Source organism: Calonectris borealis, chromosome 1, assembly GCF_964195595.1.
Source record: "Calonectris borealis chromosome 1, bCalBor7.hap1.2, whole genome shotgun sequence".
Classification (NCBI taxonomy): Eukaryota; Metazoa; Chordata; class Aves; order Procellariiformes; family Procellariidae; genus Calonectris; species Calonectris borealis.
In genome coordinates, this window is record NC_134312.1 from 185,790,954 (window position 1) to 185,863,042 (window position 72,089).

Here is a 72,089-nt window from a genome sequence, read left to right on the forward strand (position 1 = left end):
TGCCTCACTTCACCAGATAGAGGCAAGGCAGGATACCCTAAGGCACTTCAAATGCCCCTAAAAATATCGGGGTGGGCCACAGAATTAAACCCCAAATGTTTAATCTAATCCATTTAACATGCGACAATACTCCAGAGTGTTATCCAGCTTACCTATATTTATTATTTCATGTTTTTCCTTAAGGAGCGGGTGAATCACAGTTGGACAGTGTCAAACTCTTTCTATGGATAGTGTCTATACAACTAGCTTAGAGTAAATACATCTTGTAGATTGATAAAGGTGCACAAAATAAATTCCGTTCCATCTGATTCATGTTGCTTTGCAGTATAATAACAAGTGTGAACTTTGAATATTCACAGCAAACTCATCACATTGAGAGGACCATGAATGAAACACAGCCAGTCACAACAAGTACTTCATGAGCTATTCACTAACATTTTGCAAAAAGGAAAAGTGGATTCAGTTCTATAATTAAAGCATCCATGCCAAATCATTTGCTCTGTTAGAATAAAACTACTCGTTATAGTGTCATGGATAGCATTTAGTTTCACTAGTGGAAGCCCAGGCAGTGTTCTAACTGGCACTTGGGGGATTCACATTGCCAGCTTTAGGCTTCCCAATGAAGTGCCTAAATTACGAGGCCAATTTCCCTGGGCTCCCTGCATAACCCACAGAGAAAGAACAAAAGGAACCAATCTCCCTAAATGCTACCTAAATCTCAAACAGCAGTCCATTCCGCAGGCTTTAGAGCCCTCCCAACCCTACAGATGCTTAATATCATTAACAAATTAGTTTTTGGTTCCTCTCACATGGGTATTTAGGACCGTGCGAGATACCCTGGGGTATCATGGCTATCAGATGGGAAGCATAGACCCCTCTGGAATGGCTGTGGGGGCCAGGCACAGCACCTCAGACAGCTCTAGACCTAAACTACATTAAGGTCTAAGTGACTTCCCACTTCACCTCAAAATTCCCAGAAGTTTATCTTTAATTACCCATGCACACTGAAAAGGATCTCTCTTTTGAGGCTAAGCATTTATTGACTGCCTAAAGCTCTATTACAATCCAGGATTAGGAGGACAGGTGACGTTCAAGAGACTAAGTCTCTTGGAAAAGCTCAGTTTATTCTGGTCTGGCAGAAATTCCATGGGAAGCCGAACGTCCTTCTTGCTGAAAAGGCTTTTTGGTGGTAGCCAAGAAAGGTAATGTAATGATTTAACGGTAATATTTGAAATTCATTTCACTTCACTGTGTTTGGACTTGTTCCCCCCACAATTGCCTCCCCCTTGTCTGGACTGAACAATCCCCACGATGTGACTGTGGAGGTCCTTGAGATGTGCACCATATCTGGGACAAAATAATGCTATTATCATACAAATGATGCTGAAGAGCTGCCTCTGTTGTGCAGGCTACACTAAAAAATGAATGAAAAAAAAGATTAGATTCTGTGAGATCCTTCCTTGCAGGAACAATGTATTGTAAAGCAGATTTGCTTCATTTCCTTCAAAATCCCTCAGATAATGCAGGACAACGCTTTTCAATGGTTCCCGGTATAAGCACTGCGTGTCTAAGTAAATGGGAACATGGTACACTTCAGAAATCATTGTAAAGAATTACTGTTTATCTGGATAAGGAAGGGTAGTCTTGAGACCTGATTATGCCTACTGATGCGAATGCATTGAAAACTCTGTTCTCATTTTCACATTCTTCAAGTAGCAAAACTTGACATCTGTGCAAAAACTGTCCCGCTGAACAAAAAATATGGCTGCTAGTGCAACTAAAAGGGCTAGAGTTTGTTGCTAATGAAACTTTCACCACATTTTTATCTGTCCTTCAGAGGAGATTGCGGTTATTGTTTTTTTAAAGTTCCCACAGGAAATCTCAGCGGTTTTATCTGCACTTTGAGGGTCATGTAAAAGGTTGGGGCGTGTTTGAACGCTGAAGAAATTATTCAGAATGCAGATTTGTAAACGAGAGCGATTATTTACTCAGAACAATTGAGCCTGGGCATAAAAGCCAGGAAGCACATATACAGCGAGAGGGCTAGATGCCAGCTCTACGTGCTCGCTGTCTATCTGGGTTTCTGAGCAGCCATATCTCTCGGTCACTGACACTAATGAGGGATGAGGATTTGCAGCATCTCACAGGCATGACTGCTGTAGGGCTGTTTGCATGGACCTTCCTGGGGTTTGCATGCTTGCCATAGTTCATGGAAATATGGCATGGGGATATATCACCTTGCACCTGGACCTCTGCTCTAGCCTTAAATATGTGATACTGGTTCTGACTGCTGATATTTGTTCATCGCTTTAACACTAGACCTGCCACAGTCGCAGTTATCCCGTATGACTTGACAGTATCCTGGCAACAGTTTTCGTTAAAGGATGACAACACTGAATTTTCCTAAACAGCCTTTCCATCCTGTATAACCTCACTCACATGCACAGAACACGACTGATATCTCCCTGAAAGATTTTTATCATGTTCCATGTAGAGAAATGCTGAAGTCAATCATTGGGTCATTTGTGTAGTGAAATCAATCGTCGACCATAGTAGGGAGCAGGCTGCAAACAGTGCTGATTTCATTGTGCACAAAGAGCAGGTATTGAAATGATGGAGCATTCAGCTCTGCCTCCTAAAGATTCCCCATCGCACAAAGCAGAGTAATATAATTGTTAAGAATGGAGGGGTACATTTTCAGAGTGCTTTGCTCAGCAGTTTATTCTCCTGACTCTGATTAAAGTTAATGGGAGTCACGCAGCTGAAACCCCATGGATTGCACATGGTTTGATGACACAATACAGCTGCAAACGAAGGCAGGATTGTGAAAAGTCAGGTACAAAATGGCAATTTTTGCTCCATTTAACCATCATCTCTTTTTCAGCTTTCAGCACTTTAACCACTTTTCTGCTGATCATGTCTACAATGTCTAAAACTATGCGGTGCTCTTTGGAGCACCCTATTTCAGCAGTAAAACTGAGACCTTGTCAATACAGCCACAAGTACCTATGGTAAAACGTATCTTGTGTTTTGTTCCCAAAAGTAGAAGTTTTTTTTTAATGTGGGCTAATGCAGGATGGTTTTCACCCTGTTGCAGACTACTAATAATTCCTCACCAAGATACACGAAGGATTAACTCCTGAGAATGCTCTACAGGTGCTACTGCTAAACCCTGTTCAGTGCATTGTTCGATTAACATTATTTTTCATTGTATGAAATAAAATTGTGTGATTTATGGGTACAAAATAATTCTTGGCCAAAGGTATATTGCTAATATATTTTACAAGCTCTAAACACCCACTATTTATTTAAGGAAAATGTTCTAAAAGCTTACTTAATAAAGTATTTAAGTGCCAGGAAATTTTGGTCAAGCACTATTTCTCTTGAAGACTGTGAGTCCAGAAACCTTGCAGTCTGTCCTTGTTATTTGTTCACCCCAAAATCCTTTCAAAGCCAAGCTATTCAAACCCCTTCTTTCTGTTTTGGTAACATCCCTGTATTTACAGCTTTCACTTTTATCCTGTTAATATCATCTTCAGACTACCTTGGACACACTACTTAGGACTTCCTGTCCAAAACCCCACCATAGGCTGGCAGTGGAAAAACGTCTAGCTCATGTTTTCCAGATATATTTCATATGGAACTCAGTTTCTTGAGCTGCAAAACTTGAGAATATATCCATGACCTGCCTGTGAGTCATAGAAATCCCCGTGATGGAAGCTGAAGCTATGCGCTAAGAGAAGATCTATACTACTAAATAATGGAGGATGAGGAACCATGCTGGATGGCTGAAACATGGTGTTTCCTCACTCCCCAGCTCTGCTCTGAACCTCTCTAAGTAGATTTCTTCAAGACTTAGCTATAAAAGAACTGGGAATTCCCACCAATATGGACTACTGTCAGTCTGTGCCACTTGGACTCAGACCTATTTCCCTTACAATCTAGACAGTGCCAGATATTTTTCTGAGGGTTGCAAAGATGCATTTTTGTGATCTGCTTATGAATCCACAATTCCATTTCCAGGAAGTGAATAGCTGCACTTAAAAAGCCATTGATTTATGAATCTAACTATATTAAAATGCTTTTAGGAAAGCTGCTTTGCAACAGAAAGAAGTTCATTGTTCATATTTCTCCATATGGAAACATGAAGAGTTAACGTTGGATAAAACTAAAAATCAACAGAAGATTATTCTTGCGTCTTGAGGTTCTTATGCTGTGACCATCACCCCAGATTCTGGACATCACTCCAGAAGATCAGAATAAGAAAAATAACTGCCATCCTCCTTGAGCCTAATTCTGTGCCTGCAGACACACCTCTGAATCTCTCTGGGCCACTTCTCTTACTGCCAATACAAAAGGAAAAGCAGAAATTAGTCTGAGCTAGGGAAAAGAGAAAATACTTCCCATCTCCCACAGAGAACAGACACACAGTTAAAGCCCCCAGGCCCTCAATAAGAAGACATCAAAGAATCACTTCCAAAACATAATCTGGTTCCCAAAGATTTGCACTAAGAAATCCCTGCAGGAGCTGGCAATGCCGGAAGCAGTACCAATCCCCATCCCGGCTCCTGTCCTGCATGGCAGGGCATGGTGTGAAGCTGCACAGATTGCACCTCAGAGTTTCTGAGGGAGTCAGATTGCTCGAAGGGAAAAGACCCCAGCAGTCAGCAGAGAGATGAAAGCCCAGATGTCCGCACTTCGTCTGACCTACAGAAACCTGACTGTCCCCCATTCTGCAAAGCTGCACATTCCTCAAGGGAAGAGAAGCAATCAAAGGAATGCTTTGCAGATAAAGAGATCTTTCACAACTTCCAGCTGACTTTTTCTCTTTCCCCTTTTATAAAGGCATGGAATTTAGCATGAATATGAGGAGTATTATTATATCTTCCCCTTCTTCACATTGAGGTTTCCATGCCAAATTACTTTTAGTGAGAGACTCTGTGGCCCACAGATAAAAGACACTGTATGAAGAGCTAACCATTATTATTCCCATTTAAAAAGCCAAATGAATCTCTTCCCCCTTTAAAACACACCAAAAAGGGAGATGCAGAAAATGTTAAATCAAGGTGCATCTGATCACTCCAAACTTTCCTGAGTTTCCAAAGACCCAGCATCTTTAACGTCACTGTTTCTTGGGGTATTTTTCATCACAATAAAATGATTCAGCAGAGAATGTTTCCATTCAAAATGTTTCAAATTGCTTTCCTGTCAAATGTATAAAATGTCCTGCATTATGCATAAGGAGGATTTGTACCTCAGCTTTGCTAACGTAAACAGTATTTGCAGCACAGGCAACTAATAGAACAGGTTAATGCTCTGGGGTCTGTTCATAATACAGATGGTAATGATTTGTGCAGCTTATGTATGCGCTTCCCACATAAATATCAAGAATCTGAGTTCTTTTATGCCAGTCTTTCAAACACTGATCTTCCATTGCACAGGCAATGGCAGCAATCCTCCATCGCCTGAGTCTTTCCAGAGCCTTCTTTGGCCCACCCTGATTACAGATCAGGAGCTAATTAATTGAGTCACTCAGATGCACGTAAAATTAGCCAAGAACCCAGTAGGTTAACAAAGCTATGGCTCACTAGGTAGAGCCACAAAAAGCATTCACACATCCAGTTGCAGAGTGCCCAGCACTGAGGAAAGTGCCTGTCAATGTACCCACACAAAGAGGGTTATTTCTAAACAAGCTGGGTCATTTCTGTGGCACAGCGCTTGCACTCTGGAAGCAAGTTAGTCACGTTAGAGTAACCTGCTAGCCAAGAGCTCATGTTAGCATCGTGCTACAACAGCTATCCTGTTTTTCAGCTTAAAGAAGCTGTCTATACTGCCAAACGAAAGACGGCAAAGAGATTTACGTCCTTGGTCCAAGAGGCACTCATGGCTTTACATCATCTAGGCTTAGGGCCAGCACTCGAGTGTCACTGTTGCACCACAGGGCACAGACGTATCCTCGCTTCCCTGTGCAATCTGGTGAGAGACCTGAGCTTCTAAGAGGAGGATGCAGAACAACCAACACACTGAGCCAGCCGGAAGGAAATGCCAAAGACTGAAATCTCCTAGTTAGTTGCCATTGTAACACTAGGAGTCAGAGCCAAACCGCGTACAAATCCATATAGCCCTCAACTCTCATTACAGAACCAGCAGGGAGTAATACAGGGGCTGGGGTGTGGGATTTGGGTGCAAATTCTCCACCCCTCCTCTGAAAACTGTTTTACCATGCAGGCGGGAATGCAACATCCCTGGAGCCTGAGGGATAATGACAGCCCAGTTCTTCTGTGCCTCTCTGATGAAGAAGTCCCAGGGCTGGCTCTTATACCTTAGACAGCTTATGTATATCTCATGCACACCATTCATGAACATAGGCACACGAGGCAGACCTTGGGACGCTCCATGTTCAGGGAAGTTGCTTGGGCTAGGCTGTTAGCCTCCTTCTTGTTTCTTCACTTCCTGGCTCCTTTGTGCTTTCCTTTCAAACCAAATGGGGCCCAAGCCCACCAGCAATAGAAAAGATGGTGCCAGTTCAAAGTATTATACATGAGATTTAGAGGTAACCAATCCATTCTCCTCAATGATGATGAAAAGAGTTATAGGTCAACTGAAAGGAGAGATCAACACAAATGTTACAAGGTTTAGAAAACATGATCTAGGAGGAAGGGGTGGGAAACTGAGCTTTCTTTATCTAGAAAAGAGAAAACATCGTAGATATATGAAAAGCATTTTCCACTATGTAAATGGTTCTTACACAGAAGAGAGTTAACTGCACTTTGAATCTGTTGCAGACAGACCAAGAAAAATTTCCCAAACTTCAGGCTAAGGAAGTTGAGTGGCAAGATTATCACTGCATCCTTCCCCTGCTCCTATACACTTTTCTGAAGCCTCTGCTATCGGCCACTGTTATGTACAGGATGCTGGGGCAGCTGAGCCTTTGGTCTCAGCAACACAGTCATGCTTATCTTCTTAAACAGCAGAGAAGGTTTATGAAAAATTTCCTAGTTTTGAGGGTAGTTAAGTGCCCAAAGAGGCCACCTAGAGAGACCGCAAAATCTCCATCACTAGAGGTTTTAAAGAACAGATTACACAAACAGCTGTCAAGGGCAGCTCAGACATATGTGATCCTGCCTTTAAGCAGAGGGGTGGACAAGGAGATCTCCTGGGATCTCTGTCTAGGATTCTGCCACTTTTCTGCACAGCCCCAGCCAAAAGCAGCGCACTCAGATGTGTTCTTCCAGTGACACCTTCTGCCATCGGTGGATCCAACAGCTGTATGGCAGTATTGTCCATCTCTTTCCCTCTCCAGCATAATACATGTACCAAAGGCAGAGAGATGTATGTGCGATATGGCTGTGTCCCGCCACTCCCTAGGAACCACATGTAGCAGGCAGAAGATAAAGAAGTTTGGGAGCTGCTGCATTGGGGATCGGGCCACTGCTTTCCAGCCTCATGGCTGAGAAAGAGCAATGGTTTAAAGCCAGATTTGCCCTCAACCGTGGCCCAAGGCCAAGTACAGCCCAACTGGCCTACAGAACGTAGGCCAGTGGCAGGAGCCATTCCCTGAAGACTCGAAAGAACAGTTGCCCATGCAGCTTCCCTCACTTCATTTGCTTCCCCGTACGTGGCTAACAGCTTGCAAACTGGCAGCAACCCAGCAAGCAGAGGGGAAGACAGGATTCCTGCTAGACACACACACTCGCCCTCACACATGCTCACTTCTACAAACCATAATGTTGCGATTCCTTAATTCTCATCTCCCCAAACCCAGCTCAGCTACAAAGCGAGCATTTTGTCCTATTAGAAGGAGAACTCCTAGTCCTGCAAAATCACAGGTTGTTTGGCAGTATGAAAAAGATCATGGCTGCAGGCTCTGTGTGTGGTGCACGCTTGTGCCATTGGTCTCTGGTTTTCAGGGAGCAACTGTTGTGCAGTCACAAAAACGCAAAGAAAGAAAGGAAAGAAATCAAATATTTACAGGAGGAAAAGTGATCCTACCCCACATGGTACAAATTTAGGGATGCATTGTAGCTACATTATGTGCACATAGCTACTGAAACAGTTTCCAACAGAATGTTTACACAGTTGTCTGGAAGCATATTGTTTGCCTACTTTTCAAAGGCAATTTATATGCAGCACACGTAGCAGCATGCATGAAAATTCAGACAAAAACACAGATGCATGCAACAATCCCTGGCCAGCTCTTGCTGCTCTTTGTTGTTTATTGCTCAGAAGTACCTAGGAGAGAGGAGGAAGGTAGCAGCCCGTTGCGCTAGGCGCTGTACTACCACAAACTAAAAGACAGGTACCTCCCTTGAGGAACATACAATCTCCGTTTAAGACAAGATACAACAAGTGAATGTAACAGAGAGTGAGGGAGTGACATACAGGAAGGAATAAGAGAGTTTATATGTGCCAGCTTTATGCTCTCATGTGCCAGCTAATTGGATACATGATGCAAACAAATACCAGTCGTCTACTGAAGGCAACAAGTTAGCTGTAGTCAGTTGTCAATTTATCAAGAGCTTCACAGAGAAATCCATGAGAAATTTGGAGGAGCCCAGGGAAGATGATAGATCAGTTTGGAGAGGGCATCCCAGAGAAAAGTGTCAGTGTGGGATAAAAGGAAGGGTGTATGACAAGGGAACGGGAGGATGAAGGAGGTTGGCATCCCTTAGGCAGCAAAGCAGGGAGGCTCAGGTAACATGGTTGCTGAGAGGGAAGGATGTGAAAGTCCTGGACCAAAGAATAAAGAGCTTGTATATAACTTGTTAAAGAGAGGGTGGGACCAAGAAGGACTGCAAAAGGCAAAAGAGGATGAATTTGTCGCTGCACTTTGAACAGAGCAGGGAGAACGATGTCAGCGGGTGTCAGGAAAGCCTGGGTGAAAAGGGTCAAAGTGAAACTTATATCACTGCAGGCAATTATGTCACTGCAGGCAAAAGCCACATCAAGAAATCGTGTGGAGCCACCAAACCAGTAACAACCCATGCTGGTAAGCATGGGGATGAGGTCTTCTCCATGTCCAAGGAGGAAGGAGAGGAAGAAACACCCCCCAAACAAAGCAGAGGTAGCGCCAGCTACAGGAGAGGGGACAACAGGGGCAGTGAGTGAAGCCTGCCCAAGGTTGTGTGCCGTGCCCAGCTAAGAACACGCTTTAATTTTAACAGCCAGCACTACTGAACCACTTTCATCCAAGGCCTGAAAGGACAAGTCTAAGGAAAGAAGTGAAAAGATGTATTACTCCCCCTTCTTGAAGTGCTCTTTGCAGAAGGTCCCTCTCTCCCCGCCTGCAATCATTACACGGATCAGAGCCGAGTCTGCCGCCTCAGGTACCTCAAGTTAGGTGGTGTGAAAACCACTCATCAACGAAATTGCATCCAAGTCCCTGTACTGCAGTTCCCTGTGTCACCGTGCAGACAGATGGACTCTCCTCCGGGCTCTGTGGCAGGTTCAATATTGTTTATATACCCCAAAACCTCCACGGGGAGATGCCAAATCAATAGGCCAAGAGCTGAAATATAGTCATTTCGTGCCTTTATTTTTCTGTTTTTAAAAGGACAACGATCTTTCTACAACTCTGCAAAGCCTCTTATAACATTAACAGAAACACTGCCAGCTGCCAGGGCCCCAGGGGCACTTACGTGCCTCACTGCCCACCGTGCCCACCCTCCTGGGGCTCCCCCCCACCCTGCCCAGGACCCCACGTCAGCCCCCCAGGGCCATCAGCCCCTGCCCCAGCGATGCCGCAGCAGGGCCGGTCTCCAGCTCCCCACAGCCCTGCCCTGCCCAGCCATGGGTCCCACCGAGCCAGGCCCACCCGTGGGCCCACATCCCGGCCCGGTCTCAGCCTGTCCCTGTTCCCAGGGAGGTGCCCGATGCCCAGGGCTGGGGCTGCCCTGGTGCCCCCCAGCTGCCCTGCTCCTGGCTGGGGCGGTGGGACGGGCCCTGGCTGCTGGGCCCTGCCCTGATAGACCCCAGGGGAACCCCCGCCACGGCCTGGCACCAGCGGCCTGAGAAATATTAGCACAGGACAAAAATCAAAGTACAAGCTCAGCCTTGCCAGAACCAAAACATCCTGACCCAGCCCCACCACACAACATATGTTAAGGTTTTATAAGTGCAGGGATGCTTCTGCTTTCCTTCTGGTACTGAGCTACCGAGGCCTAACTCGATTGTGCTTTATCTTCTCTGCAGCGACATTGTGTGGTACCCTGAAGAGATGGCTGCTGCCACCATCTTCCCACCTCTGGGCCACCTCAGTGAGGTCCAGCTGGAGCCCAGTGCCAGGTCACACTGGGTCTGGGCCACACCGCAACCGAGCGTGGTGGGCAGCCATGGCATCCCCACCTCCACTGCCACCATGGAAGCCGCCAGTCCAGGCCGACTGCTGTTTCCAAAGGGGAGAAGGCTAGACCTCAAGGACCTGTCCCCAGGAAGGACTTGAGAATCACAATCAATTCACCAGCATCAGTCACATACATGCTAACATCAACTCCCTCCCTAAACGGTGGTGAGCTGAGGAGCCTCAAGGCTCATGGTATTTCTTGAGAATAAGTGGAGAGTTGCTCACCTTCCGTGACACACGGATGTAGAGGGAAAAAAATTTTTTTGCAGTATTTTCTTCTTCCTTTCTCAGCCAAATCCTTACTTGGGCTGTTACGGATTATTCACACAGCAGCCCTGCCTGTGCTGACTGATCAGATTACTGCACCAATGCCTCATGGCTTTCAAATTCATTTCACAGGTTTCCAAGAAACAGATGCTGATACCTGATAAGTGGCAGCACCTGGCTTCAAAATGTGTCATCGGTTCATCAGCCTCCAATGTCTCGAGTAACATCTCAGCTTGGTGGAGAAATGTTACCCTAACCAGCTAACATCTTTCTGCGTGGGGAAATAAAACTCCTCTTACATACTTGTTGACATACTGATTCACACCTTTGCATTGTTCTCAGAACTATTTAAGCACACGGAGGCCAAATGAGTGCAATGATCCTGTTTCAAACATTCAGTGCCCTGGCTTCCCATTGTATCCCAGAAGTTACCTACTTGTCACAAGCAGCTTTACGTGGTTCTATGGCACAGCTGAGATTCTTTGAAATATTGTTTTTATTAAAACAAAAGCAATCATTTGCATATGTATTGATTTTGATTATCAGAGGACACAGACATGATTGCATAGGTAACAGAAAAAAATGAACTACATGAACTGCTTTCTTCATCATTGTAGAGCTCTGAATTTCAGTATTTCAGCCTGCTTTCTGACATGATGAAGGTAAGACATTGATACAGTGCACACACTCAAAAACTGTTACACAATACCCATTTAAAAAAACCCACATATCCAACAATTTGACCAGACTTGTTTTCCACAAGTTTTCCACCTCTTACCTTGCTGTAAGACAGAATTACCCAGGGAACAAATTGGACGCTACACTAACAAGGCTCTCAGGAATCTAATTATAGAATGGCAAAAATGTTGAATAGAGGCACATTAAGTAACACGGCTGTCATTCTATGGCAATGCATGATATACACCTAAGAGCCACTCATGGCCAATAAAGTCAACAGGAGGATTTGCATCAGCTTACAAGAGCATAAAGGAAAGGAAAACAGTGTTTCTTGCACTGTACGGCCAGGAAAATGGAGCCACAGTGACCAAAAGACATGGCTAGATTGCAGTAAGACCATTTGTAAGGCCAGGTTTAGGCACACGGAGATGCTAAGGGCCACAGAGTGGGACAGAGGGAAAGCTGGTGAAAGCCCTGCTGCCAGTTTTGCACCCACAGTCACTCTGAGAAGCCAGCCTGGTGCTGTGGCAGCTTGGGAGAGGGCTGAGCTGCTAGGAGGTGGCTACAGGTGGGACCCCGGGGCGGCTGTCCCACTGCATCGGTGATGGCAAGGGCAAGTGAGCTCTGTCCCTGCCCCGATGCCTTCTCTCCCCTCCCTGTGGTAGGACTTCAAACAGCAAAGTTCATTGCTACTCTCTCTCCGAAGCCTTGAGCCAGATACTACCGCTTCCACCGAACAAATGGGTTGCTGTCTTCCAACCAAGTCTACTTCCTATACTATTTTAATCCTTCAATTAATTTCTCTGAGGCCTCAATTCACTCTGACGAAGATCAGTGGAAATTCATTCTGTTTCTGGGTGCTTTGCCTGTGTTACACTGACAAATGCACATCAGTGGATAATTAGCTTCTCGGTCAGTAGATAGGCTGTACCCATCAATTTCTGTGAACAAAATGCACTAAATCTATGCAGTAAATCGACCCTTAGAGGCAGGACAATTGTAAAGCACTGAGCACCAATAAACACCAATCAAAACCTAAAGAAGCCAGTACTGCCAAACACTGCTGCCAGCAATACTACTGACCAGAGTGGGCAATTCCTTTAAAGAGTATAATATATATAACGCCCACAGATACAGTACATCAGACCAAATGAACTCTAAACTGGCAATAGCATTGTCTAAAGGCATATTGGATCTCTCATTTTAGTTGCTGCCAGTTTTACCGCATGCTTATGTCACTGAGATGCTAAGGCTGAAAGGTCACATCATATCTTAGAAGGTAACCATCATTGTAAACATACAGTCTCTGATCTGCGGGGTTATAATCAATACTCTGGATAGTATCTAACTTTTTATCCATAATGACACTAATATGACCTTCTTGGCCAGTACTCGTGTCATACGTGTAGAAGATTTCCTCTTTCCTTGTGTTCATTGGCCTTGTGGCGTACAGAACACCACATACCATGAAAGCATTGGAAACAGATGGCTTGTACTGTCTTGTCTGCCAAGTATTTAGCACATCAAGTGTGGTCTCATTGAGTTTGCTAATCATAATGTTGCCCATGCTATTTTCTGTTGAATATATTACCCATAACCCACTTTCATCCACGGCAAAATCTATGGCTTGCCATGATACACCTGCATAAGAGAAACGGTTACTCGTAACAGCCTGTGGAAGCCTCTTCCTCAAAACCATGGTGTTTGTTTTTAAATCATGCTTCACCATATCGCTTGAACTATAAGCATGATAGTACAAATAATTATTATAAAGGGCAGCACCACTTCCTTCCCCATATGTTATTCTGCTTTCATACGTGGGTTTAAACAGCAGCAAATCATCAAAAGAACTATAAATTCTGTAGTATTCCAAGTATCTCCCATCTGTGTTCAATGGTGCAACCCAATAGACTTCCTTCTCTGGGTTAGAGGGAGAGTAATCTCTACCCCAGGAACCATATTTGTAGGAAAATCCTCTCCAGTTCAGCTTTACAATATAGGGCTGGCTAACATTCAGCAGTCCACGGTGAATGCAGCTACCTGCAATTAAAGAGAAAAAACCAGGTTTTACAAATGTCATCATTGGGAGAGAGGTTTTGCATACTGTAGCCTCTAGAGTGTGCTCTTTAGGGATTAGCTTTGTGATAAAGCACAGTCATAAATGCATAGCTTCATGTATAAAAGACTCATTTTGGGTCAAGGTCAGCAACTGGATGGCACCAAGTGTTCCAAGTTGATTCAGAAAGTTAGTAAAAAAAAAATAGGGTACATGTTATTACAGCTAGTTGGGGAGTGTGGGGGGCTGGAGAAAAGATAGGGACATCCATCCTCAGTTAGGATTAATTTGCAGAAAATAAGTGCTCACTGCGCTGTTCCAGACAAGGGACAGATTTCTTTTTCTACCCATTCGATGCACGCCAGCTGGATGCACTAGGAAATCCCTTGGAAAATACAATTTCAGAAGCATTTTAGGTTATTTTCTACCTCAGTGGAACTGAGAGCATGGAAGATGGGGAAAAAAAGAAAGAGGCGCATCTGATTTCTGTGTATTTCACTGCGGAGGGAAAGGAAGGAGCAGCAGCAGCAGTAATTCCAGAGTCACGTTTCAGATTAGCATTCTGCTGTCAGAATCACAGCTTTACAACAGTGCGTCACAGCCGCATGGTGCCTTCCACCTCAGGCCCTCAAAGAAATCTGCAGACAGTAACAATCACAGCCTAGGAAATGTAGACAGATACTATTCCAAGTTTCCATGTGAGGCAACTCTAAAGAGAATATGACTTCAAGCTGAACCAGAACAGCTCTGTTTTCCACATATCAACTACAAAGCCATTTTCAGGATTATGGAAAAATGAATTTAGATACAAGAAGTACTTTCCTTTTACTCATGGTGAATGGCAGTGACATTCCTGTTTCCTGATAAATTCTCAATATTGTAAGTCACTGGTGGAAAAAATCCTCCACTCAGAAATGTCTGTGGGCCTCAGACGAGTCCGAGGCTTCCACTGGCAAAAACCAGCATGCTGTTTTCCAAGTGTTAACATTAGCTTTTTGTATTACTGCCAGTAATAAAAAAACTGCCGCAGATTTTTCATTGTAAGGATATGTTCACCTGAAGTAATGGAGACAGAGATGTCAAGTGACTGGCACCAGCTCACAAGTTTAGTGGTACTCCAATGCTTCCCAATTCAGTGGAGTGCTCTAGCCACTAGACAGCCTTTCTTATTAAAGATGGAGTATAATATGAATAGTCTCACATGTCAATCAATGGATAAATTAATGGCCACAACTCTTTGATGTTAATAATACCTCCCTCAGCACAGGAACTCCTTGCACCACTAGCTATGGCATCAATGATGAAAGTCAAACTTATCTTTTGAGTTTTTAATACTTTGCATGGATACCATGTCACGATTGCTTACAGCCTGTATGAAAAGAATGGCTGTTCATAAGCTCAGTCATATGAATGGTTGTCTAGCATATAAATAACCTATGTCTTAGCACAAAGAAGAAAGAGAAATAATAGAGAAAGAATTTACCTTTTGCCCTCAAAGCTGGCCATCCTTAAGCAAGGCCAGACAATACTTACGGAGCTGCATTGAAAACTCCTAAAGCCACTGACAGAAAAAGCCTACGAGATATCTTGTTTTCAAAGGAATCCTAGTCTATCCGACAGATAGAGGGAAATGTGAAGACAGACCAATCTGAAGCACTCTGCTTGGAAAAAGACTGGGAAACAAGATATTTGGTGAAAAATGGACTGTTGTAAATGCAGAAATCTTTTTCTGATCTGCGTTGCCCAGGGGGAAGATGCTCTGCCTCTGGGACAAGGAAACCTGTGGCCTGAATGTTAGAAATGTCCAAGCAAGAGGGTAACATTTCATAGAATCATAGAATAGTTTGGGTTGGAAGGGACATTTAAAGGTCATCTAGTCCAACCCCCTGCCGTGAGCAGGGACATCTTCAACTAGATCAGGTTGCTCAGAGCCCCGTCCAACCTGACCTTGAATGTTTCCAGGGATGGGGCACCTACCACCTCTCCGGGCAACCTGTGCCAGTGTTTCACCACCCTCATCGTAACAAATTTCTTCCTTACATCTAGTCTTATATCTGTGCCAATGTGTAAAGTCAATTTGGGCAGTGAAGCACTCCATGTCTCTTCCTTTCTCAAAATGTAGTATTTCTCTCCTTCCACTACCTAACACCTTCACCCCTCACAGTTTTGTTTTGTCTTGCACTAGTGACTTGGGGGACATGTGATTCACCTGCAGCCTCCTCTCAACTTCTATGAGGAAGGTGGGGAGCAGCTTTATATTAAACATAAATCACTATGCTGAGCTAAATCCCTGTGTCCCCAGGCCATGTGGGCAACTCCCTTGGAGTCAGTATTGCCCATGGGAGCAGCTCTGCGTCACTGAGTGCCCAGCTCATGGCAGAGGGTGACATGAGTTGTGAACAACCCCGTCTCCTCCCACAGCCCCCTTTGTGTCCTGGGATTCTTGCGCCTGAACATGGGTTGAACGCTGCTTCCCCCGTGCCACCAAGAATCGATGCAAATCAGCATTCCTGGCTCGGAGCAGATGAGCATTTAAGCATGCACTTAAGTGCTTTACAAAGGACGAGGCCCTGGAGCAGAAACCTCATTTCCAAATATAGCACACAAGGAAGGCACTGCTCTATGGCTAGCCAGGCTGTATCTCTGGAAATGGCACGTAGCCTGGCCAGTAACATGGCCTCAGCGCTTGGCACAGATACCAACGTTTGGAGGTGCTTGTACCTCAGCTCATGCAAAGGAAGAAAGCTGAGGCGGACAGTGCAAAATGGCTTGCAGCCTGCCAACTCCATAAATCAATTTGAACTGTTTTTTTCTTACATCTCTATTATGTATTGTTACCTCCGGCATGAGGGCTTCTTTCAAGCTGGTGACATATTGAATATATTACTGTGCTTAAATCACAATAAACTTATCTCAGAATTAAATGATTATTAAATGCTCTAAAACTCTTGATTTGTTTAGAAAAGTGTAGCACCGAAGCTTGCAGGTAGTGAAACACTGCTAAACTCATCTATATGCAACCTCAAATAATTTTTCATGTCATTAAGCAGAACACAATTCCAGATTTATTTTAATAATTCATACATTGTTTCATAAATAAAAAACAAACGTGTGTTCAGCAGAGAGACCTTTTTTTACAAAAGAAATAATAAATTATTATTTCTTCCCTTAAAGAGATCTCTCTGCTGAACACTTGTTTGGTTTTTATTTATGAAACAATGAATTATTAAAATAAAGTTAGAAGCGTGTTCCGTTTTAATGACATCAAAAATTGGCTGAGGTTTCTATAGAGTATGTGCTTGATTTTGATTGCCTTGAAAACTATCCCAGAATTTTTTTTTTTTTTACCAAAAAACTCTGTGGTAGTCAGGGGGTGATCTGTCTTCTGCACTGGTTCATAAGAATTCATTGTTGTTTATTTAATCTAAACTTGCCTCCCTGTCTGCATCTTGGGGAAAAAAAATGCACAAAGGAAACAAAGTGTCATGTAATTTTGTAAATATTAGAAGGTACTTGAAATAAATCCATATGCATTATTCAAACTTTCAAGTTTTTAACTCCTTTCCCCACTGTTTTGGCCTCTGATAAATGACATCCTGGTATTTTTGCCTTCCTTTGTTTCATGCTTATGTAGCAAATAGGCTAGAGGAGGACTAAGTTACGTACATACACGTGTACTTCTCCTTCTCCCTACATAAAGAACCAGTATCTCAGCTCAGTTGTTTACTAATCCTTCTGATTCATCAGAAAAGGAGCTGGCACTTAGTTGTCAGGACTGGAGGGAGCCTGATTTGCTTGGCTAACAGGCTGCAGAAGTGAGCATTAGATGCACCCCGTTGGGTCTCGCTTCACCCACTTCACTCTGAAGCACTCGCAGAGCACATCAGCTTCTCGCTCCAACAATACAGGTGCCAAAAAAACTCCAGCAGCCTCCCCTCACCAAGCAGCTGCATCTGGTCACAGAGGAGCAGGGACCACAGTTCGCCTATGCAGCCAAAGATCATGAGACAAGGCGGGACCCGTGTTTAAAGGAACTCCCATGAGGGGCACAGAGACCGGGAGCAGGCTGGTGCTACACTCTCACACATGCTCCCGAGCACCAGATCTGCACCCTCCTCTCCCATCAGAAGAACTACTCCATCCAGATGTGAGAGCTGTTACCAGCCTTACTATGGCGTGAGACACAGGAGACAGCTGCTCAGGGAAAGGCTCATCTTGGCTCCTATTGTCTCACTGACATAGGAAGACCCACACAGACACCTCAGTCTTCACCAGTATCACAGGGTACAGACACAGGCTGACAGCTGCATCAGAGAAGACTTATGTTGTCAGCATCTAACAGGGGATGAGGTGGAGGGCTGGAGTTCATCTGACCTACCTTCAGGCAACTAAAAATTTGGGTGCTGCCGCTAAGATCCCTCCCTTGCCAATGGAGAAATGCATGTATCTCCAGGGGCAGTTCAGGCAGTCCTGGAGAGAAGCACTGGCCAGCTCTTTTCAGGTGCCTGTAGGCGTGTCTCTCTCTTTGTGTATGGACGTATTAATTTCAAAACACATCCCAAAACACTTAAAAAACACAGACATCTTGGGTACATAGGAGGTAAACTATAAGGTAAAAGTGAAATCACTCTAAGACTCCAATAGGATTGCCTGAGTTTCAGCATTAGGCTACACCAGGTCTTCCTCCTGCTGAGACCTATTCACCAGTAACTTGAAATCCTTAATTTCTAAATGTATAAAAGCCAGAAAAAAACAGCTTTGCTCTTTTTTTCCTTCCTTTCTTTTTTTGCCTTTGAGAGTTTCATCTGACTCACTTCTCCCTGCTGCCTCTCTCAGATCATTTCAGTGAGATGTGACAAAGAATCTGCTGCAGAATCCTCAAAGAACCATCCTGGGGTCTTTTCTCTGTATACCTGCCCTGATGCAGCCAGATGAGATCAGCGTAAAAGAAAAACGAATGGATAAATATTTCTTCCCGCTGGAGTGGTGAGGAGAGAGATGTCAGGAACTGCTGCAGACAGGAAAGCCAGTGATGATGATGAGGATGATTAACTATATATTTACTGAGCCCCATCTCAGACACTCAGACACACACCTCTCCAGTCAGAGAGGAAAGCAAATGGAGACCAGTGATTTCTTTCTGCTATGTTGTTTGAGAACGGCCTGCTCACTCTGAGAAATACAGCAGCAAAAGCCTTGGGGGACAGAGTCAGAGGGGCTGTGTTCTACAGCACTGAGAAGCAAGAAGCTTTAATTAAACTTGCCTTTAGACTCATGGTCTTAGACAGCTTGGGGATTAGCCAAGCTCTCTCTAGTTCATGTTGCCTACCCAAAATATGCAGGAGAGAGGATGAAGGGGAAAAGAAAATGCCATCTGAAAACAGGACAAAGAGTCAGTTTAATACAAACATTATAAATATAATATGAACTAAAAGCAGGGCAAGGCCAAATGGTTTGGCAGGAATTCAAGGCATTCAAGCTTGCAGAGAAAACGTATGGAAATTGTGTTCAAATGCATAAATGAGTGCTTCAGAGGCCTAGGTGTGAGCATCCATGCAAAGTCTCCAAAATGACCATCTAGAAAATGCAGCTCTCTCACATACTTACTCCATCTCCCCAACCAATAACGTCTTCCTCCTACTGCTTGTTTTCAGATGCAGTCTGCAGGACATGTAATTGCTCTACAAAGTTCTCTGCCCAGAGACTATTTGCTCCCCGCCAGGCACACAAAGTCAGGATATGCCAGTCCTGCATGGATTAGCAGGGATCTGAGCCTGCATAACACCTGGGTGATCTGTATAGCTGGCATCTCCGAACAGGCAGGAAACTTGCCAGCCCTCCGCAGTTGCCATTCCTTTGTGCCAGCCTCAGAGACCACCCTCACCTTAAAGGCAGCCATGACAACACACCCACACACATCCTCCAAACCTTCTGGCGTTCCTGTTGCTGTGGGCAGGAGGTAAACTCACAGATAACACCAGAGGATGTCCTCAGCTGATGTCAGTGGTGATAATTCTCTGGAAGTCAATGGAGCTCGTTGTTCATACACCTGGGGTTTTGGCCTTCTAAGTTATTATCTGCTTTGTGGTTCCCACACAATGCGGTGACATAAAAGGTGCCTGAGCTAGCTGGCACACCAGCCAGGAATAACGCAACGCTAAAGCAATACCATTTTGGTCCCAAATAAATGCTATCCATCTCCCCATTGTGCCGTAAGAAGCAATGCTAAATAATTCTATTATGGTCACAATCCTATGCAGTTACATTTACCCATCCCAGAGCTATCATCCTGCTCTAGGCATGACTTGTTTATCCCTGCATGGAGCTGCACTGTGAAGCATAGACCTCCCTTTCCCGCTCTGTGAAAGATCCTATATCCCACAGATGCTCATGCCAACCAGCCAGGCGTAAAAGCAGCCCCTTCCTCCATCACTCATGGAAGGACACAGTATTCTTGTTCCAGAGCCCAGTACTTTCTCACTGAAACAAAGGCTTGCTGTAGGCTTGAAGAGAAAGAGGCTGTTTCTTTCCACACACCATCACCCTCAATAAATCAATGAGATGCCCTTCAAATACTTTTAAAACATTGCTTTTTCTTTTTTTTTTATTGAAACATTTTAGGCCCTTCCTTAAGGAGCAAAGAAGCGCCTTGAGATCTTGCAACGCAGGTTTTTGTTTCAGCTTTCTCTCCTGCCTGATCCCCAGACAAGGTGTTACTTGCGCATCCTGTCAGAGAAGTGCAGCAGCTGCCCGCACCACCATGAAGCCCTAAGGAGATCGCAATAGGAAAGGCTGCTGATCCTAAGGGAAGCTTGTATTTCTGCCTCTCACCTTTCCAACAAGATGTTTGAACTAACTGACCCCAAGGTGATGAAAGGTAAATGCTGGTAGGTGCAAATCTGTGCTCCTTGCAAGCAGGACACCACTCCTCCTTTTTTATGGGCTCCTCTAGCTGATTGCTAACCAGGTTATGTGAAAAAGCAGGATCCTTCCCCTGGGTATTGTATACAACAGAGCACTTTCTCTCACACAATACACTGTCAAAAGGAACCCCCTGTGTATAAAACTCTTGGGGGACCAACACAGCTTGATAAATCCTCCTGTCTGTTAGCAAGTGGGATGCTTGACCTGGCATACCTAAACTAGTGTTTCCTAAACGGTTTGCTCCAGTGTATCATACCTGAATCTCAAAATTTCTCAGACTATGATTCACTCACAATGTGATTTTTCAAACTGAACACACTGTCAAGACAAAAATTATTCCAGCTGTAAACTGATTACCACACGCCCTGTGACTGTTGATACTTTTATATGAACTGCACTCTGGGAACCACTGATCTAAGCCCCAGAACGTATCCTTTCCTAGTTAAGAAAATTATAAAATCCTAGTTCCACTGAAATCAGTAATAAAGCTCTCACTTATTTCCCTGAGACCAGAATTTCCCCTCAAGGTTCTTGACCTTCTGATTTAGAAGAATCTTTTGCCTGTGAAGCAAAAGTAATCTTCATGCAAACTACCTTCCGGAGCTTGCATACCAACAGCTTTAGTACATCAACTGTTGCTCATACATTTCCCAAGCAGCGTTAGAGCAAAATTGCCATGACACAGGTCACTTTCACAGGAACTGTTAAAAATCAAAGCTGGTCAGAAAAAAGCATAGTTTCCCGCAAAAAAAAAGGTAATTGTTTTGAAAAAGAGAAGGGGGGTAGAGATTCATTTTTGCACTGCAGGTGAGAAGAAGATTACAACTTTTTCCAGTTGAAAACAGCTACTGTGTCTGGGTTTGCCTCCTGCCCTCATTTTCCTTTTGAACCCATTGATGAAACATTAGGAGCTGTCTGCTCAATTTTTCAAGAGTGAAGTAGTATCATTACAATTGTATTTAATATTAACAAAGGGAAATCTCTGCATTTACTGTTCTACCCATGTATTATGTTGTTTCTTATCTGACATACAAGAGAAATGCTTACCTGGTGAGAAATAAGGGGGTACTGTAGTTTTGTTTGTGCCCTCTTCACACTCTTTCAATCGATTCTGCAGAGACACAATTTGTCGACGAATTGCAAGGATGTTGTTTTTGTCCAGTGATTCTAGTTCATTTACCAGTATAGTCAGATTTGTGATCTGGAGAAAAAAAAAAGAGAGCAAGTTTAAATTTCTGTCAACTTTATTTTACAGGTATTTGCAGGCACGGTTGATCATAGCATAGAAGAGCTACAGAACAGGTTTTAAGAATAGACCTTATCCTGCTAGCCTGAGCTTTACATTTCCAGCAGAGGTATGTGACCACAAAGAAATGCTTTAACACTCAATTGTATACCACAATGCAAAAATATAGTGTTATTTTATACATAGTATAAAAATACCCAGTAAGTCTTAGGCAAGTACTAGCTACTATATACAAAAAGTACTTATTCCAGCCTTACAAAAGTATCTGGAAATTTTATTTGCAAAAATGTTCTCAATCACCTACTTGATGATCTAGAGGACAATGGAGAAAATGATATTTCACTTTCCATCTGAAGTAATTATTCTCTCTAGGTGAGTGATTAATTACAATTTTGAAAATGTGATTTATAGTCTGCTGGGAAGGTGATAGTCTTTCCCACTTCTTGATTTCATATTGATTGGGCCATTGCCCTAGCAACCAGAAGCTAATTTTTTAATTATCTAAGTTAAAGCACAGAGGCTTTCAAGCATGGGGGTCTACAAATTAATATTTATTATAATAATTTAATCAGCTCGTGTGCTTAACACTATGCAAAACTGTTAACTTTCAGGCAGATGGTCAGCAAAAATAAAGAGGTCCCCATTTGTTTTGAGGTTTCTTTGCTTTTCTGTACTCTATATCAAGGAAAAAGATGTTAATACATTTAAGGTCAAGATTTCTTTTAATTTATGCTGATGAAATGCTAAAACAATTCCACTGGCTGCAGTAGAGACAGGCTACACTTCCTCAACCTAAACACTAAAGAGAGAATAGACTATCTGTATTTTTGAACCCTCTGTGACTAATTAAGAGTTTGGCAATACCTCCAAATATATTTGCTCAACGATGACATTGCTTCCAACAAGGCTGGATTTCAGCTGAGTGACCAGTCTCTCTAGGTCACTGATTTCCACCTTCAGTAACTGGAAGTCCAGTTCTGTGTAAGATACACTGCTCTTCTCCATATACTCCACTCTGATGGTTAGATTAAGGATTTGCTGCTGATACCGTTCAATCATTTTTGAGTACTCTCTAACCTTCAAGGAAAAAAAAATGTACATATTCAAGTCCAGGTTAGCAAATAAAACAAGCCTGCTTGACATCTTTATTATATTTCTGAGTACCCCATGTATAACTTCCACATACTTGACATATATTCTTCACATAAACTACATAAATGAAGTTCTCATCACATACATAAAAAATGTAAAATTTAACCCTCATTTATTGTTGGCAGTTCCACAAAGTCCCCTCAGGAATGCCTGTGTATAACTGAAGGCAGAATTTTACTCGCAGTCTTCTGTTTTTTTAATTCTTTGCCAATATTGTCTCTGTGAGCTAATTTTATCCTCAAGATACTTACCAAGTCAAGCCAAGAACTTACACTGACGAAAATTTTATTAGGAAATCTGCAGCATATTATCTCACAAAAGCAACCCAAGAAGGCTGAAAAATGCAATAAAGGATTTCCAAGTTTTTCAACTTCATTTCCTATTAATTCTGAATCCAAAAGGGATTTTACCCTGTGTACATTTGAATTGTGTCAAAAATTGGCAGAACTGGTTTGGAGTTTGTCTTTGGGCAGGGGGGGATGTTTAAACACAGTGTTAAAAATCAAATCTGGTTTAAATGAAAGTGTAAAATTTATTGCTGGCTTTAGCTACAGTAATTTACATAGCAGCCTTTTCAGCCTTTGAACCATTAAACAGTTGTCCGGACAAATGTATTTTCACACATGTATTTGCTGAAATAAAGGTCACAGCACAAGCATTGTGATGCAGAATGTTAAGAATACTATATGGACTTGGGACATTCCTTGGAAAATATTAGTTCCTTGAAATTTAACACTTGGGGAAAGATACATAATTTCTCTCCTATATGCTTCATAAAAGTCATGTCTGTTTTCCCTTAAATCAACATAATTATATCCCAAAAGGTAAGGAGTAGGGATAAATATAATTAGTTTGTTGCACCAGTAAGTCCATATTTATACTCTCAGATGGTGTTTGTAGTATAAGTCCCTTCCCTACAGCACTATGATTTTCATAACTATTACTTCTTTGACTAAAAGATTTTTAGTCCACATTGTCTCAAACATTCTTGCATTATCTTGACATAAAATGAAAACCAGTATTTTTCCCCATTGGCTTTGGAATGGCCTGTAAAACCCTGTCATGGAGCGAAGACCATGGACTCCCTTTTCTCCTTTCCTGGCAGCAGCCCCCCTGGGGAATGGGGATCCCAACAAACATAAATAATAATTAAATAATTATAAAATATATATAATAATAATTATAAAATAATTATAAAATAATTCCTTTAAATTTTGATTGAATCCCTCGTGTACCAAAGAGGAAGTGTGGGAGCTCATGGCATGGGAATTCATGAAGGGCAGAAAGGATCCTTTCAGATCGTAAGATATTCAGTGGTGTGGTTTAAGAAGGAGAAACATAAGTGAGAAGACTCTCTTTTCAAAAGTATAATTTTCAATAGTGGCAAAACTACACTATAAATCTGAACGAACCCCTCTGCATGCACATACATTACGTACACCAAAACCAGGCTGCTCGATCCTGTGCATTTAAATCAGGGTTCGAAACAGATCTTTTATTCTAAGTGTGTTCCGCCAGACTTTGAGCTGCTCTGATATAAACTGGCATGTCTCCATAAGTTGCAGCAGAAGCACCCTGACTCATAACACTGGATGCTCTAGATCTCCCAGGTCAAGCCTGGGTAACTTCAAGCTAAGGAATAACTAAGCTATTTATTACAATTAAGAATAAAAAAAAATAATAGTATATAAAATCTTAGACCTAGCTCCTTGTATCTAGCTGACAACAAAGACAGCTGGGATCCCTTATCCTAGCTGTCACCATCATCTGTTCAGGAGGGAACAGTAGGAAGAACTGGACAATGTTCTTGGAAAAGCCGGATATAGTTGGACCTCACGCTTTCACTGATCACCAAAATCAGTTTGGAGTTGGAAGATATCATCAAAAAAATCTTCTGAAAAAATTCTTCAAAGGTAAATGTTTAAACTGTGTGTCTAGAGTTTGCACAACAAAAAAAAAAAGCATGTACAATCACAGCCTGAGAAATATAAAGCAAGCCCATGTCTGAACAAAATTGCACTGCTGTGTGAAGCTACGCACATCATAGAGATATTTGGAAATCTATCTAGGTATTAATAACCTTTCTCACAGTAATACTAGTAGTAGTAGTAGTAGTAGTAGTAGTAGTAGTAATGATGATGATGATGATGATGATGATGATGATGATGATGATGATGATGATGCAATACAGACCAAATCTACAAACCACTGAAATAAACAGACTGATGCTCATTAGTGAGAAACTTGCGACTTTGGAGTTTTCTCCCGGGTCCTGAGAGCCTGAACAAAATGCTGAGGGCTGGAACAAGGCATACATAGTTATTTCAGTCCTGATTGCATAGTGCTGCAGGACACAGACCTGAAGTTCTCCTCCCACATCAGAGGGTTTTCACTCAGTCAATCCTCTAGGTCATTTAAGGACATGTCAACACCATCCAGTGGAGTATAGCTGAGAGACATCCATACAAATTGAGCCTGAACTAGCCCCAGCACTCTGAAGTGCTCTATACAGCCACACCAGCATCACCATGAACTAAAGCTAATAGCTCCCCTGGCGAATTATTGGACAAATATAATTTTCTCAGCAGTGCTGTTCTAACAGGTCTATACTGCTTTTGCAGACAAATCCAGCACATATGTCAAGCATTGCAATGCCCTGTGCGGACAATCCCACCTGCTCAGATCTGGCTTAGGAATTTCTGTAGTTTAGAATTATCAGTTGAAAAAGGAACATGATGTTGCTCTTGTGCTGGTTTTGGCTGGGATAGAGTTAATTTTCTTCATAGTATGGGGCTATGTTTTGGATTTGTGCTGAAAACAGTGTTGATAACACAGGGATGTTTTCATTATTGCTGAGCAGTGCTTACACAGAGTCAAGGTCTTTTCTGCTCCTCACCCCACCCCACCAGCAAGGAGGCTGGGGGTGCACAAGAAGCTGGGAGGCGACACAGATGGGACAGCTGACCCCAACTGACCAAAGGGATATTCTATACCATATGACATCATGCTCAGTATACAAAGCTGAGAGAAGAAGAAGGAAAGAGGGGACGTTCGGAGTGATGCCATTTGTCTTCCCAAGTAACCGATACGCATGATGGAGCCCTGCTTTCCTGGAGATGGCTGAACACCTGCCTGCCAATGGGAAGTAGTGAATGGATTCCTTGTTTTGCTTTGCTTGCATGTGCAGCTTTTGCTTTACCTATTAAACTGTCTTTACCTCAACCCACGAGTGTTCTCACTTTTACTCTTCCGATTCTCGCCCCCATCCCACCGCAGGGGAGTGAGCGAGCGGCTGGGTGGGGCTTAGTTGCTGGCTGGGGTTAAACCACGATAGCTCTGTTGCTGGGCAGATGGATTTAAGCAGCTTGTAATCCCTGCTCTTCTACTGCATCTACCTGCTGGGGACTTGGTTTTTGACAGGCTGGCACAGAAATTCTGTGCATATCCCATATTTAGGGATATAGACCAATAACTAGTAATGACTGCTGCCACATTTGTTGTAAAAGCCTAAAGTAGGGTATGATGAGTGCATAGGGCCTGTATTAGCCCTTTATAGCAAGAGAATGGAGCCATGTGAGGCATATGTAGGGAAAAAAACCTCAGTTTCAGTTTTTCCTCCTTTCCAAGCGTTGTCACCCTCGTGGAATGAAAAGGGCAGGAAAAATCTGCAATGCTCATTTACTGTGTCATTTACCTGCAATTGGTATTTATCAACACAGGTTTTGCAGCATGCAAACAGACACTTCTCCAGCATGCATTTGGAGAGGACAGAAGGGCGAACAAAGCTGCAAGATGAAGACGTAAAAGAAAAACAAGTGGGAGGACTGAGGGAAGATAAGAAAGAAGTGACAAAACCAGCAACTCTATAAAGTGACTCGGCCCAGGACACTGGCTTCAGGCAGGCCTGACCTCTACAGACCCATAAGGAGCAAGGTTGGCAAGCAGTCTGCAAGCTGACACCGAGAAGAATTCCACTGCAGGTTAACCTATTTTGAAAACAGCTGTTCCTGGCAGAGGGCAGGCATGCTTTTTTCCTCTTGTTTTGTTACGTGAGATGTTGTGGCCGTTGTGAGCCAAGTTCTGAAAGGCACTTTGTCTCCTTGGGATCACGTGCTGATCCATCCCTGTTACGGAGGTGTCCTCCCCCCTTTCCTATTGAGAGGAGCAGCCACTTCCCGCTTTGCTTTGAAAGGTTAATTTTCTTCTGTAATCATAATTATGCTGGCAAAGGTTGATGTGACAGAGGAAAAATTAGTCTGGTATTTTCAGCCTACGGTTTGTACTCATTTGGCACATGAGAGCATCTCTTTATCTGCGAGCTTCCTTGCCTGCTGATTCTATAAAAGGACCCCCTTGCTTTTTGAATTAGCCTACAATCAGGCAAAAGGTTAACGATTCAATCAGGTTGTTTATCTGGGACTTCTAGCACATGGAAAGCATCCTTAAGAGGGTCCAATCCTGCAGCTCTTACCCAGGAAAAGCTCCCATGAGCTTCAAAGCCTGTTTCAGAAGAGCAACTAAAGCATGGATTCTCAGTCAAAAAAGGAAACCCTCAGTAGAAATTCCCACTCCTGTGGAGAGACTAGGTTATGTTTGAGCATGATTCCCTAGGATTTTGCTCAGGATCATTTCTAATAATGATCAATAATGAGAGCTTGGCTTTCTTCCATTCCATTTTTGTCTTCTCTCTATGAGTATTATCATGACTAAAGTAATATCCAGGATTGTATAAGGAGGGTTTTTTCTACAACTGGAAAGGTGAAGAATTTTTAAAGATGGAGACTCATGCATCACAAGATCTCAGATTACTTAAATTCAGATATCAATAGGGCAATGCTCAATAGCTTTCTTCTTTCTACAGAAAAACATCAGAACTGAGAAATCTTACACAGAGTTACACCAAAATGCAATCTGTTCATTTTCATTTCTGTAGTGTCTCTTTGCCTATATCACACCAAAGTATATGTCACACTATCTAACTAGATGCATTGTAACATTGCTTGGCTGATTGGTCTCGACAGGATGAAATTCAGTGAAGCCTGAGTTAGGTCAAGAATTTTCACCGTCTGCAGTGAGAATTGAAAGCCAAGGTCAGTGTCTACACTTCGGTACACTGCTGGCCACCTAAGGATGACAACACAGTTAGACCAGTTGACGTCAGCTGGCAACCTAGATATTAAAGTCCACGGTGGAGATTCAGCTTGAAGCTGAATTTAGAGATGAGTTTCAGATACAAATCTGGACACCTAATTTTAGATATCTATAGTAACCTGTGTCTTTATATGAGCAAGATGTCTGAACTCAATGGAGATCTGGGGTTGTCCAGCAGCACTTGAGATGCTCTGCAGATCTGCATGGCACTAGCAGATAAGTCACACAACCTAAAGGAAACATGCACCCTTCTGAGGAAAGTACTGGTAAGAGACTGGTTACACCAGGGCAAGGTGGTACACAAACACCCTGAAGAATCACGCCAACTTTCTGGCTGGGAATCATGTCCCTGATCCTGTCCCAGTGCAATTAGCTTAAAATGCTGGCACTGACCACACTGGGAACAGTATGGGGATGTCCTGGTTTCGGCTGGGATAGGGTTAAATTTCTTCCTAGTGCTGTGTATTGGATTTAGTATGAGGAGAATGTTGATAACACACTGATGTTTTCAGTTGTTGCTAAGTGCCCTCCTAGTCCAAGGACAGCTCCCGTGCCTACTGACTGAGCTAGGTACACAAGATGGGAGGGAACATAATCAGGACAGCCAGCCCAGCTGGCCAATGGGGTATTCCATACCATGTGACGTCATGCTCAGTATATGAACGGTAGGCGTGATCCAGGAAGTGCCGATCACTACTTGGTTATCGGTCAGAGTGGGTGGTGAGCAATTGCATTGTGCATCACTCATTTTGTATATTCTATCATTATCATTATTATTTTCTCTTTTCTGTTCTATTAAACTGTCTTTATCTCAGCCCACGAGTTTTTCTCACTCTTACCCTTCCGATTCTCTCCCCGTCCCACCGGGGGTGGGGAGAGTGAGCGAGCGGCTGCGTGGGGTTTGGCTGCCTGCCAGGTTAAACCACGACAGGGGACCTGAAATCTCAGTGATTTTCATAGATCATTAACTCTGAGCTATGCCTCCATGCTGCAAGGGCTCAGGTAAACTCCTGTGCTTGGAGGCAGTGGGACTTCTGTCAGCTTGCCCTTCATATCCCTGCTGACAGCTGAATGTGTTTCATTGTTAGCTCCAGTTCTTTCAAAACAAATGATTTGAACTGAAAGATCTTACCACAGGATCCTCTGCCTGTTGTTGTGGGTTTTATGCACAACTTCTTATCTGTTCTTGATTATACCAGAGGAGGGTTATGAATATTTATGGTTAGAATTTATAATTTAATGCTGTGCCTTTTCTGCTGATTAATTCAAGGACACTTCATTTCTTAAGATGCTTGGTTCCTGAAGAAAACACTTTCTGCTGGACACCTAATCTGAATCCTGAGTATTTATCCGCTATCAAAAATCAAAGACAGATTTCTGTCTTCACGGGCAGCTTTACCCAGTGCATTACAGCATGTGTAGGTTTGCCTGAATTCCTCAAAAAATGGATCTGAATTCATGCAACAAGCAGCCAAAGTAGTGTAAGGTGTGTTTGTCTTCAACAACAATGCATAATTCAGCAGTCTCACTGCTACGGCTTCAGATGTTGACAAGGAAGATATTTGATTTTTTAATTTTTTTTTAATCTGTGAGGGCAGGAGAAGTGAAGGGGCAAATATTCACCTACTTCACTCTGGGCTGTGGTGACCTTTCTCCTCTTTCCCTTCATTTCCCTCTTACAATCTGGCTGGTTTGATACAAATAGTAACACATGAAAGAGCGGGAGGCTTGGCTTCCTTAGCTCTGTGTAGCAATCACAAACCGATAAAACTGAGCCAAAGGAGGAAAAACATAATCATTCTTCCAAAAATACCATATGCCTTTAGCTACAAAGGCCTAGAAAAGAGACCTAAGGATATTCAAATGTATGACATGCTGCAATGTCGAAGATTTGAAATTTAATCACCCTTCTCCTTGTTATTACAGAGCCTTTTTTCCCGCTGTTTGAAAGACAGGTCACAGAAAACCACTGACTGCTGTACTTTTTCACAGGTAACCATTTTTCAGCAAAGATACAATTGTTGTATTTATGAGAAAAGAACACCTTACTTGAGAAAGCTCGCTCTCAAATTTCTCCGAGAGCGTTGCAGCTACAATTTCCAATTTCTCAGCCTTCTGCACTGGAAAGGTGGTATCCGGCAAGTACACAGAGCACTGACAGGTTCCCTCGTCATCCACAGAGCCAGAGACATTGGCAAAGAGCTGCAATAACAAATGGGTAGGGAAAGAAGTGTTAATATTCTTCTCTGGAATCAGTAGCTAATGCCTGACAATAATATGAGCTGTAACAATCAAGAGATCAACAACTTCATTACTAGACATCCTTCACCTTTTGCTTCCAAGGACCTCCACATATCTAGCAATTGTTATGATTCAGCCTTACAAATCTTTCTGAAAATAGCTAAATATTGCTGTAAAGATTTTACCATTGGAAAAATGGAGGCATATAATAGTTCTTACTTTCCCAATCTTGTGGACAATGTTCCTAAGATAATGAAATAACTTTTCCAGCAGATGGAAAAGCACACAACAGCAGGAAAATAACAACTTAGTAAGTTAGGTCTTATATTTAGTGTTCTGTTAATCAGAATTGAATTGACCAGATCATCTAGTCATTTCCATCCCTAGAGATGGAAGCACCGAAGTAGAACTAGTAACAGGGAAAGTTATGAAAAGAAAAATGCTTCATTTGAAGTTTCTCAGCCAGTCCCAGCAAACAGACATATGCATTTAATTATACACCACTGAAAGGTGACGAATTAAATATGCAGGCTCAGCCTAAGGTAGAGATGATACTTATTTTGCTACAAAATATTGCACGTAACACCCACACATCACAGCCCGCTTATCCAAGTTTGTGGATAGTTTGCAAAGCTATTGCCCATGCCATTAGCATGAATCGCCTTGTCCTGGCTCTCTGCATGTTCAAAGCATCACCATTGGTGCAATGTGTATGGTGGATGGAAAGGTCAGGGCTGGCAATTCATGATCTTGCCATAATTTACAGACAAAGCACATCATTTCCTATAAACACTGGTCTGAATACTAAGTGTGTTTGAAGCAGTTCTTTTTTTGTTTGTACACAAAACGTTTCCCAGTTCATAAACCTACCACGAATTTATTAATAAAGATATTTGATGTTACTTTAAAATATTCTGGCACATACTTCAATGCGGCTGCATATTTTAAAACTACAGGTTTGCTCTTTAAATACACTTCTTTCTATAATCTCTCCTCCTGCCTTGCAGAAATCCCAGTTATTTATGTGCTTTCTCGTTCTCTCTCCCTCTTAAAAATAAACAAGCAAACAACAAAACTATCTACTGAAAGCTGACATTTCAGCACTTCTTTCCTCTCTTTTTCACAGTGATTTCGACTAACTTCCTCACCGCCAAACAAGCCCAGAATATGCAGTGATGGCCAGCAGCAAAGCTGTCTTGATCTGTGAGCCCAAGAAGAGAACAGCAGCAAGCTGGAATGATCCCAGTTCACACTTCTGGCAACCTCTTTACCACAGCCGTAACAAACAGCACACATCTCATTTTGAAAGAAAGCATGAAAAGACGTTTTGTCTGTGTTATTCAAGCACCATGGGCCTTAAAACTTCACTCATAACCAGACTGCTGAAGACTTTTAACATGAAAGGAAGCAGAAAAGTATCTCATGGCATTCCAGAATGTCCCATCACATAACTTCCATTGATTTCCCTGCCAGGTAGGTTACCAAAGCACTTCTGAATATCCCACTGAGAACACACTGCAAACTATTTCTAAGTTTCCAAGTACTTTTGAAGATATGGCTATCAGTACCTAAATTACTACAAAAAATAGGTTCCTAAGTCACTTAGATGCTTCTGCACCTCTGAGTCCTCTGCGTATGGGCATGACTGGGATGGAAAGTTGCTCAGCAATAACAAAAGAAACGGATGGGGGAAAAAACAAAAGAAGAAGTAAATGTGGCTTAGTGAGTACATGGGACTTTCTATAAGACCGTTGTGCTTTGGCATGCCAATTTTTGTGTAGAAGGTATTGTATTCTATCCCTTCTGTGTATAACACAAATATATATCTGTATATGTATACCAAAAGAGAGTATACTATGCATAGTATAGCATAGTACGTACTATATATATTTACATATTTCCATATATAGTATGGTGCAAACTACACATTGTGTACTCTGCTATAAACGACAGTCCTGACTATATATAGCCATCAGTTTATCTAGAGGTACCATACTTACTCCATGTGCTAAATAAACCATTCATAAATGTATTCAGATGATTTCCCCAAAAAACTCCAACTTGTGCATTTAAACTCCCTATGAAAAACAATCATTATATTTTAACATTTGTGTTATGAGAGCACTTTGAATTGCAGGCAGCGCTTCATTGCAGTAAGTGCAGCCTACATCCAAGCCAAGAGCCAGTTTCCCCAGAGGAGCAGACAGCCTGGGCAGACATAACTGCTTCCATTGACATTACAAACAGTGGGATCATGATGTTCACGAGACCAAGAAGCATTGTTTAGTTAAAAGCCCCCTGGGTCAGTTAGTGCTTCAATCAAAATATAATACCAGTCAAATGATAACCATATAACAAAAATGTCTTCCCTTACCCTGTAGAAAAATGCACAAGATGATAGGCTGTGCATAGGCTTGTGACAAGATGGAGTTGCATGCTTTTTAAAGTTTAATAATTTACACTGAATGCTTAAAAGAGAGCAAACTGTCCAGGCCTACAGCAAGGACTTGAGAGCAACATTTCACTCTCTAAAATTAAGCTGTTACATATACATATTTAAAGCTATGAGAAATGTTCCTTTTCCACATCCCTTCAATTTAAGAAAGGGAGTAGGAGCCAGCAGGTACTTAATGTTCTGAAAACCAGGGAATTTATTCAGCTCCCTAAATGTGGACGTAAGGTTACATCCTCAAAACAGCCTAGCCACTTCAGTGCTTAATTTCCAGCTACACTGTAGCCCAGTGGCATTCACAGCTCTGAATCCGCTACTTGCTCTTCCTAAAACAAAGAATGGGAGCCACAGAAACCACACAGCAGGGACAGAGGCCACCTCAGCTGGGCAAGGAGATGGATGAGGTTTGGGTCCTGCTATTGAGACTCAGAGAGAGACTCCTAACTCCATTTAACCTTCTAAACCCTCTACTGGAGCCAGAGACTTAACTTTCTCTCAGAAGAGATCCTTCCACACATCCCAGGTGCCACAATGGGCTAGCCTGGACACCAAAGGCCTGCCATTGAGTGTCTACCACCTCTGACCTGATCTGGAGCTGTGCTTTGGACAAACCCTGTTCTTGCTACTAGGTTGCGAGACCGTGCAGAGCAAGTGTATGCCATTGACTCGGCTCCAAAGCAAACATGTTATTAAGCAGTCACTGGCAGAGAGAGGGAAAGAAACCAAACCCTGAATTCTGCAGACCATGGACTTGAGCACTGTACCGGAAGGCACGGAAATCAGAGTCAAATCCCTCTATCAGCAAATAGTTGAATAAAATTCGAGCTACGTAAAACAGGAGGAATGAAGATTTTCTCACCCCCAGCAACCACAAGTGGGTACTTCTCAGAAGATTGTTTCAAGGCCCTGCTCTGGTTTACATGAGAAGACAGAGTTGAAAAGAAGTCTTCCCCTTCCTCCAGGGAGGCTGTAACCACCAAACTGGTACACTGCCATCAAACCCCCATGGCCCCAGCTGTTTCACGTCAGTTCAGTAATCACAAGGGCAATTCCAGAGCTTTGGATGTGACTTAAGGCATTGAAGACACAGCAGCAGCACTGATGATTTTGGGAATTTGCTACTGCCTGAAATCCTGGATACACAACACTTAAACACCTTCTCCTGGGCAGCCTAACTGATGAACGTGTATCAAGGTCAGATCTCTGAGTGACTGTGTAGCATTTAAAAAATGGGACACAAGTTCCTATTTTTTTTTCCTGGACTTCATTAAAGAACAATAATGGTCATACCTTTGGGGGAGTGCTCAGGTCACCAGTTGTCTTGCTAGGCTGAGTCAGATACGGAAGAGTCGTACTGAATTGAGGGGTCTAAAAAGCAAAGGTAAGCCTTTTTCAGTGCAAATTCCTGCATATGGCACCATTCCTTCCCCACCAGATAGCCCCCATCCTGCAGCTCCAAAGCACTTTGATTTTATTGTGGGAGCCATTCCCAGCAACTCTAAAATTAATTGGTTTTTCTGATCTGCTGCTGAGGCGACTAACATTTCCCCGGGCATGGTGTCACTTCATAGACACCTCTTCTGGAAGAAAGGCTCTGTGTGACCAGTGCAAGGCAGGGGACGCTCAGCCTGCCCAGGAGGTGTGAGCTGGGGCTCTGACAGGCAGCCCTGGCAGATTGCCTGGCAGTCTAAAACGACAGTACCATGCCCCTGCCCTAAATCCAGAGACTACTGTCCTCCCAGCAGGGACGTCCACTCCTGGCTGCCCGGCTCGCACTCCAGCCTTTCAGCACCGGACTCGCTGCCCCCTTCACGCCAAGCTGTCAGGCTGCGAGCTGTGACGGCTGGGGCACGCGTCCCGCTCTGCTGCTGGCACCACGGAGGGGGCAGCATCCCACCGCGGGGAGGGAGCACCAGGGGAAGCACCACACTGCCAAGGATACAGCCAGGTCCACCTTGAGAGTCTTATGTAGTAAGACAATATACATCCCCTTTAACGTTCATCTGTGGCTGGCGCCTGCCTTCCTGTCGCAGTAAGGAGAGCGGCTGTCACCCTGGCACTGTACTGTGTGTCCCTAACGGTCTACTGCGTCCCCACACAGCGTGCAGAGCACAATGCATCGCCGTGAGGCAGCACACTGTCACCCGTAGTGGGGTCTCACCAAAATCTGTGGCAAACTGGGAACTGCAGCAAGACACCCTCAATGTCAAATGGGGTGACAGACCGAGCATCAAATGGTCTTCCCCCGCAACAGGACACCTACCCCTGGGTCTTTCTGCATTTCTCAAATCCCAGCCGTAGCCCCATTCCCGAGTCAGGGAATGGTCGGGAACTCCAAATGGCCAGCAAAGGGCAGGTCTATTAAAGGGCACAGCGTAAACAACTTTTTGTGGGACAGTTTGTCAAATAAACCCATTTGAACAAGCATTTGTGTGCTCATATGATTACACTGGGGGGGGAGGGGGCAGCTAGTAGCAATTAACAGTGGTAGGGCAGAGAGCATCACAAATTGTGTAAATTGCACAAACTGGGAACTAGCTTAAAGCTAAGCAGACTGAGCAGAAATGTCTCCCATATTAAGCTTTCTACCCCAGCTTATCAACATATATTTACACCTCCATCTTGACTTTTGCAGCTTTGCACTCCTGGAGCAGATAAATGCACCTTCCCAGGAGATGCTGACTTCACTGCCTGCATCCACAGCGCTCCCAAACTTCAAAAAATATAACTAGGGGCACACAGGATTTTTCTGGTTAGTAACCGAACCAGACAAATCAGAAAGAGTCATTGGGAGCCAAAATTATTTTTTTCCAAATTTTAACCAAAAAATACCAAAAGGCAGTCACTTTGGGTCAAACAAAACCAAAACTTTTTTTCATTTGAAAGAGCTTTTAAGCTATTTGCAAACTTTTTCTTCTGATAATTTAAGCACAGTTTTAAATTTAAAAACAATGAGGCAGTACAAAATAAAAACAAATCTCTCACTGACGTAATTTTTACTTTTTACATTTTTTTTCAAAGTTTTCTCTTCTCCCTTCCTCCCTGGATTTGTTGGTGGGTTTGGTTTTTTTTCTCTGATTAATAGCTTTGATTTGAACATCTCTCTTGCCCAAACAGATATAGTTTTATGGGGAAGAGAGAGAGCACCCCACAAAAACCAGCCAGCATGGCTTTCATATGCCTGGTCACAGACTATGACAGCAATCATGCAACTGGGAAAGCCCGCACCTCTCAACTCCATCCACATCAAAGATGTGGATCCTTTCCTGCTATAAGCTCTTGCTAATTAATTAGAAGCTACACAGAGCATTTAATATCCACTCAGATCCTCACTGGGAGTTGCTCTCATCTAACCAAAGGCAGAATTTGACTCTGATTTTAAACCTGTGCCTCACTTTTACATTTATTACCCAGTCCCTATACATTTGTTGGGGGGAGGATGGAGGAATACTTTAAACTTTCTGCATGCAGAGATCTCTACTTTTGCCTAATAATTTTCCAGTAACCTTAAAAGATTTTTCAGCAATCTAAATTACATGAGAAGACAAGAAGGCACCAAAGCTCAGGTTATGAGACCCCCATCTTACCACTTCTGTTGCTGCCATTGTTCCAGCCAGAGCAATCATGCTTCGCACGAGGAGCAGCACAGCCACCTGTGTGTGCTTCATCTTCTCAGCGGCAGATGTGACAGCAAAGGGGACAAAGGAGATCTTTTATAGTAGAGTCTGGGGATTTCCCCAACCAAACTTTAAGGAACTTGCATGATATTTTTTTAAGTTTTTGGAGAAATGATGTCATGAAGTCATATAATAATATGTGCCAAATACTAACGTATAAAGAACATACGAGTTACTCACCATCAGAAATTAACTACATCCAATTTCCTAACAGGAAAGCTTTCCCATATGGTGCAGTATCTAATCTTAATCTTGGTTATGCAGAACTGGGTACTTATTGGCTAGGACAGGTAGATAGACATTTCCTCTTACTGTGACTCAATCACAAAAATTGTTATAGATTCCTTCTAAGTTATGCAGACAATACAGGTCTGGGTGGTATTTAGTACTTCTTATAGGTACAGAGAAAAGCAGGTCATGTTAGGCTTTTCACACACCAGAAACATCCTCCCCTTATTTCAAAGGCCAGCAGACCTTTTGACAATAAGTAAAATGCTCAGGGGTCTCTACAGCTTTTCAGTTCCCTCAACTCTCACATAGCACAAGAGGGACACAAACAGACTATCTCCTCCCTTTTCCTTCCCGGTAAGCTTATGTCTCGTACATTAACACTATGTACCCATTAAATTTTACTTGTGTACTCACCAATGCTTACTCACTTGCTCTCTTTTCATGGAGCTGCATGCCACCTGACTGCAATGATTCACTGTCCTGTCTCTAGAGCACTGATCCAGAAAGAGATTGAAAAAGGCTGCAGGCAACGTCTAGCATGGCCCCCACGCTCCACAGCTGTACCACACTGTGGTATGATAGGCAGCGATTTGCCTGCAGTTCCCGAGGCATCCAGCCCACCGCGGGAGCTCCCCACTTCCAACAAGCTACCACCTTGGTGGAGTCAGCTGCAAGCCTCCATCTGGTGCAACACAAATTAACATTTCTCTCCAGACTTCTGTGGAGGCTTCTGAGAAAATGAGCTTGGTGATTGGGAGGAAGGTTCTAGTCAGGACTAATGGGATGGCCATGTCTGTGCACTTGTGAAAGAAGTCAAGAAGTCCCTAGACCAAAACCTGTCATCTCTTGTCCTTTCCTGTGCCTGTATCCTCAGTGCAGCATTTGCCCTTTCCTTCTTCATTTTGTCAGACTTAGTTCTTCTACTAGGTCAGCAGCAAATGGTTGCAGTTGCGTGTAAGTGGAGAAAGTGGTTAGGAGACCCTTACTCCCTTCCAGCGTTGGAGGGCAGCGGTAAGGGCAGGAGCAGCAGTACTTCTGAGCAGCAGTACTGCCTCATACAAAACCCGTCTCCCAGCTGAGGAACTCAGAAAGCTTTCTTGTGTTACCATAGCACTATCAGCTCCAGGTAGCAAATGGGAAAGCTGAGGCTTAGGGCAGATCCATACTAGAAAACTCTTCAGAGCAGTCAAGTCCATTGGGGTAACACGCTTTTACCGCAGCTTCGCGTAAGCATAAGCCTCCTGACAGATTCACAAAGTTGGCAGCAGCATCTTTTTTGAGGAGTAGCTCGTTTTATAGGGACTGGATATAATATGTTCTTGCAGAAACACTTTTTCACAGCAGAAGCTGCATCTCCACTGGAGGATTTCATGGCTAATAATTCAATGTAAGATAGACAAGACCTTGAAGGCATGTGATGTCTAAGCAAAAAGAACCAGAGCCATGGTGGCAGAGCAAGAAAACGAATCCAGGCCTCTTCCTCCCAGGTTACAGTGGTCTGCTTTCCTGGGGTAAATCACAGTACTTTCCAGGGAATAGAGAGACTGAAGCTATAATTACAGTGTCTTTGTAAGGCTCAAGCCCTGAGTTCCAGTCCAAGAAGAGCAGACTGGCCCACATCAGAGCAGCTATAGGCTATGAACTATCCTCTGCACTGTAAGAAAAACACTTTGGCCACTCCAGAGCAGAGTTCAGGTGCAAACCAGCACATACGTATTGCAGATAACCAGTAAGCCTACGCTGCCCACCAAGTTAACTCCCAGTTTACGCTCAGGTTGTGATATCCTGATATTGCATAATTGCCACTTCCTTCCCACCTCTTTTTTGGAGTGAACCAACTGATCTTCTCCACACAAAACCGAGGGAAGTCCTGGAAACAGATTACTCCCAAAAGGTCGTAAGGATGAGGGTTTGTTCCTTATCAACCCTGCCTGGTCCTAACCAGCCCTCCAACAATATCTCACCAGGTCTCATACTGACAAACACCTGCCATAAGCCCTCCTGGCACATCCCTTGTTATGGAAATACCACTCTGGTGGGCTGCAACCCATGCCTCAGGTTATTTCTGATGCTCCAAACAAAAAGAAAAAAAAAAAAAAAACCAAAACCTACACGGGAAAGCAATCGTCACATCTTAGAGCCAAAAGGCCCAGAAGAGACCCAAAAGGACAAGTGCCTCATCATGTGGATACAAGGGAAACCACCAGGCTGCTGTAAAGGAGCCAGCCCGGAGCAGGGTGCAAACAGGCCACTTTTCCTGTGGACCAGGCATCATTCCCAGGGGTGGATGCATTTAGCAGGATAGATGCAGCCTCAAGGGAAAGCCTAACACAGAGAAGTAGGGAAACCAACCTGACAGTACAGATGCATCTCTATGTATGCAGACCCCAAATGAGCAGCATGCTCCATGCCCCATCCATGCAGCAACGCCTTGGCAGCCTGCAAACTGCCTGAAGGCAGCTGGCTATGGCACGTACAAGCCCACTGGCCTTGCTAGGGCACGCAAAGGCAGCTGGCTATGGCACGTACAAGCCCACTGGCCTTGCTAGGGGACCTGGAGTCCTGCCGGCTACAGAGAGGGCAACCTTGCAGCACACATAGCCTCACTCGCAGGCTCCAGTGTGTAGCAAGCAAGTGCAGTTTTGAAGGCAGCTTTGTGCAGTCAGCGTAGACAGCCTGTGAGTTCGGAGCCTGGATCTCTAATCAGGAGAAAAACCTGTTTTCTGAGCGTAACAGTGAGTCTCTGTTCCCTCCAGAGGCTGGTACTGCAAATCACCCACAAAGCACAATAGTTTCTCACCAGTTTTTCTTCTATGCTTAAAAGCCAGTTCCGAGATAGGAAGCAAATATTAGCTAAGTAATGATAGTTAATCAGTTGCTTTGGCAATTTCTCCTGTATTTCTGTTTGCACATGACCTCACAAAGACAATGGGGACCTACACTTTTACTCCTAGTCAAAGCATAATTATTACTGTATAAAAGTATCTTCTTTAGATCTATGTAGAGCCCTTCATCTGAAAAATAAATCAGACTCATTGTCTGCATTTTAGAGGAGAGAAACTTTACTTACATGTCATATAGGAAGGTTGCACTTACTTAGGAATTTCCACTTAGGAAAACAGCAAAATACAAGGATTTTCTCTTTGTAGAGCTGCACCCACCAGTGCTTCCTTGTTGTGCAACAGACCTAGTGGGCAATCCAGGGCAAAGTCCCTGGGGCACAGACTTTCTCTTTGATTTCAGTGGGAGTTATACATCAAAATGTCTTTGCAAAAAGACCCCTTTGTGTCTCAGAGGTCTGTTCAGCAGAGCCCTTCTCAAACCCAGCCTAACTTAACCATTGTGTTTATTACAGCAGAGACTATTGTGATTATTATTCAAAAGAGAAATAGGTGGTTCAGATCATCTGCTCTGTAAAGCTGCTGGCTCTATCCAAAGTCATTGGAGTCAAATATTATTTGATCATGCTTGGTAGTATGAACATAACACTCTACGTCTCAGTCTCCCATCTACATTTGGAAAAGGTAGTATTTCCCTGCCTCAGAGTCATGTTTTGATATTAGATGTATTAACAAGAGGCACTCAACTATTACAGGAACAGAGACCACATTAAATAGGCAAAAATAAAGGCAAAAGAAAGGATATAACTTGTCTCAGCTTAGTAGGCCAATGACAGGATGAAAAATTGAATGTAAGTTATGTATCTTTGTTCTATCTATCAAATAATTGTCAACTAATATATTTATTCTAGCTGATGTGACAATTTCAAATTCTCTCTGAACTGTTCAGGACATTCCCAGGACGGGCGTGTATGACTTACACTTTCTTAAAATAAAAACAAACAAAAAAAAAGAAGATTCAAAATGGGGTGTAGTACCTAATCATGCTACCCCGACAGAATGGTTCAGTCAGAAAATACTGCACTGCACGTTACATTTTGCAAGTCTAATGTAAAAGCATTTCTACTCTTTGCCTGCAGACACGATAAGACTCCAAGCTTCATGGAATCAGCATTCCAGTGCATGTTGTCCAGTACCCTGTATACTGTGGATTTAGCAGAGCTTGCCTAAAGCTTGTTAAATCCCCCCTCCCACCAAACTATGTATTTCTGCAGTAAAGCCAAAAAGATGGAGAAAATATTAATTCAAATTCATCCTGTGATACAAGAACATAACAGCTAATACTCCTTTTTTTCCAAAGGTGGCTGCAAAATGGTTCTTTCTGAAGCTAACCAGTCTGGGCTTCTTTGGTTACAGGACCATCCTGTAGTGAAACAAGTTAGGGTGGGCAGCTCTCTTGGGTAAGATGCTGTGTAACAACTGACATCATGAAATCCTACTATTTCACAGTATCAATGTCCAACATAGCCCTGTTCTACTCTGCTAATCTCTTTACAAATTACTTGCGCTTTTTCCCCCTCCAAATAATTCACATTCTTATGCAATATATTTTGGTGTCATCTATCAGAAAGCCCATCTTTTTGGAAGACATTATGCAAATACTTCCATTTAATCCCTTTATCAGTAGAATGTCAGGTTAGTGTTTTAAAAACCATCCCTCTGGGCTACAACTGAAATAAGAAAGCGTATGAGACATGTTAACACCTGTTTTAAAAAATGGTGTTAGTAAGGGTGAGGCTCAGTTTTCTGAGACTGTAGGAAAGGGGTGTCTCTCTGCAGCAGAATGAGAAACTGAGTACTATTTGCAGGGAGAGCAAAATTTCCTTTACAGCTTTAAAAATGCCACTGACACAAACTGAGCTGACTGAGCTGCCAAAACTGAAAGAAAAAAAATTATCTGTAATGTCAAAAAAAGAAAGACCTTCAGTAAGAAAGACATAAGAGGAAGAAGACAGCAGGTGAGGTACACGCCAGAGAGAAAGATGAGAAATGATTAGCCACAGATTCTGTGGCTTGGCAGAAGAGCTTGTTACCCTGAAACAAAGCAGCCTAGAGACTCTTGGATAAACTAATTGTGTCTAGCCATAATCTGCCTGTGAGTTCAAAGCCAAAAGAAATCAGGGAAGTATAGTCCTGGTCTGTAAGAATGGGAAGACAACAGGCAGAAGAGAGAGAGGATGGCAAAAAGGAGAAAGCATAGATGAAAACTGGCACACTTTGCTAAAGAACATCAAAATGCATGAAAAGCAAAACCTAGAGGAAGTGTAAGTGTGTATGTATGAAACACGGACAGCAGTGTCAAAATATGCTGGGGTGGTGAGTAAGAATGAAATCCCATTGCAAGGACACTTAAGGAAAAGCAATAACTACTTCATTAAAAAAAACAAGAACAAAACCATAAAGTAGGGTATATTCATACAGCATGGCAAAGAAAGGTAGAAGAAAACATCTGGGAGAAGGAAGGACATAGGACAGTCAGGCTAGGAAAGACGTGTACCATTGCATTGAGCTTACGATAGATTTGCATGGATGGCTAGCATGTATAAAGGCAGGAGAAACCTGCATGCAAATGCTTTTAAAGAATAAAGAATAATTGCTCAACAATAACCTGGGGCAATGACAAGGCAGGGGGCATGTTATTGCTGGCAACAGATAACCGTTCCTTCAAAAGGTGTCTCAGAAAAAAAGCCGTTGAAAGGAATTATTTACTTGGGTATTATGTGGCAGATAAATCGATTTTCAAAAGTAAAAGTTGACACACATTAGGAAAGAATCCAACCTAATAAGGGTTGTCTTCTCGTCTGAGCAGTTATTTGTTTAGCACTTCAGTACACTGCAGTTGAAACTCTCAGTCTTGCATTTAGTTCTTGTCCCTTGCCCTAAACGTGCATCCAACGATGAGAATACCTACTCCTTCAGAAAGACTTGTCCTTCATACATATGTCCTCAGTCCCAGGAAACAGAGTAACATGGTCTGGACATGGTCTGAGTCATTAACGCCAATCCCAACACTTACAGGCACCTGTATAATAAAGACTTAATACAGAAAGGTCCTTGAAACATCTGCTCCACATACTACCATATCACAGGTCCCAACACCAATAAGACCTTTATTAAAAAAACAAAAGCCATTTCTCTAATGCCTGCACATGCCTCTGGTTGGTGACTATAAATACAGCCACTTGGCCAGAGGGAAAAGGCTCCCAGCTGCTTTTATGGCTCTGACGTTCCAGGCAAACTGCTGCTTCTGTCAACTCGCAGAGCAGCACCAGGCTCGTGCATCGACAGCCCCAGCTGCTCCATGAACGAGAAGTGGAGCTAGCCCAGGCAGGAGGCGGCAGGCGTTTAGTAACCACTTGACTAAATGTGCACACACCGCATTGTGCAGAGTTAAGGGATGGGAAAGAAAAAGTCTTCTCCCCCACAATAAACCCACATCTGAATGATGTGATCCTCTGCTTCTTATTCTTTCTATCTCTTTTGAATCTCAACCCAGGATTGCCTTGACCAGCCTAAGGAGTGGATGAGTGAAATGGGTTTTCGCGGCAGTTCTACTAATACTTTCCTTCTCACAGATACTCTTCCCCCTATATGGGCCAAGCAACGTAAAGTGCATGTTCAATCACATCAAAAACATTAATGACCACTTGCTCTTCAAAAGACAAAATCTTCTGGGCTTGGCATGGAAGAAAAAAGGTCCTCCTTCAGGTCTTCATCTTCAGCCAGACTTCACAATGAAGAGGATATGGAAAATATCTGAGCTGGAATTAGAGATGAGGAAACCTATAGACTATCAGCTGGATACAGCTGCAGCTTTATTTAGCCATTAGCATTGTGAATATTTTCACATTAATATTAGATAACCCTAAGGAGGCCCGTAACATGTATTTCAAAAGGATGTAACATGTATTTCTCCTTGCTCCCAGGCAAGGAGAATATTCTCATGCCTTTCCTATGGCATGTACATAGAGTTAAACCGACCCTACACCTGCTTAGCCTCCTTGGAGCATTGCATCGTCAGAGCATTAATATATCCGGGATCAAGGTGTGGCCATTGTATCTTCAAATAGCCCGACATTGTGCGGCATAGACATGCTGCATTCATATGTGAGATAGGCTATATAGGGACTTGACTATGATCAAACAGACTAGATGAGCAACTATTCACATGAGTAGTCCCTTCCCTTCGGCTACATTCATCCCTCAGGGATCAGTGAAAAGAAAGTTCACACCCCGATAACGCTTGACCCTAGAAAAGAAAGTCATCATTTGGTTTTATAAATTATTCAAATGTTCTATTTCGCTGTACCTGTATTCATGGATAAGTGTGCTTTGGGCTTTGCAATGGACACAATAATCCGTTCTGACCAGATACACACTTTGCATAATGGTAACTGCAAGCAATGCCAAAGCAGCCCTGCTCTCCTAGAAATAAATAGATGGACCACAGGAGAATGTGCGTATTGGGCAGCATGAAGGAGAGTCATGCTCAGAGATGTTCTCTGCAGCTGATTGACCTGAACTGTAACTATAGTGGCAAGCCAGATTTCTGCAAATCTCAGGATGGGATAGGCTCAGCGTCACCTGCAGTTGCTATTACGCAACTCAGCCTGCTTCTCAGAACAAATTAACACACCCACTTTCAACTTTTGAGACAACTGAAGCAAGAGAGTCTGAAGAAAATAAAGTGGCCCAAGCGGCCCACCCTCTCCCTGCCCTGGGGACCCTTGAGCAAGGAAAACTTTCCTACAATAATGCTCACACTATAACATAAGCTCTGATTGCTTTCCCTGCTGTTAACTACTGCAGGCTTGCTATAGGCTCCGGAGTTTATTAGTCTAATCCACCCTCAGCTGCAGTGGGCATAATCTAGTCGTAGAGAGAGCACAGGTAATGACCCCTCTATTAAGGCATTTACCAGGGCAAATGCCTCATTTTCAGTCCTTTGTAATACAGCCAAATTTCAAGTGTCTGAGCTCAGTGCTTGCTTTAATGTTTTTTTAAGACTCAGGAGGACCAGAACAATTTTTTGTTGCTGTTGCTTTGAGAGCAAGGTTAAAGGAGAACAGACAGTTCTCCTGAATGCTATTTTTTGGCAGAATTCTAAACGGCCTCACCGGCTTTCAGAGGAACCTGACATTCAAATGAACCTAGTGCAGGGGCTGAAAAATATACCTTGTTGATCTCAAAAAAAACCTGATCCAGTTTGGCCAAATTATAAATTCACCTTTTACAGAAACATATCAAAGGCACTATGCAAGGTCACTCATACAATGATGGGGGAAAGAACACGAGTCTACAATGCCCAGACCCCAGGCTGACCCACACCACCTCTCAGGCATCTCCTGACAAATCTCTGCACCTGGTTAATCTCACTGGAGCAGCAGAAGATGGTGCTGCATCCAGCTGCCCCCTGCAACAGTTTAGCACCCCCAGAACAGAGTCAAAGGAACAGAACGTGCATCCTCAACCACATTCCAGCTCACAGTTCAGTGTAACTCATAAGTGAAACCGGGTTTGTGCTAAGGCGGTACCCTTTGAACTGGAGCAGTAAGACTTGAATGAGCCGGTGCTCCAGCCTAATATCTGCCAGCCTGGCAGGAACTTCTGACAGAACCGCTGTGATAAATAGCAGTGAAGGTGGGGAAGTGATAACATCTTGAATTGCTGTAGGTTGAATTGCACGCGAACATGAGCTGGAGTACTCACAAAATCTTGCAAATGTAATTCAGAACACATGGCATGCTCCCGAGGGCTTGTTTACACGACAAAGTGTATTTACACTGAGATAGTGTCAACTTTAAAGAAAAATAAGTCTTTCCTCAATCAATTTTTGGATTGGCTCTCTTATTTCAAAACAGGAGTGACTTAGTCTGAATTAGTTTAAGTCCACTCTGACTTGAGCAAAGTTAATTCAAAAAAAGACACTCTATTGATGGAATTAGAGCACCTGCCTAGAGAATTAATAGATCTCTATGTAGACAAGTCTGGAGCATTTTCTCAAAACACATATCAAAAACAGGTAAAAATGTAGCACCAGAGGAAATGATGGTAAAAAGGAAAGAGAAGCAGAGAGAAAGTCTGGGTGTAAAAACCCCCAGAATTAAAATGTTTGCTTATTAGCCATTAATTGCTATAAATGCTCTTCTTCACAATGCCTTTGTGAATAGTCAAGAGCAGTATCTGCAAAAAAAATATGTTTTTTCACAGATCCTGCCTGTGGAACCTGTTTTTTCTCTGCAGTTTGGATTTCAGCTTCTCCCTGAAGGTAAATGAGTGTCACACCATAAACTTGACAAGGACCCATCTGCACGTATACATATTAAAAACTCAGTCATCTTCCCATAAGATATACCCCCAATCACTGTTTTAGCGGAACAGCAGCTAATTTCCAATAGCCTGTGGAAGTTTGCCATTGGGTCTGGAAGTTCCTGCCAGGCTGGTTTCTGCCAGTTTGTGACAGTATTTGCGCTGCTTTATTATGATCTCACTAGGAGTCTGAAGCAATGGTAAAATGTGATTACACAGAAATAGACCTTGTTTCCACACAAATACACTATATGACATCAGAATACTTCATTTTGCCCACAAGAAAATGATTAAGTCCACCATCGTGAATGATTCTGTGCATTTCTCTATATTAATTATAAATTAATCCTCTAGATTTTCTGTTTCAGTGGCAGTTTTTAAAGGACAGCATTAACACCCTAGTCTAAGAGGATCTCAGTTCTGATCTCTTCAGTTGTTTAATTAAAAAGTACATCATCACCTTTCTTACGTATTAGGTTATAAACTCAAAATGAAAGTAGAAGGTCTCTCCCTCCTTCAAAATGCAATGAAAATTTCTCAACTCATTAGTTTTGATTTTAATTGAAGTAACATTGCTCCCTGTGTTGCTTAAAAACAGGGGTGAAACATCCATCTTCTTGCACCCCGTGTTCTGTATCTGCCCACCTGGTCTCTGTTCTCATTATCAGAAATGCGTCAGAGGGATGTCAATAGAGCCTCACCAGTGCAAATCTGAGGAGAGAATAACCCTCACCACCTGTAGACACCAAGACCACCTGAAATCTCTGATAGGCAAGTTCTGGCAGTTCTTGGCATGACACTTTCAGAGGTTTCTGCCTCCAACTGTCCACCGTTGGTAGTGGGGTACTACCTCTGCTGGTAGTACCACGCGGTAACACAGCAGAAAGTGTGGCACTCCCCACGTCTTCTCTGCTCACATCTCGCCATCCCAGCTTAAACGGCTGGAGGAGGTGATGTCCGCACGCAGGATGTGCTACCCTTTGCTTGCTGCCCCTTTGGCTGGGAGGGTGAAGCAGAACATGAGGCAGGACCAGCAGCGGAGAAGTGGCAAGGACCACGATGCCTCCCACATGGGCGACAGCAATGGACCCAAGCCTGCGTGAAACAGGGTGTGCAAGAGAGGGAACGAGAGCACCTGAGGCAACACAGCTCTCAGAAGAGCAAGGCACGGTGTGAAATGAGTCTCCGAAGGGGACTCGCTTCCACAGCTGGTTCAGCTGAACTCAGCTGCGCGACCTGAGCCAGGTGAAGCCACCCCGCTGAGCCCAGTTACACTGCTGTCCGACGGCAGAGCGCATGGCAGATCTCAGACCATAAGAGGGGAAAAGCACAGCTGAGAGATGCTTCCCATTTCCTTGCTACACTCACACCAAATGCTGTAGGTATTATACAAACAGCTTCCCTTCTGTTGGATTGGCTTGCACCTGTTATAATCTAATCAGGAGGAAATTGGACTTCTTTTGCTCACATCATAAACAGGTGCAATGTAAATGTATAAATCTTCTTCTTAAATTCCTTTTTCTTCTTTCTGAAATGCCAGAAGACTGCCCTGTGAACCCAATGTGCAATTCTCTTTTGCATAGCATGATGAATAATGGATCAAGCTTATATCTACCACAGATGAAAATCATGCCTTTCTGAAATCCATTCACTGCTTCATGGACCCCAAATCCTCTAGGTGCTATACATTTCAGCTGTCATAAATCTGTGTAATGTTCCTGTGTATGACACTATTCATTTAGACCACCAATTTAGTTAAAAAGACAGATGTGAAAAAAACACATGTAACCAAAACAACTCCCCAGCGATTACACAGCTGCTGATGCTGAAGGGACTGTGTGCTTTATTCAGCGATAGTCAGGCACTTCCATCCACATTTACCACCTGCTGTCAATACAATGTCAGGTGGAGCTGTGCAGTTCTCACTCAGCTTACTTTTATTCAAGCAAAGTTTTTTCAAGCAAATTAAGTGCAGTAGGTGGGATCCTGCACCCACTGCCCCTGTGGCTCGTAGGAATCTCCCCACTGTTGGATCAGGGCCCAGAAACCAACTCTTAAAGATGAGGAAACTTAGCAGCTGATCCTCTTCATCTCTTTCTTTGCAAAAAGCCCTCGTGCATATAAAGAATATTTCCATGTAAAACCAGAGAATAGGACAACACACTAAACAAAGGGTATTTACTACCCTTATCTTTAAAGTCTAGGTCCTGCCATTCACACTACAGTTCAACAGTCCTTATTCTCTAAGTAGTCCTGGGCATCCTCAAAGTAGTTTAGGGACCTTCTCAAACTCAGCTAGACAAAGTATCGAAAATCAGGCTATTAGGCCCCTATTCAGCAATGCCCTTAAGCAAATGCTTATGACTCGTTAATGTAAATAGCAAAGAGCTTTGATGAACTGGGTCTTTAAACAACAAAGAAGCCATATTTCAAAGTGGCACCGTGTATCTCTAAAATGAACATATGGCCCTTAATGTTTTCTGAAAGGCTTTTGTTTTACAATATGCATCAATTTTTTGTGCAGTATCCATTTTTTCTCAATTTTTAACATAATGAAAGTCATCAGGAAAAACTAAGTTTGCTTTTCTGATAGAATGAGCAAAATGTCTTCAGATTATATTTCACTTTAGTATACGACAAAGAACAACCAGAGGATGTGCTTTCTTCACACAGAATTCACCATCGTCTTGATCTGAAATGGGAGAAATATATGCTTTTCTGTTCAAATCACTATAAATCAGCTTTCATCATGGATTTTGTGCATAAAATTAGCTTGCCCAACCGAGTAAACAAATAAATGAATCAATGTAATATTGTTTTTATATGGCATATTGTCATCACTCATTAGTAATTTAATTCTGCATGTGTTCTGCAGTTTGATAGACAAGTTGTGCACAGGAAAAAAAATACATTCTTAAGACTTTGGCACCTACAGCTAAGCTGTTAAATTCATATTAATGCATCAAAATAAGTAATCAGCAACTCTGAAAATCAGGTCATTCATTTTTGTGCCTAAATATAGATCTAGATGACTAACTTTAGGCATTCACAGTTGAAAAATGTTCATCCAAATGTGTCATCAGGGAAGGTTGAATAGATTTCTAGAAGAAACACTTGAGAGAAAAATTCTAAATGATAACAATTTAGATGATAAACAGTATTATAATTTATTATTCATATAGTTCTATTGGTGTGCCTGGCATTCTAAAGGCAACAGAAGAAATACAGCTAAATATGTTATTCTAAATATACTTTAAAGGCTTAAACTGAGGCTATAAAGGTTTAGAACACAATTACTAGTGTTCAGCTGATTGGAGTATTTTTCTGAGGAAAGGATTTATGTAGAGATTTTTCTCCTCTGTCCTTTGAAAATAAAAAGTAAGATGATACTTGTGAATTTAGAAGCAGACAGAAACATAATCAAACAAAATTTTCCAACTTAGCCCTAGATCCATAAAGATATTTAGATGCTTAATTTCTATGTCAACGTCCAACTTCCCACTGACATCAAGGGGAAAACAATGGGAAGCGGGGGTGGGATTTCTCTCTAAAATCAGTAGAGAGAAAGGTAATTCCAAAGAGTGACTAACATGACACTAAGGTAAGTGTCTTGGAAAGATTCGTGATACGACTCTCCTTCTGTTAATTAGAGAGGAACAAAGACAACTAGTTTCAACTGGACACATGACTTTTAGAGGTGCAATACATCCTTTTCTTGGTGCCTACATCAAAGTTGTGTTTCCTTATTTCTTTTGGATTGAAGCACTCAAAAATTCCAGCATTGGTAGATGCTGAAATCTAGGAATATTCAGCACCCAAAAATCCCATGGCTTTGCATAAAATGCATGACCCCTCATGACCAAGACTAAGGTATTTGAGCAGAGACTTTAAAAGGGCCAACAAACTTTTGCAAAGGGAGCAGTCACACTCTTGACAACGTGAAATGCAAGTGTTCATTTGAACAGAGAGAACAGGTATGAGCACCCAGCAAAGATGTGCTCCTTTTTAAAGATGTGTTAAACAGTTCGTATATTCCTGGTGAATCCCACTCCTGGCAGGCTGTGTAGTACGCAGATAGTGGCCACCTGAGTTTCTTTCTGTGCCAGCCTCTGTATCTGGCATCCCAGCCAGTTAGTATGATGGATTGCTCTTCCTAAAGATCTAACAGCACTAGTGAAGAGCTACTGATCAAGTTTAAAAGCAAAAGAAAATACATTATTGCAGGGACATTCACAGAAATAACTTAATAATAAAGTTTGCGTTTTGCAAAGAAGAAGATGGATGTTGTTTAACAGGGTCTTTTTTCAGTAAAACACTCATTTCTGTCCCTCTAGGGAAATGTGTCATCATATGTTACAGAGAACCCGTTCCTTTTGTGTCTAGGGAGAAAACAACTGCAGTGTAAAAATTTCCCATGAAGACAGCAATGACGCCAGAATCTGGAAAGCACTTTAAATGTTCACGCCTGGATTACATTTAAGAAAAATTAAATTCCATCTGTGCTGCCACTCCCTGACATGAGAATGGCAGTGAACCACCTCTGAGACCATCTTCAGCAGCAACACTCGAATCTTTGTGGAGTGTTTCAATGTTGGACAGTACATCTTTTTAGTCTGGTCAACACAGATGGCAAAGCTGAGGCTCAGGCTCTGGTAACTATAAATGCTGCAGCCACCAAATCCTTTCATCAAGAACAGTAGCATGAGGTGGTTCAGAGAGGGTCAAGTCTATCTATATAAAACAGGCTAGATGGATCACCTCTCTCTCTCTCCCTACTGGCAGTAGAGTCTAGAGGCAAGTTGTCTAACTAACTTAGGCTAGACACCTGACTTCTAGACAGTTACGTTTAGGTAAGACCAATGCAGGGAATAGCCTACAGCAGGGAATAGCCCTGAAGCACCAGGGTCTAAAAGATGTGCTGAAAGGTTAAATGAAGTTGGCTATGTGGAGGTAACTTAGCTGATTGCTGCCTCACCTGCAGAGTTCCCCTCTTGGTCCTGCTGTGGTAAGCCTTTCACCCTTAGTCCACCAGAATGGAGCAGGTTCCCCAGAGGGTAGTCAGCCAGGAATTTATGTGATTTTCACCTGGATCTAAAAGCAAAAACAGCATCTTTAAGTTTAAGAGAGGCGTGTTTTGCTGAAAGAGAAGTAATTCTTACAATCTGCTTTCTGAATCAAGAAGAGTAATAAAAACACATGCAAACTTCAGCAGTAGTGAGGTAAACCAATATGTGAGAAGCACACATTTAACTAGCTTCACCACCACGAAACAGCATGTAAAGGCCTGCTACCCTCATAGCACAGCTAAACAAGCCATGCATCAGCTGGTTACCAAATCCGAAAAGCATAGGCTGTCAGTGCTTTCCTGACATCTCTAAACTTCTGCAGGACTCCTACCATGCCAGCGGTGCCTCTGTCTTTGTAGAGTGCGTTTCCCACCAGCAGGTCATACAGCAGTACATTTGGGGGGGTGCGAGGGATACAATGCCAGCTCCTGATCACCCCCGTCACCAGCAAAATTGACTACCTTTCCACTGCTCCCAAGCAGTTCCTGATGAGGAACTCCTACTGGGAGTTGTCATTTTGATAGAAGGCATCAATGACCCGCTTTCTCCCCCTGACACCTCTGGCAGAGGTCCCACTCTTCCTTCTATTGTCTCTGCACATCCTTAACGAGAAATATTAAATTCTCACATTCTCAGAGTCCTCCCCACTCAGGCCCTCCTTGTAGTAGGGTGAAATAGCAATAATGAGACTGAATAAATCTCTGATGCAGTGAATATCACTTTGCTTAGGACTGCTCAAGAACAAGCACAAAAATAGGTTTGCATCCTGCAGCCACCATCATCCTCATGATTGGGGTCCAGCTATCCTAGGCCCAGAACAAATAACGTGTCAAATTCAGCAAACCACCCCCTCCCCATGATAAAATCAATCTGATAAACAACTGATCTCACGAACAGAAAACACTGTTTGAAAACTGTAATGGTATGTTTAGAGTAAGCCTATTATGTGAGAGCTTAGAGAAGTTGTATTTAATTATATTATGTGTTTTACACCATTTTTACTAACTTTTCTCATTTTATGGACTGGACAATTTTTGACCACTTACAAAGGAAAATATTCTTCCTTAACCTACTCAGTGTCCATGGGGAAACAGAATAAAGAGGATGTTTGCAGCTCATGGGTACATCTGGTGATGCTGCAGCTCATGAGCCAAATTGATATTATTTAATTGAGTGCCATCTACCACCAGTTAAATACAATCCCCACAGTTCCCATGTTAAAGAGCTTGAAACTAGGCATATTTGAATCAGGGTTTTAAATTTAGCCCTTCATGTCTTTCCAGCCATTTCAAAAGAAAATTGTAATTTATAACCATAATGGGTTATTCTGGTAGATGAAAAGGAAGAAGTCTTCATATTCATAGAGCCTTCAAATAGCTAGAGCATGTAACCTCGGTGACCTGCAACATCAAATGAGAAAAGACAATGCTCAGTCTTTCAGCTTTTAGCTTTAAGCACTTTGAATCTACAATTAACCCAATTCTGAGCATCTGGTCCTTTTAACCCCTTACATTCAAAGGTCATCTGATCTTTCAGCAGAGTCAAGATTTGTCGATATGACAAACATCATTTCATAATTATTAAAAATGAAGGCTAGCTCATGACATGGGAAATTGGCTATAGCAGGGTTATATGTTTTTCCAGTCCTTCCTGTTATTTATAATTTCATTGAAATCTTAAAAATAAAAAATGAAATTAATTCTGACTATTTCTATGACACCTCTTTTAGCAAACATGCTGTATGGTGCATGGCAGAATTTACACACACTGATGAGGGTTACCGATTTACAAGTAGCTCAAGCTGTCTTTTGTCTTTCCTTCAAGCATTTATTGTGGAGTTTAGTTTGGTGTGACTGGTTTGGTTTGAGCCACTGCTACTTTTCTAATTCAGTTAGGTTCTGGTGCTGATGAAAGCAGGTCCCTGGTACCACTGAAGTCAATAGCAGAGTCCTGAGATCTTCAGCCTGTACAAATAATTGGATAAGAAAGAGTTGTGACTCACTATATTTTTACACTAATTTTCTGTGCAGAGGTGAATCCACCTCTCAGAATCCCAGTGCAAAATTTAATCCAAACTTCCACCCATTTCACCAATATCGGTATAGCGCATCTGCTTGGATTTCTGCTCAAGATGAGCGACAAAGTCCAGCTTTCTGTCCCAGTTTCTTCAAATATGAAGCTTTCCAAAGAAAAGTCTGGGGGTCTTAGTGTCTGAGATTCGTTTTATGCATATCTTTAATTCTCCAATATTCTGAAAGTATTTTTGTGACTCTGCTTGAAACACTAAATGAGTCAACTTGAACATCCATTCCAGTTTGCTCAGAAGTGAACTCTTCAGCTTATACTATAAAGCTGGCAACTATAAAAGATCCACTACTCTTACAAACACTTAGGCTTTGTTTAACTAACTCACTGAAGTCAATCGGACTACTAGGTGCACAACTCGAAGCACTTGAGTTCAGCACCTTATTTAGAAGGCTGAGAAAGAGGTGGGAAAGAAAGAACCAATTTCACCTAATTTGGGACAACTCACTGAGGTAATAAATAGGGAATTTAGTAATCTTAAATTATTTTATACCATGAATAAAGCAAAGAAGATATTTCCAGGGAGCAACTCATGTTAAATCACCCTTAACTGGCATTGTCACACACCCGCAGTCCGATACTTCGGTGCAGGATTCATAAACAATACCGGAATTGAGTCATCTTTTTCAGCTGCTTCTTGATTACCATTCACATCATAATTAGCATATCAAGGTAGGAAGACATACATGAATATTTATTATCTCCATTCTTACATGGAAGCTTAAATGAAGAATTTGCAAGAACGTGAGGGACAGACCTACAAATATTATTTATATGCTTAAGCAAAACCTTTGAGCTAAAATTCTGATGGCGCAGTGATGACTTTGACGGAGTGAGAAAGCCGAGTCTATGAGTGTGTTATTTCTGTGAGATATCACTGAAATAATGGCAACAATTACCCTAATTGGCTGTACTGACAATGAGTGCAATCCATGAAGCCCTTGAAAACAGGCAGCTAGGAAACAAGGGGAGGAGCAGAGCTGAAGCCAGCTGAACAACAGCAGCGCACATGAGCCAGCCAGGCAAGCATTGCCTGGGCGATGTTTTGGCACTATGGGGACACGCGAACTCCCAGGACTTTCCTCCTTTCACCTGAAAACTTTCAGAGTGGCAAAAGTCCCACCTTCTGCCCAGCAGCTCCTCCCCCCAGGCCCTCCTTCCCCCCAGTCGCTGGCCCAGGGGACTGCAGGGAAGGCTCTGCCAGTGGGTGTCCTGCCATCCACGGGCATTGCGCTTTCCCAGAGAGAGGTTTAGGGTGGAAACCAGCCTGTCTCCATTATTCCTCCCTCTAGGTCTCAGACAGCCATGCAAAACCACACACACTGTCTCAGCATCTCAGCCATTCCTGTATCTTAGAAAAGACTGGGAAATCTGGTGTACCACTGTGAGACTCCATTCATTTTCTTGAATGAAGAGAGGAACTTCTATAACCCGGGAGGTTTTCAGAGGTGTCCACCTTTCTCCATTGATTAGAGAGAAGGTGTTTCCTGCAGGAGGACAGGATTACCCCTCCCTCCCAGGCATAGGTAACAAAAACTTAGACACATCTGCACTCAGGTTAGGTAAATACCATAATCATACTGGATTCCACCTCTAAATGTTTCACAGGGGCACAATAATGTTTAATCACATCATTTATGATTGTCTCATGATGGAAAATCCCCGGTTGATTCCTGCATTTTGCCTAGTAACCCGTGAATGGACTAAAAATAATGGTATGTATTCATGACATTGGAACGGCTGGTCCACCTCAGACCAAGCAGCATCTGTTTTGGTTCCAATAGTGGTGAGTACAAGGAGTATGAGAAAAGGAAGTTTTCTGGGAAGGAGAAGGAAAGGGAGGAGAGGGAACATAGAGAGGAGAAAGAGAACAAGGAGGGGGAGATGAGAAAGAACATCACTGAAAGCAACTTTTATTGCAGCTTAAGATTAATGATTGCTCATCCACAAGCACTCTACAATCTGAGGTAAGTGGAAAAAAAACTGGAGATGCTACTCAATAGTCAGCGTAGCCTTTGCAGACATAAAAAGCAGTACGCTGATGTTCCCACTCAGACATATAAAACCAATGTGATGTATGTAGCTTTTAAGTGTTGGTGCGGTATAAAAGTTTTATTGCTGCTTTGGCTTCAAGAAAGCTACAAACCTCAGTTTAGGAATTGCAAGCCCCTGTAAAAATGGTTATGAAAGGCATTTTTCCTAATCACGTTAGCAAACCCTTCTCTCCATTTTCCCTCTCATTAAAGAGCTTAAATATTTTACAGCTATGGTGTGCGGGCTTATGTCCAGATTACCCTTCATTAAATGACTTTTACAGTAGCTGGATACAAGCCTTGTCTATTATTACACACCAGCTAATTATGTCTCCTTTGTTTTCATTTCATCGTTTTAAACAAAGCTTTTAGGGACTCAGCCACTCTGTGAGAGGTGTTGCCAAGCTGAACACATTTCCAGCAAATCCCAGCTGGGCTGCATTCATTTCATCTGATGATCTTTGCAACATGAAGTAGCTTTCTGGAAAAAAAGGAAAAAAAAAGGAAAAAAAAAGGAGGGGACGGGGAGGAAGGAGAAGAAAAATAACAACAATGTCCAACCTATAGTGCTCTTACAGTGGTTTAATGCAAAGACGACTTCTCACTGGGGAAAAATCCAGAAGGATGTCAGTGAAGAGTGAAATATGATGTACGGTGATTCTAAACATCATGGCTAAGCTATGTGAATGACCGGTTCTATCAGGCATTTTCTGATTTCTGACAGCGTTGCTGTTTTCAGATTACCCCAGTAATGTTTCCAAAGTGTATTATTATATTCATGGCAAGAAGAAGGGGAGGAGGTCTGAAAATTACTTCCCTCCTGGCAATGAATTGTCATTTAGGTCCCACGTTGAGCCAGCTCTTTGCATTGCCTGGGAAGCCAAGGGAGCCAACAAAAAGATATGATTTCCCCAGAGCTGGGAGGCCAATGGAAATGATCAAGCATCTGAAGTCTCCCCAGGGTGCAAAGAGCAATAGCAAAAGGCTTTGCTAAAGAGAGATATTTTTCAGTGTCTGTGCAAATAAAATCTATATTTAAATACTATTTTAATTACTTATTCTCATCCACGATACACTGAATAATCAAAATAATCATATCGGGAATGATAATAAGATTCGTTATGTGTATTTGCACGTTCAAGGCAGTATATCATTCCTTGTGAACCGTATGTAAGATGGCTGGCCCTTGCTCCACAGAGCCTAAAATGCCACGTGTGACATGATGCAGAAGCCAAACGAGAAAGGAAGCTGTGCAGCACTTCAGAGGAGTCTCAGTTCTCCTCCTTTTCTCATGGGCATTTTGTAACTCTCTTTTAACTTTTTTTTGATTGTTCTTCAATCCTTTTAAGCCTTCCTTGACCATGTAGCTTTCTAGCCTTCCTTGAGCAGATGGTGTTCAACTAGCCCACTGAGGGAAGTTTTGCATGTTTCTGCTATCCACATTCTTTGGGCTTGCGAGTCCCACCCTTTACTTTCTATGTATTTGCAGTTTTGGCCATATGTATAAGACCTTCTAGGATTTAGTGGGTATAAAATCCCATAAGACAGTAAATTTGAAGATCTTCTATTGTCATCAGCCTACAAGTTTATAGGATTCTTAAGGGACTGTGCTAACTTTCCTAGGAGTTTTTAGAAAAATATGTCACTGCTAAGGAATTCAGTAGAAAACTCAAAAGACTGAAAACATGATGTTATCTGTACAGAGTATCATAAGATGGTTCACCTTCCATTAAAATCTGTGAAGTTTTTCTGTGACTTACACTGCCATCACATATTCTTCCTATGTATCGAGCATCACATATTCTTACTATGTATCGAGGGGGAAACAGTCCTTTGCCTCCCAACTGCTTTCCCTTGTAGACAGGGGAAGAAATGAGCTGACAGACAGGCAGCAGATATAACAGCCTTTCTTCAACCTTCATATCTTGTAAAGAAGTTACACATGGGTGGTTGTCTTCATGCTTTCCCATCCCAATTCCAGGTCATTCTTCAGCTAAATAGGATCCAGACTAACCACTCTTCCCAAAAATCAGCTCCAGCTGCCTAAGTGGTCCATCATTGCTCTTCATCCCAAATATTGCCAAAGCAATATGACCAATACACTCATAAAATCAATATCAGTAAGTATAATATATGCACTCTGCTCCAGAAACTCTTTTCTCTCCTCCCACTTCACCAACAATTTTTTCTAATACCTAACTTGATGGACTGTTTCAAAAAGACCTGTGTGGTGAGAAGGCACCTTTATTCCCCACCGACAGAAGGCAGGAAGCCACCTCCCATCCTATTAATCTACAAAGCTCCAACCCCGTTTGCCTTATACAACAGCAAAAAGTAAGCACAAGCTTCCTCCCCATGTTTCAGATGCATGAAATGTAATAGGAAAATGAAAAACAGTTTGGCAGAAATTTAGCTCTGCAAGCTCTCCAGCCAGGTTACCCTTCCAGCTTGTTTTTCAGAGATATTTGTTCATGGAATAGAAAAATATGGAAACACGCACCCACTGCCCATGTAGGTATTTTTGTCTCTAAAAAAAAAAAATTCCTCTCCCTTTCTGCCCCGAAGGGAGAGGGCTAATCCCCAAAAGCCCATGTCCTTGTCTCTGTCCCGTTGCATCGGCTTTGGCAGCAGTACAGCAGGGGTGGCAGCAGCTGTTGGAGAGCCTGCCTGCCTGCCCCGCTTTGCCTCTGCTCCTGCTATTTTCCTACTATATATGCAGTATAAATACCAAAAAGAAAAACCTGTCAAGCAGACCATTTTCCATTATTTGGAAATTAGCAACCTTTATACTGTTTCTAAAACAAATTGTTTCCATTATCAGAACACTGCAATGCTATATGCACACAAGAAATCACCACAAAAATATATTTCTAGATTTAATATAATGGGTTTTTTCTGTGAACAATTTGCCTTCCTTTTTCCTGAGATTCCATTCAAGAGAAATATAATAAAAACTCAGGTACAAACAGACCGTTTGCAATTATTTTCTTGTGCCCTTCAGTACCAGGAGAACAATTTGTTCTCCTTAATTTCAAAAGAGAGCAACAATTAATTAAGCTAATGAGAATTACAGGAAAAAAAATGAAAGTACTTCAAAGGATTTCTGACCTATGAAAAAAAATCTTATTTTGGTCCCAATGCTAAAAAAAACCTTTTTCTTTGCATAAATAATCTCGCTGAAGCTTTATCCTTAAACTGTATTCCCAGGATTGTGGATTTGGCAAATGCAGGCTTCAAACTGCAGTTGTATTGATGAGCTGATTTTGATATGTGCATTTGTTTGTAAAATCCTTTGTTAAGGGAGGATATTATCACCAAGCTGGAAGCTAAGACGTAAGCCCAGGATGCTACCCAGTAGCAAACTGGGCAAACGTTTGTATGTTCGGCAACAGCACACAGATATAGACTTTTTGACGGTTGCTTTACTAAGAAGAAGAAAAAAAAAGTGCATTCACTGGTCCAAATATCCCCCTTAACAGAAGAAGGCCTGCAGGGAAAAGAAAACACATAAAAATGCACTGAAGCAAAATAATGCTCCTTGAAGCTGGCTGTGCCCCTAAACTATGCTCCTGAGATTATATCCCGAGGCAGCAGGGGGCATGGTTAAAAGCAATTCTCTCCGGCTCCAGAAGAATGAAGGCAAGTGTCAGCACTGCCATAAAATCAATTCGTGGATGATTGCTCCCAGGATGACTCGAAGCAGCAGTGACATGAGTCTGGACATTGTGCTGGTGAGGAATCACCCCTAATGGCTTTCCATCTGATCCCTGGCTGCAGGGGTCAGTTCAGCCACTACACGAGCTCAGGGCTGAAACGCGAGGTCACAGATCCAACGTGTCAGTGTGCGGCCAGCTCCTGACGGTGACACTTGTTGCACTGTAAAGAGAAGGCTGCCAACGGGATGGTGGAGCTTAGGATTCCATGCAAATCTGGCAGGCTTCCTTGTCCCCTGTTAATCCACTGGTCCTGTACCTTATAGAGCACTATTGTGTGGGTTTTTCCCAGTTTTGAGGTCTGAATTACAGCTTGATCATCAGTCAGATCCTGTTAACAAGGGACAGATTAACATGTACCATCATAATATAAATGGACTTTTTACCTTTATATTATAGCACTTACCTTGCCTCTGATACTCTTTTCAGTATGGGCTAGCCTGGTCTAGAAAGCACAGACCAGTCTTACACACTACTAATGGCATCTCTCTCCTCACTGCCAAGGAGATTGTGTGCTTGCTCACGAAATTTGCACTAGCATAATTAAAATTGGTTTCCAAATTGATTCAGCCTTTAGCTAGCACAGTTTCTCTGCACAGGGACACTTTCATCAGCTATCAGGTTATAGTAGCTAGTGCAGGATTCAATCCCATGAAGCATTCAAGATGCCACTGCTCACCAACTGCCATCTGTCAGCTGAACCATGACAACAGATTATAAACCCATTCCTGGCCTGCCCCTAGTGCCCAATAAAATGCTTTTAAAAGCCCCGCTCTCACTCCTCTGACCAGCTTTTCAAGACCACACAGCATCCTGGGGCATGCCAAGCATAGCTGGGACTTCTCAAGCCTGCTTTCAGAGTCAGCACAGCAGCTCTTCCCATGCCGCTTACGTTCTGCCAACATGCTTAGCACCTTCAGCTCTTTTCCTCTTCACTGCGCCACGCAACAGACCTGGAAATCAAGCCTTTGATGGATACCAGTGGCTATTAAGAGTGAATGAGAATTCTAATTACAAGCAGTCACATTGTGAATGGGGTTAATTTCCTCACACTCCCTGAAGGACATCAGGAGGTGAAAGAAGGGAGACATACGCCCTGAAATCCCAAAATGGCAAAACAATTTCCTTTCTGCATTTTATTCTGCCACTCCTCATGAAAGAGATGACGAGAATAAGATGACCACTGGTGCAAACGCACTTCTGCACTTGGCAGCATAGCCAGGACAGCGAGAGATAGATACTTACACTGGATGCGTAAGTGGGAGGTGTGCTGTGGGTGGGTAACAAGCCTTCTAGTCTTCTGCTCCTGCCGTCTTTCTGTATTCTCCGCTCCACAGCTTCTTGCATGTTCCTCTGGCGACTCAGAGTAACCACTGGTGGCAGTTCAACCTCAGGCAGCAGCAGAAGCAACAGAGTCCAAAGAGGAGTGTCAGGGACAAGGGAGAGGCTGTTTGGGACAGACAGTTCTCACCATTTCTTCTTCACACACACATCACAGCCCTCAGCACCTGAAGCCACCTCTGATACCCCAGTCTGCTGTCTGCACAGCAGCAGGAGCCAGAGGGGCTGATGGAGAGAAGACAGGAGCAGGCAGCAATGGGACAGTGGCAGCTGTGCGCTGCAAGAAGGGCAGGTGAGGAACCACATCTTGTGGACTGAGGCAGATCTCACATTTCAGCCACAGAAGCCTGTAAGAGTGTAGCCCCCAGCTGCACACAGAGTACCTGCCACAGTACGCCATACGGCTACTGTAAAGCTACCTTCTGTCTAAAGCTGCACTCCATGGCTGCAATGTAGACTCTATAGAGTTTCTGTACGTGTTCTGATGTGGAAAGTAACAATGTCAAACTAAAAGACTCATCCTGGTACAAAAGGGATTATACTGAAGAAGGATCTATAGTGGGATCCTAACTGATACCAGTTAAAATCAATAGAGACTTTTATTTTTAATTAAACAGCAGTAAGTGTGGCTTAGATCCTGTAAGCAGTGAAACATTCACATGCTTTTTACTCATGTGAGTAGTCCCATGAGGTTGAAAGATCACATTTCTCATGCAAATCAGCAGCAACTTTTCCATTAATATTATCTGTAATTTTTAAATAGCAGTACCTACATGCTAAGAACAGGATTCATCCCACTTGATGCCAAATGTCTAAAACCAAGGTGTCCAATCTGAGCTCATTGCTCCAGGCTAGCCTAGTCAGTGGGAAGAGTTAAGCACTTTCGGTTGGGTGAGTCGTCTCTCACGCAGCAGGTGTCTAAGACATGCCCTTTGGCAGTGCTAGTTTCTTTCTGCTGACTACAACAGGAGCCAAAGGTGACTAGCTCAGAAATAGAGCTCATTTAAACCGCAGACTTCTTTGCAGGTAAGATTAATCCTATGCCTTATATTTAAACAATTGGAACTGAATTCTTTGAAATAGAATTCAAGCCCCTGTAATATCAAACCAGTCTGCTTTGACTCTTTCCAAAAGGACAATCTAATACTAATGATAAATAATTTACCTGGGGAATTAGGTCAAGGTGCTCAACATTTTTGAAGTGGAAGAGATTGGCAGAGCAGCCACATCTACAGTACGTCCCACCTCACTCCTACCCAAATGGCTTCTCTTGAAGACCCTGCAAGCATCTAGCTTTGGCAAGCAAGATGGCATACCACACTTCCTTGCTTGAGACGGTTGGGTGCCGTAGGCACATGCAAGACTGTACCTACAGGCTCAAAGCTCTGCTTAGCAGCCAACCACCCACTGACCCCATTTCTGATATGGTGTCCAGACATGACACATGACTGCTGAACGAGAAATTGCTATAGTGCACCACAACCATTCCTTACAAGGACAGTAAGAAATAAAGGTCTCCCTTCAGGAATGCCAGAGACATTGCAATCAGCAATCACCTTACCAAATCTACTTCTGACCATCTACATCTGATCTACTGAAACCACCAAACAGAGTGCCTTTCCCTTTCACAGACATGCAACAGCACCACAGTGGGAGAGCTTTACCTCAACTCTAGCTGCCAAAGAGTGAGGCATCTGGTGTAAACCGGTTGCTCCCTGGGCTTCCTCCCTCCACAGTCACTGAAGAGAGACATTTGTTGGTGCTCATCAAAGGCTACTGACCCCATTTCTCTTACATACCTCCATCAGGACAGAATACACCACAAATTGGAGATGTCTATTGTTCTTCATCAACTAAAAGCAAAGACTAGATGGCTACCTTATGCTAGCTGCCTTTTGGGGGGTTTGTGAACAGCTAAAGCTAGGTGAGCACCTGAAATTTGCAAAGCAATTCAGCAAGATTTGCTGCAAGACCAGAAACAAATAGGATATTTATTATTCTGTGTTCACTCATCTCCACATTAAAATGACAAACCAATGTCCTCTCTTAGTTATAGAAAGCGGAGACCTTTAATAACACAAAATGTTACATAAATACTTAAGACTACTAATTTTCTACCTATTTTAGTTAGTCACTTATCATAAGATGTAACACTCAAAAACTCTCACTCTGTTCCCTGGCATATGCCCATGTGTTTATTTTCATAGGCTTTCAGGAACAAAAATACTTCAGGACCACTTTTGTGGAGTTGAGGCTTTTCCAAGCAAAGGATTACTACACCAAAAAATAAAGAACAGGTTATTGCTGGGATGCTGGACTCATTTTTTGGAGGCAATCTACTGTACTTAAGAGAAATAATGCTTTTACTGTGTTGGAGGGGAAATTCTGAGGCAAGCCCTTTTCAGGTCACAGTTTAAAGATCTGTAAGGGAAGGAAGGTGGGACCAGGCAAGACATAAATCAGCCTACCTGAATTTTCATTTTCTCTCTGTTGCTACCCCCTTACACCTTAGAGGCAATATCTGTAGCTCTAACCTAGTCTGAAGTGCTAGCAGTCTAACCGCAGAAATTAGTCCCCTGCGGTATAAGAACAATGAATCAACCCACACTGAGCCCAGCGCTGCTGCGGCTATCAGCTAGCCCAACTCACATTAGCTATTTCAAAGGCAGCTTAGGTACATCACAGGTACTTACTAAATGCCACCAAGCACCAAGAACACTGTTGGTGTTGCATTAGAATTCTTATTCCTCACAGTTACCTGTGCAGCTGGAGCTCACTAGCCAGAATCTAGCCCCTGATTATTTAATTCAATTAATTCTTTAAATTTGTTGAATTACTTTTAGCTTTAATAAGTTTGAGGCCTTCCAAAGGACATCAAGCTCCTGCTTTTATTCTATTTTTAATTAGATTAGAGGTAATTTTCGTATTCCAATGAAGAGTAACAGATGTAGCTCTGTGTGGTAATGCTGAATCAGAAAGTAATCTTATAGCAAATGGTTAGGCTTTTTACCAATGATGTTGACTGTTCAAATCAAATTATAATATTTCTAAATTTCATTGTTTCAGTTCTCTTCACTTTGACCTGAATATAAATATTGATCATGGATACTTTGATTACTCAACTTTTGATATTTTGGCTGGTTTTAAAATCTCTTAATGCCATTAGGAAAATTTACATTTTAATGTGATGAGTAATTTTTCCCTTATTATTTTTACATTGAATTTTTGGATAATGGTTATAATTAGGTGTTTGCACCTCAGCTACAGATTTTACTCATTCTTGGATCGAATCCATTTCCAGGGTATTTAATTCCAAGCCAAGTTCTCTCCCCAGAAACCCGCAACCAATACTGGAGTTTGGCAAGTTTTTGCCTGAAAAATACACATAAACAAAAACATTTGAACCCTGCTGGGTATACTTTTTGAGGCACCAGATACTTAAATGGCAGCTAGAATAGACAACACAATCTGCAGAAAGAAGTGCATTATCCTACTTTGCTTTCTGAAAGTAATAGGTTTGTGTACAATACCATGAATGTACTCTGAAAGGGACTTTGATCAAATTCCATCCATTCCAGTTACAAACATAAAAGTTAATTGAAGCAAATGGAATTGCATAGATGGGGATTGAGGAGCAACCGCAGTCTAGCTCCTGAGCCTCCTTAAATCTCTTACCAAGATTCTTCTATTTATGGACCTGATCCAGAGCTTGTTATAGCCAGTCAAAAGACTTCAACTTTCACAGAATTCAAGAGTGAACCGAAATACATAGGTTACTATCTGCAAGGGATGTAAGCACATACTTGACTTTAAGGACAAAAGTAGCCCCACTACAGTCAGTAGCATTACTGAGAAACTTCAAGACTGGCTTGTATTTCTATGCCTGACTGAATCAGGTCATCGTTCCTAATTATGTTCCTGATTATGTTCCTGAACTGAAGTCAGTGGAATAAGAGCAGGGAAGTATGTCTCTGGAGGGTCACATCGACATAAGAGTTAAATCAATACCGTGAAGCTCCACACCGATGAAATCACTGGAGTTAACACCAGCAGCAACTGGAAGCCTACAGTGGTAAATCAGATCCAGGGTCTGTTACATGGTTTTGACACATCTTTCAGTTTTATCAGAAATCCAAACACAAAACTTAGCACTCTGAAACATCAGTGGATTTTAGACACTCCCTGAAGGGCTTTGAGTACTGAAGTCAATGAATGGATTGCAATGAACTGACCTATAAATGTAGTTTTTCAGCTGTGACAAATAAAATATTGATAATGGTCTTCATTTTGCTTAACTCTTTCCCACTCTTTCAAAACATCATGTGTAATAGACCATAGCAGAATGGAAATTACTTCTAAAAATGCAAGATGGGTTGGCAGGGTTTCACAGAAAGCAACAACGATTTTTATTTCCCCAAGAGACATGCCACATACCATGAAATGCAGCAATATATACTGCAAGAGGCTGCAGCAATGATTGGTCCAGCACAGGGATTACTGATGGGCTGTATCAGCTCACAACTCTAACATACATAATTAGGTTCTTCATTTGGGGATGCATTATTATAGTGAGTACATGAGCCTTACCTAGCCATGAGAGTTCTCTTACCTGAATCCCCCCCAAAGCCTTTACAGAGGGAGGCTCACAAAGCAAAAGTGAGATTTACAAAAAGAGTTGGGGGCCTTCTAGGAACCTAAGTGCTACCAGTTGATTCACCAAGGACTTGCCTAACCCCTAAATAATCTAACGTCCTTAAGCATTCAAAATCTTCTCATAAACAACTCCATGCATGTGCTAAAGCACCTTCTTCAGGCATGGGCTTCACAGCTGAGCAGGGTCTACTCAAGTTTTGTTGACCCCAAAGCCCCCCTGCTGCTGAACATATCAACACTACAGCACCTTTGTGGACTAGTCCAAGACCATTCAGGAGGCTGAGTTGAAGCCAGGTTTCCACAGTGCCACCATTCTTACTAGACTCCAGAGGCATCTGTGGGATGAAGGAAAACTGATGTTTCTCAGTACAGAAATAACCACAATTCCATGAAAATCCATCACACAAGATATTACGAAGCACACTCTGGGTTGCTTAGTCCATCCAAAACACAAGGTGAGAAACACCTATCCACATCTAGAGACCAGAAGCAAAATGCAGAGACAGGTCCATAACCATAGTTTCAGAGGAATCGAATAGCAAGACTGGGGCAATGCCACAGTGCAGGTCCCTAAGAGAAAGAGGGTGGAATTTGCAAGTTAACCAGGCACATCTTCAAAAGCACAAAATGGGGTCTTTCATTATGAATTACCAGGCTGTCTCACAAAATTATCACTCCCTTCCGTACTCCCCATCTCTTATTCTTTCAAACAAACTGCACTGAGAAAGCAATCATGAAATTACGATAAAATAAATAAAAACCTTGTAAAACTCATTTTGATCAATTTCAAATGTATTCATATGCTTCTCCTTAACGCACTATAATGAAGTTTCATTGCTGTCTCTCCACAATATAAAAGGAATCGCCAGACATGAAGAAGCATATGTAAAGTGGACAATTAGTGAGGAGCTGGCATGTTCTGAGCCACTATTCATTTATCGGCACGGATCTTTTTCTTTTTCCTTTTTTTTTTACTTTTTTGGGGATTGGCTTTCAAAACGTTTCCATGGAAAACAGAGAGGAAGGCAGCTTCAAGAGCAACAACAGAGCCTACCCAGCAATGTGCTTTTCGGTCCCTCCTTTTTCTCCCCCTCTTTTTTTTTTCCTCCTTTCCTTAAACTCGGGGCTTAAGTTGAACAGTTTGCACCAGCATATGGCAAAGGTTGAGGTCAGACAGATAAAACGTTTCATTGCGCCGAAGAATGGTTAACAACACGTGAATGTAAATTCTAACACATCGTAAAACTGTTGCAAAGCAGGCTGAAAGGGGGCTTTAGTTATGGCAGGAAATCTGCTTCCCAGCCCCACCCCATCCCTTCCAGCTCATTTCAGGTATTGTGGAGCCCGAAGGGGCTTTTCAGTCCCCTCCCCTGGCAATCTGCGCCCGGCCCCTCCGACAGATTTCTAATGACTTTCCAATGAAGATTTAGGAGGTTTTGTGTCCCGGCGCTGTGAAGGATTTCAGCCAGGCACCCCTCTCCGGCAGCCCGCCCCGGCCACCCCCTTTGTCCCCTTCTCGCTCCACCGCTCCCGCCGGCCCCGCGCTCTCCCTGCAGCCCGACCAAGCGGAAGGGGACCCCCCTCCCAGCACCTCCCCGCTCGCCGTCGGGCCCGCAGCCACGGCAATTTGTAGCCGTACTGGTGGCAGGACCACCCCGCCACCGGGCCTGGGGCAATCCCCGGGCCGGCCGGGTCCCGCCTGGGCCTCGGCCTCACCACGGTCTGTGGGACGCAGCCTGGCTCCTCTCAGAGGACTCTGCCTGCCCCAGGGCCCCTCGGGCTCCTCTGGCCCTGCCCTCCCTCAGCCTCTCCTCCTGGCCAGGCCCCAAAATGCCCTGTAGGCCTTGCTAGCCTCAGACCCGGGGGGCAGCCCGCTCCCCAAACGGGTTTTCCTCGGTTAAAGCACAAACAAAGAGCAGGAGCGACCGCCCCACCTCTGCGAGGACCGTTCCTCCGTCCCTGGTGTCGCTGCTTTTTTTTTTGCCTGCATTTATGTTCGTTCTTCCCCCCCGCCCCATTCCCACATTTTGTCACCATTATTATAATAAATACAAAGGTTCTGCGCCTAAGAAGAGACTACAAAAACATAAATGAATAAATAAATACTTAAATATCGAGTGACATGTTTGTGTCAGGCATTAGTGCAGGCTCTGGGTTGATGTTTTCGTTTATCATTTGCTCTAAGTTCCTGCAGCTGAAGAAGATAAACCCCAGCTATTCAAAAAATAAATGTATAAATCATAACAAAGCACCCAGTTAAAAAGGGCTTTTTTTTTTTCCACTTCTCCAGAGATAAGCCGCAGAAGCGTGGCGCTCAGTTGCATGCCACCGTCTCTGGAGTGAAACTATTAAGGTGGTGGTAGATCATAAGTTGGAGCAATACATTGGGGCCTGTAATGCGCCTGCGGGGGGGGGGTTTGTTTGTTTGTGACACAGACACAAACACGTACATAGCATGCACCGAGACACCGATCACCTTAATCCCCCAGGCCTCTCTGAAACTGTGCCTGGTGTCCTGCTTCCCGCTTCAGCACTGCTCTGAGGAGAGAGTGATTAATGCTCTTTTTTAATCTAGGAAGATGTTAAAAGTGTGAGGGACATTGAGTTCAATTATGAAATATGAAATGCTGAGAGGGTCAAGTCTACACAAGCCCCACGATGGAAGAAACACTCCCAGGAGACTTTGATTCTTGGTCGGATGACTGATCATCGTGTCCTCAGAAAGAATTAAATTTTATTACCGGCCTTTTGGCAGCATTTAGAGTTTAACGTGGCTAGAATTAAAGAGCGCTTAGTTTGATTTTTCTTTCTTCCCCTTCCCTTTTTGTTCAAAAGCTGCTCCATTTTTCTCACTGACTTGGAGGTGCCTGTTAGAGAAATGCAGGTGGCAAGTTATCTCTGGAGGGGTTGTACTGCCAGGATGTTATTCACAGCTCATATTTGCATAATCTCTTGTCTCTTCTTAAATCTTCTGTCTTATTCTCCTTCCCTTCTTACTCCCCCAAGAAGCCCTCGCTACAGTCTGGCTTGGGTTTCTTTCCTTCCGCCTGCCTCGGTAACACTCATTGTTTTTATCAAGGGGTTGCAAGGCGGTGATCACTCACACCTTCCTTCCCTATGGAGAGGCGACGAACACTGCAGAATGTGTTTACTTTTAACATCTGCCAAGACTTTTAATGTCACTGTGCAAGGAAAGCCCCAAAGACAAAACCAGAAATGAGCATATTAATAATGGTTGGCAACTGGGATCCTGCGGCGAACCAGCGCTTTACCTTTTGGTGCTGTGTGCCCTTCCTTAAAGTTCTTTCTTGCCCTACATTGTGAAAAGACTTCTGCTGGCTAAGAAGAAACTAACGTGCCATTGAGAAGCCTAAATAAATCTTAAAATGCTCAGTTTACTGTGCTGAGAACATTAGTGAAACATCAGCAGAAGGATTGGGGCTGTACAGAGGGAATTCACATGCCTATTACATATCGAAGCCTTTACTTGGGAAGGAAAGTTACACTCTTAGTTGATTTCTTTTTAGTTTAAATACACATAATTCTGTTTGCTTTTCAAGCTTCTGGAGTCTGTTCTGAAGTATTAACTGCTGTAGCCAAGTAAGACAAATACAACAGAAAATCAGAAAAAGAAGAGAGGAGACAAGGAGAGGAGAGGAGCAAATGCTATCAAGGTTGTGACTACCGATCCATTGCTGCCCCCTGTCTGGGGTCCAATTCAGTTGCCTAAATATAGGCACCTTGTGTTTTCTAAGACGCCCTCATGTCTGCTGAGCCTCATGGCTGCTCCTTCAGAAGAGAGCAGGTCTTCTGTAGGTCCTATGCCATATCTGCCTGCCCCTGCAGATTTCTTACTGGCCCCTCAGATGGGACAAGACACTTTTCTTTAGCCAGCTGAGTCAATCCCCTGTGGCTTATGCAATTAATTAACTCAGATTACAATGAGATTCCAGTGCTAACATCGAAATTGAGGTGTCTAAAAGTAGCTGTCTATTCATTACACCTTTAGTTAGCAGAGACTGACCAAATGCTGGTATCTACTTTTGGCTGAGCTGGATTGTTCTCCATTCTCTGTGGGATATAATGGGATATGAGAGACACTTAAGTCTTGTATAGAAATCTAAACTTACAGTCTGGACTTGGGACCCCCAGATAGAGAAACTGGAATTAACCTCTGAATTCACTGACTTTGGTCCTTTACTGCATCAGGCACCATGTCATGCTTTCTTCCTCCATAAAACTATCAATCAAGTTCCATCCTGGAAGCAGTTAGTCCTTCCCCACTCTGATGGGAAGACGGTTGCAGAACCTCACTGCTGTAACCATTAGGGACATTCTCATAACTCCAAGGCTTAATGCATCCATAGAGAGGCTATACCCATGTGGTTCTTATGTCAACATAAGCCTTTGCGTAAAAAGTTCTTTTTTCCTTGCTGGTGTTTAACCCCCTGATGCACAGAGAGCAGTTATATCCCCTCTCAGCCTTCAGTTTGTGGAGCTAAACAAGCCAGGATCTTCTGTTTTTCTCTCTCCCCAGTCACCTGTGCAAGAGTCTGCCAGTTCCCAATCAGAAGTTACATGAGGTACTCCAGCTGAGGTCTCGCAGGAGTCTTGTACAACATTGTCAGTGCTTTGCTATATCAGTAAGACTGTTTAAAGTGGAGAAAAAGCTGTATAAAGCAAGTAGAAAATATGAGGGAAGTTTAATTCAAGGAGGAAATGAATAAGAAATGACACCATATAAAAATATACAACAGCAAAGAATATAGGGAAATATAAATCGTGCATTAAACCTTCACCATAACAAAAACAGGCACTACGTATCAGAAGACAACTGTCAAAGACATCTCGGAGGACAGTAGTTTACTGATTTTTAAAAGATCCAAGACTTGTCTGAATAGTACCAGCCTCTCCAATTACAATAGGTAGAATTAGAAAAGAGAGAGAAAATCACTTTTGTTCAGGACGCAGGCTAGAAATTTACTGATAGGGATAGAAATAGGAAGGAATTTCTCCTATGAGCAAGTTTTGTTTGTACAGGCGACCCTCCCAGCACTAGCCAGCACCAACGATGGTGGTACTACCCGCTGACCAAAAAGGGGAGTGGGTATAGCTGGACTGCTGACTTGGGTTGGAAGTTCCTGCCTGTAATTCTGCTCATCTTGGAAAAATTGTATGGTGCTTCTGTGAGCCACCCACGTGGACCTGAGGAATGAATGCTTTCACTCATTTCTCTGTATGTCTTGGTCAGAATTTGAACCTCTCTCAAATGCTCCAGGGCTTGGTTATTGATTATTGTATCACCTAGACTTTAGAGTCTGAAATTCAGGTTCAACCTTGTCCATTCTGAATCAGAAAACATCAACCTATAGCAGGCTTGAATCCCCCTCAACTTTATATCGTGCCAAAAAGGAAAAAGGGATGGAAAGCAAAGATACGGAACTCTTGCTGAACAGGAGGGCTACTCTGCTGCCCACAGCGTCGTAAGATGTGCATAACCCCAGCTTGCATCAGGGTAATGGGCAGAGCCGTAGAAAAGAGGGCAAAGCATCGTGGAACAGTCAGAAATGTGAAATGGATGCAAATGAAAGTTCTCTGAGCTTCAACTCATGGAATCAAGCAGTAGGTGTGAAAGTGGACTGGTGGTGCTGCACCCTGCCTTGGGTGGAAATCTTTTATGGACTGAAGGAGGGGAAAGGCAGCAAGAAGGTGACCAACCTGCAAGCACGGCATGCAAAGCTGTTGTTCAAAAAAGCTACAAAGTTATATAAACAAAAAAATCTTGTGCACATTAAAGGGCAACCAATTAGAATATACTTAAAATGGAAGGAAAAGTCCATCCACTGACTACCAGCGTCATAGTTTAACATGGCAATTTTTGTGGGACAAAGCTGACCTCCCCCATTGACTTTACTTTTGTGAAGAACACATAAAAATCTATACAGCAGTAAGGGAGTGCAGAGCAACAGCATCATCACCATACAAAATGCTTCACCCCCATTTTCACAAAGCTGGCAATTATTCACTGAGATCAAAGATTTGGTAGCATATGTTGGGTCCTCATTTTCCTTGAAAAACACTCTTAGTGGACCAGATGAGGCAAAATGATTAAAAACATTGCCATTTTCTTTGCTGCATCCTACCAAATTCCTGACATACAAACTGCAGGTTCCTTTATCCAAACATACTCAAACTTATGAATGTACCAAATTCCTGACATACAAACTGCAGGTTCCTTTATCCAAACATACTCAAACTTACGAATGTACCAAATTCCTTTCACATGTAAACCAGCCTTACCATCTCCATCCAATATCTCTTTTTGCCTCTGCTTTATAAGAATGTGGCTCAAACAAAGCAGAAAATATTTGGCATCATAGTTGTTTTCCGTGACAGTATGAAAGAGATGCCAAGCCGCCGGAACCTCATACTCTCTGATATCACATTTTCTGTTTCCCTTGTTTTCTTTTAAGAAATGACAGGAATGAATTGAAATAAATCTCAATGCTCCCACATAACACTCCAGTAAATAAATCCAGTGTTATTTAAGATATTTTCAAGCAAGGATTGTTGGGGTGGGTTTTTTTTCAGGAGAAAGAAATAAAAGGCTTTGTACAAATAAAAAGAGACTGGTATGTTAAAATGCAGATTTGTTTGATTTTGAGATTCAAAAATGTGTTGTTCCACTGGCTGGAAATGCAAATGGTGAGCAAGTGCCACATATTCCAACTCTGTTGTTGGTGAGAACTTGTATTGCCCTGTAAGCAACGAGGAACAGTGACACACATTTACAACAGCGGATGAGCCAGTCCCGATTGCTAGTTATGCTATGCCTATGAGAATTCAGCTCCTCTGAATACATCTGTTTTTTAAAGAAAACCACCAGATCAGGATGGCCCTACCACACAGAATACAGTATGACACTTGGAAACCATATTTGCCGTGAAATATATTGACGATGACATCAAGTGCAATGGGATTGTAGGAAGAAATAGACCAAAACCCCAAGTTTCTCACCAAAACTTGGTAAAAGCAATTCTGTTTGTTAGGGTCCTCTGATTAGTGTGTTGCTATTCTGTTAAACAAAAAAAAAGGCTATATGAAAATTCATGGCTATCAAGGTAAACCTTTAGTTCTCCTAGATTTGATTACCCCTACATAAATCATTCACCTACCGGGCTTCTGTTCTATTCATGTGTACAACAGGCTCTTCTGGGTTAATTCCAACCCTCAACATACATTTCCCAACTACCATCACTCCCCTCTGTGGAAATGAAACTGTCCTTGAGACGTGCTCATATCCATGGATGACAGCATATTGATTTTGCATAACTTAAATGCTTGAGTCTTCTAATGCAACTCATTTACAGAAATTATGTGAAAATTTGCAGTATGTTTGGCACGAGTGCTCTCTTTTTCTTTTTTTTTTTGTCCAGCCTCTGAAAATTATGTGATGAGAACATCTCTATTGTCTTCTCCCTCCCCTGGAACGTTTCTCCTCTGAAAGTTCAGGGACAGGCAACAGTGAGTAGCAAATTTTACTGTCATGAGCTTGAGCATTCACCTGAATTC

At 42.7% G+C, this 72,089-nt stretch overlaps 1 protein-coding gene across 1 annotated transcript; it reads right to left on the reverse strand.

The window, feature by feature from the left end:
* Nucleotides 1-12,533: 12,533 nt before the first annotated feature.
* OLFM4 (olfactomedin 4) lies at nt 12,534-36,177 on the reverse strand. The gene is made up of 6 exons (XM_075139799.1): nt 36,097-36,177; nt 33,800-33,877; nt 29,866-30,018; nt 22,378-22,590; nt 21,315-21,468; nt 12,534-13,327 (listed from the first exon to the last, which is right to left on the reverse strand). Exons 1-6 carry the CDS (start codon nt 36,175-36,177, stop codon nt 12,534-12,536), a joined length of 1,473 nt encoding a protein of 490 aa, XP_074995900.1.
* Between the last annotated feature and the right edge of the window lie 35,912 nt (nt 36,178-72,089).

Coding starts and splice junctions, on each gene's coding strand:
- OLFM4 (XM_075139799.1), bottom strand. CDS start 36,177: ATGAAGCACACACAGGTGGCTGTGCTGCTCCTCGTGCGAAGCATGATT. Junction 22,591..29,865: donor TTGAGAGCGAGCTTTCTCAA/GTAAGGTGTTCT, acceptor TTTTCCTTGAAG/GTTAGAGAGTACTCAAAAAT. Junction 13,328..21,314: donor ACCCCCTTATTTCTCACCAG/GTAAGCATTTCT, acceptor CTTTAATTGCAG/GTAGCTGCATTCACCGTGGA.